Source organism: Octopus sinensis, linkage group LG4 (genome assembly GCF_006345805.1).
Source record: "Octopus sinensis linkage group LG4, ASM634580v1, whole genome shotgun sequence".
NCBI classification, from domain to species: domain Eukaryota; kingdom Metazoa; phylum Mollusca; class Cephalopoda; order Octopoda; family Octopodidae; genus Octopus; species Octopus sinensis.
Genome location: NC_043000.1, coordinates 76,407,679 through 76,475,095, shown reverse-complemented (window position 1 = coordinate 76,475,095; position 67,417 = coordinate 76,407,679). Strand labels below are relative to the sequence as shown.

Sequence of the window (67,417 nt, the reverse complement as noted above, 5' to 3'; positions counted from 1 at the left end):
TGTTGGAATGATATGAAATAAAAAGGAAGAATACACAGTATACATTAAAAGAAGTGAAGTATACATAGTATACAGCAATAAGGAAAAAATATTGTGCTGGGGGAGACACCCTAATACAGGAGGACCACTAGGGGTGGTCAAGGAATACCACCATCAAAGATCACCCTGAATACCAAGGACAAATACTTTTTCCAACTCCTTTCCTCTGTCTCGCAACTTTCACCCACCTTTTCATAAATTCACTTGAGGACAGCACTTCCCTCTCCACCCTCACTTTTCTTTTCAAGTGAAACTTGAAAAAGTCAATGAGGGCTTTAACAAAGAGGAATGTCTCTACCCTCATTCCTTTCAGCCTCGTCCACCAGACAACATCTTTCGCCACAGCAACAGGCAAAGGAAAACTGCCTTGCCTGCCCGAATAAAGGAGGGCGGCGGGGCAATCATATTTATGGACTCGGACGACAAACGGATCCGTCCCACACACGACAGCAGCTGTTCGACATAACTCCACAAGTCAGCTTTTCCCGGACACTGAACTTGTACATGCAGAACGGTTTCGTCGCTATGCGAGCATTTCGGACAAGCCCATTTGACAACACATCCGTGCCTGTAGAGTTTATTTCGAATTGGCAGCGGCCCCCGGTTACACTGCCTAGCCAAAGACATCTGGAAATTATCCATAATAGTCACTGACCGGAAAGTCCTCCGGCACAGACTAGTGAGTTCATCTTCGTCAACGCCCACCGTCTTCCCTAGGATGTCGTCGCACCTTCCCGCTACAAATCTTCTTTAAATGGCTAAAGTGAAACATCCACCGATCCTATTACCCGACTAGTAGAGGACAATGACTGTCTGACAACATTCTAAGTGCCAGGTGCCCAGTCTCGTCCTATCTTCACCCAGGACAGCAACTCGGTCATAGAGTTGCGGAAATACGTGCCTCACAGAAGGTGCTCACACACGTTCACCTACTAGAAATCGTTGCAGGTGGCGAAAACCGAGTGCGTGTCTGCGCATTAAAAACCACAGCATACCTAAGCTGCCACGCAGAGGGAGTTGGCAGCAGACCGAAGCAATAACTAGGACAAAGTACGACGTTCAGACGATAAATGATAACGCAGGCGATATAGACATTTGCCAACTCTGCCCGACCTTTCAAGGACAGCTTCCTCTCGGCCAATTTTTGGGTTAGACTGGTCACCCTGTTCGTCACCTCGTCCCAGTCCTTATCCACCTGGAGGACAGGACCAAAGCAGACCCCGAGCAGTTTAACTGGTCCGTCAGTCCAGCGTCCGACGACGTCTTCAGACGGTATCGACCTGCCTCTCCAGGTACCCAGTCGCAATCCTACCGACTTCTCGGCATTGATTTTAGCCACTGCAACCAACTCATATTGAATGGATCCGACAGTCTCCACTTCAGAGGCATCATGACAGTGACGTCGTCCGCGTACGCCGACACTGATCTTCCAAGTTCCAGTTCAAAAGGAATGCCTCTCAATTGTTCCAACTTTTGCAGCAGTGGCTAAAGAACTAGCACGTACAGAAGAGGTGACAGCTGGAAGCCCTGACGGACCGGGCGGGCGATGCTAAATGCTTCCGATAGATGGCCACCGAGCAGGTGTCTCTGTGCATTGCAGCGATCCAGCCTCTGAAAACGAGTCCGAAACCGGCCGCTTTAAGGACGGCTTCCAGGTAGCGTTGGTCGCCCCTATCGAATGCTTTTGATTGATCTAAATTAATCAGGACCCCACCGAAGCCAGTTTTAGTCCCGGCCCTCTCTATGATGTATAGCATAAGATGGAGTTTGTCGTAGACAGACCTATTCGGGATTGCGCACGTTTGTGCTTCACCTTCTAGACTACCAGTGACAAACGCTATCCTTTTCGCTAACACCTTGGCCAAAATCTTAAACTCGGAGTTTAGCAGAGTTATGGATAGAAAATTCCCTAGTATGTCCCCACTATCGGCGTCCATCTTCAGCAGTGTTACAACATCCCGACTAACAGCCATGGGAAGTCTCCCGTTCTTTTGCCAGTTGCGGTAAGCGTCTGCCAAGAGGTCGCCAAACAAATTTGGCATGAATACATAGAATTCATAGGGCAGACCATCTAAACTCAGCGATTGCGAATTATGCAATCGCTCATCGCCTCTCGTATTTTAGTGGCCGTTATCGGCTTTACGCAGAATCTCGAATCCGCTGCCTATAGCAGCGGCAGGCCATCTAGGTACAAAGTAAAGTTCGCTACCGTTGTTGACCCACCTTCCCTTCCAAGCAGTTGCTCGAACTGCTGCTGAAAAGCCGCATACATCTGCTCAGAACCGACCGTCTCGATCCATCAAAGACACGATCGTGGTTTTATTGCCACGTGGCGTCTCCATTTCGAGCCCATCGGACGCCTTTAGTTCCCTCATGTTTTAGCGTACGGGTCTTAGCTCTGACTACACAACCTTCGTGTTTCGCCTCAAAGAAATGGTCAAGAGCCATTCTCGCCGCTAACACGTTAGTCGCGATGCCTTTACTAATAGCCTCTTCTAGTTTATTAACTAGTTCTCCCTCTAATTTGTTTCTTTCTATTGCTAAATCTTTGCTAAACTCTATTCATTCTGCTCTAATCGCCCTCTTCAGGGCTATCCACCACCGGTTGTTAACGATTGCCCCCGTCAACTGCCGCTTAAGAAGTTCACTAACCTGGTCCTAGTAGTCTTTGTGCACTGGAAAGGACGCATTCAACTTCCAGTAACCGGGTCCCTGTCTATTTCGAATGTGCAGATCACAAATTTGTGGTCTGTGTAGCCGACCAATTGCGGTCTATGTAGCCTAACAAATACTCTTTGAAGATACGATGTGGCTAACTCATTCTGATTGTTCCATGTCCACGCTGACACATCAAGGAAATCCAATCGATACCTGTCAGAAAGCTGGAAAGTACTGAGCAGGTTTTCAAAGCTTTTACACCCCCTTCTACTATGTAATAAACCCACACAGTCCTTCCATGCGTCCAAAATACTATTCCAGTCTCCCACTGGTACTAAAGTGCGAGACGTTCCCAGGAATGTTTCTAGATGCCTGAAGAAATCTAGCCTCCCAACCCCTGTCGGAGCATACACGGCCACCAATCTTCACCGCCATTCACATCTAGGACCATCATCGAAGAAGTTTGCCCTTACTTTGAGACCTAAGGATTTTCGAAATAATACTGCCACGCCATCGCCCGCTCCCGATAGACCACAAGATGAGAATACTTCGTAGTCTTCGAAAATGGTTGCAACAGCATGTTTCCCGGCAATACGCGTCTCACTAATTGCTGTCACATCTAAATTTAAAGACCTGAGATCATTGAGCAGGTGACCCGCCTTCCAAGCCGAACCCAGGCCCCGAACATTTACACAGCCATTTAACTTAGAGGAAAGAAAATGGAATTACGTACCTTGGTCTCCAGGGATGACTGTTGACACTGTCTTCTTACTGGTCGATGGGGTAGTGGGGAAAGGTTTTTCTCGGAAGATTTTTGGGGGGTACTTACTGAACCCTCCAGTGTCCTGTGGGAATTTCTCTCTCAAATCAAGATACATGTCCGTATCTGTTTGAATTAACATCCTGCCCGTTGGAGTTTTCAGGAGGAGTTCCCCAAAACCTTCTCCACTTGTAATGTTTTTTCTTAACTACTTCCTCAATCAATTCAATGTTACTTTTCTGAACAACTGTGAAGTTGATGAAGGAATCATGTACCCGAATATGACTGCAGGTCATTTTTTTTTGTTGTTTTTCTTTTTGTTTTCGTGTTTTTTTGTGGTTATGAATGTGTTTGTAAAAATGGATTGTCTTGTGATGAAGATGTTGACGTTGGTGTTGATTTGTTTTTAAATTGGTGTTGTGACGGATTTTGTTTTTTACCGTCATGCCTCAGGGCTTTCAATTTGGGCCGGTCTCTGTTTGGTTCATATTCAGTCTTTCTCTTATCTCCGACAACGCCCTTTTGGTGCGAGGTCAATGAGAATTTTGCTTTTGCGAGGCCTGAGTCGGAAGAAGGAGGCAAATGCGAGGTAACAGTTTTTTTCACCACCTTGAAGAGTTGGTAGTAACGGTGGAGAGCTTCGTGCTTTCTCCACCGCGAGGCAAAAGGCTTTGAGGTGGTTCGAATTGCCACACACAAAACACTTCTGGGTTTTTTTTCCTTCTATAGAAACTGGTGTCTGTTTACATTCCCCAAAACAGTAAAAGTCGAGAATGCGATTTATTTCTTCTGGAGAAACTAGTATCTGAAATTCCATAAGAATTGCAGTCTTGTTGAGTGGACTTCACCTCCACAATCTCCCCATACTCCTCCAGAATGGCTAAAACCCTCGCCGGATCATGGTGACCCATACGCTCTAGACTCGAATTCGAGTCAACCTTTCACCCATGTAATGGGAAATCATTACAAAAGACTGAGACGTGCAAGTTATATTAGCCAGTCTTCTGGCTCCTTGCTCACCTTTCTGTATGTGTAGCACTGAGGACCACACATTTTTCAGTCCCTGCTGGAGTAGGAAATTTAAGTTTCCTCTCCTTGCAAAAAACACATTTATAAACAATTGTTCGTCTTTCGGAGGTTTTTTCTCCTCCTCACTAAGACACGTAACACCTGGTTTCATAATGTCGCTCTTGTATTTCAGTGCCATATTTTTTAAATCATCCACTCATTAGCATGGCTAGAGGGATGCGGAAGAGGCGGTCCACCCTGGGCGGCACCACTATTGGGTCTGCTGTAGGCAACATGTAGTTTTTGTGGAGGGCTCGCGGGCAGTAAACGGAAGGGCCACCCCGGGTGGCATACACTCTAGATACGCTAGTGTATCCACTGCAAAAATAGTCCAATTAGCTTTGTTGAGGTTCACTGTGTTATTATTGCTGCTGCTACTGCTGTTGTTATTATTGATGATGTCGTTGTGGTTGTTTTCCACAGTTATCACTGTTGTTGTTTTCAATCTTGTTGTTCATGCTGCTTTTCTTGTTTTCGATCTTCAGCTTGTTGCTGATGTTGTTGATACAGTAGCTGTTCACATTGTTTCTGCTGTTTGGGTGGGGGCGGCGGTGCTGCTGCTGCTGTTCACATTATTGCTGCAACTGTAGTTGTCGTCGTCATTATCGTTGCCGCCAGTACCTTTGCATTTGTTACTGTCGTCGTAGCAACAAGAGGAAATTATATATCTCTTTGGCGAGAAATTTATTTCACCTTCAGCTGCGTTTGTTTTCGGAGTTTCAGCAGAACGCTGCTCTTGGTCGGGGTCAACAGAACGCTGCTCTTGGTCGATTATTATTATTTCTTCCAAATCTGACATTTTTCAAATTGGAAAATGAATAAAATCATGTTTTCACAAAAAATGCAAAACAATTTTTTCATTCCCAAAAAGGGGATGCAATTACACAAAATGTTACCGGCACGAGTCAGATAAGGTAAGCAAAATACTTATTAAATAAAATTTTGAATAAACGAGCTGCAACCAGCGGAAATGCTTGATTAGACACAAATTACGGAGGTCCAATACGTATGACTTCACAGGCTGACGGCCATAATAATAATAATAATAATAATAATAATAATAATAATAATATATGACACACTAGGCATAACAACATCACGATCTTCTAACCTGTTGTCTCTTGAAGTCTCTGGGTGAGACTTGGAGCCAACTTGTACAAATATAAAGCAGAAGTCAAACAGAATAATAATAATAACAACAACAACAACAACAACAACAACAACAATAATAATAATAATAATAATAATAACAACAACAACAACAACAACAACAGCAACAGCAACAACAAGTTTTAAAACAAACATAATTTTCGTTTTTTTTAGACATTCACTAGTACAACACTAAATACAAAACCAAATATATGGTACACTAGGCATAACAACATCACGAACTTCCAGCCTGTTGTCTCTTGAGGTCTCTGGGTGAGACTTAGAGCGAACTTGTACGAATATAAAGCAAAAGTCAAAAATAGAATAATAATAATAATAATAATAATAATAATAATAATAATAATAATAATAATAATAATAATAATAATAATAAGACACCGGGGACGTTTAAGAGAAGACACCGGGGACGTTTAAGAGAAGACACCGGGGACGTTTAAGAGAAGACACCGGGGACGTTTAAGAGAAGACACCGGGGACGTTTAAGAGAAGACACCGGGGACGTTTAAGAGAAGACACCGGGGACGTTTAAAAGAAGACACCGGGGACGTTTAAGAGAAGACACCGGGGACGTTTAAGAGAAGACACCGGGGACGTTTAAGATGTAAGAAGGAAAATACAGAGCTCCGAAATCTATCCACAAACATCGAAAACAAGGACACCCTATGGAGCCAAAGATTTACTAACAAAGAATTGGACTATATCCGAGTAAGTAATACGAATTGAAATTTATTGCTATTTTCGAAACGAAATGATGTATTTTGACTCGATATTATCTCCACCTCTAACACAACACATGTAAACATGCGTGGAACAACACGATCATCCCCGACCTCAAACACCATGTACAAAGGAACTACGAAGAAATTAAATGCCACCGATACTATTCAACCCAAGAATAACAATCGAACGGTACGTACATTAAACCTACAACAAAAAATGTACGAAAAACTACACGTGCGAAATAATGTGACAACAGAAATAAACGGACCGGTACCCTACGAAAATGACGACCGTCAAAATAATGGGCCGGACGTTGTACCTCATGTCCCGCAATTAAAACCCAAAAGACGTAAATGGACACGTGAGGAATACATTTCTATCTTACACGCATACTTCACAGCAATGCTCTACCCACAAAATGAAAATACAACAACACATACATATAAAATATGGAAGGAAAATAATAGAGATATAGACTTGGATACAGCAATGAACCCTAATAAATTAGCTAACGTACGAAGATACATTCTCAAAGCCAAAAAAATATCAGAAATAGAAATAGAACATTTAAAAGAAAAAATACACCAGGAAAATGTAGATAGAAGCCACACAACAATGCCCAATAATATAAACACTGAAACTGTAAAACACGAAGACAAACGCAACATTCCCAACAAACACGATGTAAACAACGAAGGGGAGCCTAATGATTATGATAATATAAAAAATAAAATAATCAAAGAACTAAAAACCACAGAGCTCAAAATGGACCACCGACCATACCTCCCAAGAATAAAAATAAACGCAATAACAACACCAATTATAAACAACATAAACCTAGCCGTCACTGAACTAGCCACTGAAACAAAAAAAAGTGATATCACTGAACTAAATGACTTGATATACGCAGCAGCCACAAAAGAAGCTGGATACTCACCCAAACCCGCCCAAACAGGAGTACCACCACCCAAACAAACCCTGTGGATAAATAACATCCAAAATAAAATTTAAAAAATTAGAAAAGACCTGTCGATTCTTAATGAAATCAGCAAACTAGCAACGCTACTGAGCAACAAAAAGAGAACAAAAATGCTCCGCAAATATAACATCACAGAAAAGATTTGCCGGAGATAAAAGAAAAGCTGAAGCAAGATATCCTTGCCAAAGCTCAAAGGATCCGCCGGTACGAGAAACGCCAACGCTTCTTTGAACAGAACAAAAAGTTCAACTCCGACCCCAAAAAGTTCTACCAAGAACTGGGCAAAATTAAAATAGAAGTCACTGCAGCACCAACGGCAGAAGAATTGGAAGAATTCTGGAAAGAAATATGGTCGGCGAACGAACAGCCAAAAAAAAGGAGTATGAAAATAACAAACTCGGCATCTGAACAACTTTGGACCCCCATAACAACTGAAGAGGTCACCCAGGCACTGCAAAAACTAAGCAACTGGAAGGCACCTGGGCATGACAAGATCCCCAACTTCTGGTTGAAATATCTAACAGGAATGCACAAAAAGCTGGCTGAAAACTTTAACAGCATACTAGCAGAGCCAGAGACAATGCCTGAATGGCTCACGAAGGGGAAAACCATCTTAATTCCCAAATCAAATGAAACAACAAAACCAGAAAACTACAGACCAATAACCTGCCTCCCTACTATGTTCAAGGCATTTACTGCAGTGATATCGCAAAGGCTGAACAAGCACCTGGACGAAAACAAACTGTTCCCAGAAGAGCAGAAAGGATGCCGCAAGGGCTCATATGGCTGTAAAGATCAACTAATGATTAATAAAGCCGTAACTGAAGACAGCCACAGAAAGAAGAAAGGCCTCAGTATGGCCTGGATTGACTACAAAAAGGCGTTTGATAGCATCCCCCACACATGGATCCTCGAGACACTAGCCATTAACAAAGTAGCACCAACAATCATAAAATTCATAGAGCACTCTATGAATAAATGGCAAACAGTCCTACACATCCAAACAAAAGAGGGACTCATGAAAACCAAAGACATCCCCATTAGAAGAGGAATATTCCAGGGAGACACGCTCTCTCCACTCCTTTTCTGCTTGGCACTGTCACCTCTATCTGATATGCTAAATAGAACTGGATGCGGATATAAATGTTACGGCAAAACGACCAGCCACCTTTTATATATGGATGACCTAAAACTATACGCTGCAAATGACAAACAGCTGGAAACACTATTAAAGACAGTTCATGGATTTACCAAAGAAATAGATATGAAATTTGGATTAGAAAAATGCGCCAAAGTAACCATGAAAAGAGGAAAACTAGTTAAGAGTAACAACATCACACTAGATAAAACCAATGAAATAAAAGAATTAGACCAAAGCCAAACTTACAAATACTTAGGAATCCATGAACTAGATAAGACACAACACACACAAATGAAAGAGAAAATAAAAAAAGAATATTATAGACGAGTTAGATCAATACTAAAAACAGAGCTCAATGCTAAAAACAAGATAATAGGTATCAACACTTTAGCTGTCCCAGTTATAAGTTACAGCTACAATATCCTTAACTGGACACGAAATGAACTGTCCAAAATAGATAGGAAAACAAGAAAAATACTGACAGGATCTAGGATGCATCACCCAAAATCTGACATAGAAAGACTATATATACAACGTATAGAAGGTGGTAGAGGCCTTATACAGCTGGAAAACTACTATAAAATAACCACCATAGGACTGCAAAAATACCTACTCCAGAAGGAAGGAAAACTGATCCAGATAGCAGTAAAACACGAGCAAAACAAAAAACTGTTCTCAGTATTTAAGGAAGCTGACAAATACAAACAAGAAATCATACCACCTAATAAACACAAAGAAGAAGAAGAAGATGATGAAGAAACAACAAAAGCTATAAAACAAATGAAATCCAAACTAAAAATAGAACAGCAACGAGCCATGATAAAACGATGGCAAGAAAAACCCCTTCATGGTAAATACTGCACTAAACTAAACGCAAAAGAAATAGACAAAGAAAAATCCCAGCAATGGTTGAGAAGCTCAGGACTCAAAGCAGAAACAGAGGGATTTTTAATTGCAGCACAAGACCAAAGCCTCCCCACCAGAAATTACCAAAAACATGTAATGAAAAGAAATATTACAAGTAACTGCAGAATATGTGGAGATGGACAAGAAACAATAAATCATATTATCTCTAGCTGCCCAGTCCTGGCTAAGAAGGAATATATTCACAGACATGACAGAGTTGGAACCTACATACATTGGAAGCTATGCCAACATTATGGAATAACAACAGAAAAAAGATGGTATAGGCACACACCAGAAAAGGTCACAGAAAACGAGAAAGCAACCATACTCTGGGATATGCCGATACATACAGATAGAGAAATTAAGGCCAACAGACCAGATATAGTTGTCAGAGATCATGAAGAAAAAAAATGCTTTCTAATTGATGTATCAATACCGGCAGATGACAACGTGTCTCTAAAAGAAATGGAGAAACTCTCAAAATACAAAGACCTGGAAATAGAGGTAACTAGAATGTGGAACCTGAAAACAGAAACAATTCCTATCATAGGTGCATTAGGCATGATAAAAAAAATATTCAGACAAATACATAACAAAAACACCAGGACTTACAAACACATATAACATACAGAAAATTGCACTACTAGGCACTGCACACATCCTACGCAGAACACTTTCCATACAATAACCATCAGAGCATCACAACAAATCACAGCACATACCCAAGGCACACAGAGCTGCGCTCGGTAGTGAAGTGAAAGCACGCTATAAAAATAAAACTACTGAATAATAATAATAATAATAATAATAATTATAATAATAATAATAATAATAATTGTAGCCATTATTATTATTACTGTTATTATTTTCGTTGGCTCAGGTTTGGTTTCATTCCTTGTAGGATTTATGTGGGCTGCGGGTTACTACCTGTAACTTTATGTATCCACAAGTTTTCAGCAAACTTTCAAGTGCCTAGAACCCTCCTGATAATCTTTGCTCTCCCTGAAAGACAAACTTTCTGCGGAGCTCTACCGAGTATTCTATTTCAATCTCCTTCAGCCTTTTGTAGTATAGTTATTGTTATTGTTGTTATTGTTATTATTATTGTTGTTACTATTATTATTGTTTTTGTTATTATTATTATTTTTGTTATTGTTGTTATTATTATTATTGTTGTTGTTGTTATTATTATTATTATTATTATCATTGTTGTTGTTGTTGTTTTTGCACCACCATCACCACCATCGCCATAACCATCATCATTATTATCATCATCACCACCACCATCACCACCACCACCACCATCACCCCCACCATCATCATCGTCGTCGTCATCCTCGTCATCATCTTCGTCATCGTCGTCGTTGTTGTTGTTGTTATTATTATTATTATTATATGTTTGACTTTTGCTTTACATTTGCACTAGCTGGCTCCAAGTCTCACCCAGAGGCCTCTAGAGACAACAAGTTGGAAGTTCATGCTGGTCTTATGCCTAGGGTGCTATATATTTGGTTTTATATTTAGTGTTGTACTAGTGAATGCCTAAAAAAAACATATGAAAATTATGTTTGTTTTAAAACTTGAAATTACATAGAAAGTATTTTGCGTAGGATATGAGCAGTTCCCATGAGCACTATATTTTGAATTTCTGCCATTTTGGGGTTTCCTGGTATCTGAGTTAGGTAGCAATCAGCCCCTTTTGCTATCATTCCCAGGGCATCTATGACAACAGGTATTGTTTTAGTCTTCAGATTCTACATTTTGCTGATTTCTATTTCAAGATCTTTATATTTGCTCAGTTTCTAGTAGGTCTTGGGAGATATGTTTATATAAATTGAGACAGTCATATCAATGAGGAGGCATGTTCTTTGTCTGAAGTCTTTTACTATGATGCCTGGCCTATTCGCATCTATCTTTCTGTCAGTTTGAATGGTGAAGTTCCAGAGGAGTGAGATGTGGTCATCTTCAAGCCCTGTAGGTGGTTTGTGTTCCCACCAGTTTTTATCATGGGGCAAGTCCAGGCTTTTGCAAATTACCCAGTGAATCTATTGTGCAGCTCTATCATGCCTGTTGAGATACTCTGTAGGTGCAAGAAGGCTGCACTTGGAGACAACATGATCAATGGTTTCATTTTGTTGTTGACATACACAACATGTTGGGCTACTGCCGTTCTTTAATATGTTGGCCTGGTAGTTTCTTGTAGGTAGGCATTGACCTTGGGCTGCTATGATAAACCCTTCTGTTTCAGATTTTAAGCCATTGATGGGTCAGGCTTTGTCAACATCTGCATTATTCGCTCTCTTTGGGTATTTGCCATTTATCATTCAGAATATCTAAGGCCGCAGTTTTAGCACGGGTTTTCATGCGCTTAGCTTTTTCTGTGCTTGTTTCTTGAATGTCTAATTCCGAAATTTGCTGTATTCGGAATTCACTTAGATATTCCTTTGCCTGTTTTGTTACTGAGTATGATCCTTTCTTGCTTTCATGTTTTTAGACAAGTTTTAACATCCAATCTTCATTGCTAATGCTAGTTGTAAAAGTCCACGTCCTCCCTCTTTTCTTGGCAGATAAAGTCGTTCTATATTTGCCTTAGGGTGGTGCATTCTATGCATTGTCAACAGTTTTCGTATTTTTCTGTCAAGATTACATATTTCAGTAATTGGCCAGTTAACGATATTGAAACTGTAAGTCACGACTGGTATGGCTAAAGCATTGATCGCTTCGATCCTATTTCTCGCATTCAGCTCTGTCTTGAGTATTGCTCTTACTCTGCGATAACATTCTCTCCTGATCCTTTCTTTCATCACTGAATGCCTTATTCCGTCCCCTTCAATTACCCCTAGGAACTTGTTGCTCTCCGCTGGGTCTAACTCTTTTATAACAATCTGCTGGTCGAGGTAAACTTTAGATGTTTCTGTCATTTTTCCTTTGATACAGGTAGCTTTTGCACATTTATCGAGGCCAAATTGCATTCTGATGTCATCACTGAATTGTTTAACAATCGCTAGTAAGCCCTTGAGTTGTTGGTCATTTTTTGCAAAGAGCTTTAAATCATCCATGTAAATGAAATGATTTATATTTTTATCCAACATTTTATATCCGTACTGTGCGTTATTGAGCAATTTTGAGAGAGGTATCACTATCACCACTCCTCTTTTGTTTAGCCTAAGGCTAAACAGAATAGGAGTGGTGATAGTGAGTCGCCCTGGAAAATGCCACATGAAATATTTACATCACCAGCATTTAGAGATTCATCATCACTGTTCAAAGTTAGTGTGGTTCTCCATGACCTCATATTTACAGACAAAAAGTTTCGCAGAGTAGGCGCTATTTTATACATTTCCAGACATTTCTTATATTATTATTATTATTATTATTATTATTATTATTATTATTATTATTGAGTGAGAGAGCAGTGCATGCCATCAAAGATACAAAGCCCAGTATACCAATCATGACTACCCGTCTGTTAAGGATACACTAGGCACATGCATCACAACCATATGGGCGCGACATATTGATCTCATATCAAGATAAACAGCACATAATCTTGCAGGTGGGGTCCAGTTAGAAGTTTCTTCTGGTCGAGTAACCCATCCCGCTCAAAAGGTCCCTGAATAAGGGTTGTTTAAGGATGTTGAAAGAAACACCCATGTTTCCAGAGGTGAATTATTAAAACCCCAAAGAATCCCTCTCAACACACGGCTATGATGCTCCCCATTACTTCTTCTCGTGATCAGAGATGCACATATCGTCAGCTACTAAGGGACATGCTCAACTGGTTCAGGTCAAACAAGTGACAAGCAAATCTGTGGTATTGAGCAGAATATTTGCTGTAGCCCATCTTTTATACCAAGACTTATTATTATTATTATTATTAATAATAATAATAATAATAATAATAATAATAGTAGTAATAATAATAATAATAATAATAATAACAATAATAATAATAATAACGATCCTATGTGGTGAAAAGATTAGAAAACGGCAACATTTCCACAAAAAGCCTTCTTGGCAAGAGCGTTTGCAACAACAAATTAAACTATTTAGATCTGACATTGAATATTTGAAAAACCTTAAGGTTCATAAGACTACCAAACCTACAAAAACCCAAAAACTAATGAAAAAATATAATATGAAAACTATACTTGATATTGATGCCACCTTAGAAACCATCAAGCAAAAGGTATCTGCTAAAGCTGCCCGCATAGCGAGGTATGAAAAGCGTGTTAGATTCTTCAGGGACAACAACATGTTCAAAAATAATCCCAAAAATGTTTACAGGAAGATAGGAAAAACAACAGTTACTGTAAGGTCTGTACCATCAAAAGAAGAAGTGCAGGGATTTTGGAATAAAATTTGGGCAGAAGAAAAAACACACTCCTTAGAAGAGCAAAAGTGGGAGGGTGTCAAGGTAGAAGATATAAGATCTGCTCTCAGGAGGTCAAGCAAATGGAAGTCTCCAGGAAAGGATAAAATCCCTAACTTTTGGTTGAATGCCTTCCCAGAGAGCCATGAACTGCTAACAGTACTTTACAATGATGTTTTGCAACACCCTAGTAGGATGCCTCCTTGGCTAGTTAATGGGTTAACATTCCTGCTTCCAAAAAGTGAAGAAACAAATGAACCAAAAAACTATAGACCCATAACCTGCTTAACAACTATGTATAAAACACTAACATCTGTCCTGACGGAATATACCTATAGTTTTTTGACAGACAGCAGCATATTCCCTAATGAACAGAAAGGATGTAAACGTGGATACTACGGTTGTAAAGATCAACTACTCATCAATAAGATGATCTTAGAAGATTGTCACAAACGACACAAAAACTTATCAATAGCCTGGATAGACTATAAAAAGGCTTTTGATAGCCTACCACATAGCTGGATTAAGAAATGCCTAGAAATGTATAAGATAGCACCTGCTCTGCGAAACTTTTTGTCTGTAAGTATGAGATCATGGAGAACCACACTAACTTTGAACAGTGACAATGAATCTCTAAATGCTGGTGATGTAAAAATTTCATGTGGCATTTTCCAGGGTGACTCACTATCACCACTCCTCTTCTTTTTAGCCTTAATACCTCTCTCAAAACTGCTCAATGACGCGCAGTACGGGTATAAAATCTATATATATAAAAGAGAAGTTGTGTGAGTGTCTGTCTCCTACGATTTAGATTCCTAACTACTCCCACATTTTGCGGTGCAGTTTAAACAAATTCGAGTATCTTATAGTCGTGATTCATATCGAGCCCGTCTGGGTATTAGCGCGCGTCTACGATGAGTCTACGATTTTTAAAATGATTTAACATAATTTTTTTTCCATTTCTTCCAATTTTTTCGTGTGTCGATGGCGGCGAAGTTGGCGTCCATGCTCACACCTGCACCTGTGTAGCTCCTCTCCTTCTTCTCTCCCTCGTGAAGCTGTGGGCAAGGCAGGTAGGGAAATCAACGTCGTAAAGCGTTGTCAAGGAGACCAGCGTTCTTTTAGAACAACGACTTCATGGCTTGAAGTCGCCAAAACAGAAATCGCTAAAAAAAGCTGAAACAGATCCACAAAAACGGCAAAAACCGTCACACAGGGCAGGTTTCCTGTGCAAAACAATTTGCACAACCGAATGTTTTAGTTGTTGCACAAATCTATATATATAAAACTGTAGTTGTGTGAGTGTCTGTCCCCTTCGATTTAGATTCCTAACTACTCCCACATTTTGCGGTGCAGTTTAAACAAATTCGGGTATCTTATAGTCGTGATTCATATCGAGCCCTTCTGGGTATTAGCGCGCGTCTACGATTTTAAAAATAATTTAACATCATTTTTTATTCCATTTTAATGCATATTTTTTCGTGTGTCGATGGCGGCGGAGTTGGCGTCCACGCTCAAACACCTGCACCTGTGTTGCTTCTCCCCCTTCTTCCCTCCCTCGTGAAGCTGTGGGGAAGGGAGTGTAAGGAAATCAACGTCGTAATGCGTTGTCAAGGAGACCAGCGTTCTTTTAGAACAACGACTTCATGGCTTGAAGTCGCCAAAACAGAAATCGCTAAAAAAGCTGAAACAGATCCACAAAAACGGCAATTACCGCCACACAGGGCAGGTTTCCTGTGCAAACAATTTGCACAACCGAATGTTTTAGTTGTTGCACAAATCTTTATATATAAAAGTAAGGTTGTGTGTCTGTCTCCTACGATTTAGATTCCTAACTACTCCCACATTTTGCGGTGCAATGTAACCAAAACCGGGTATCTTATAGTCGTGATTCATATCGAGCCCTTCTGGGTATTAGCATGAGTCTACGATTTTTAAAAAAATTTACCATAATTTTTTATTCCATTTTAATGCATTTTTCGCTATTATATAAGGGAAGTAACTCTCTAAAAATGTCTACGATGAGTCAACGATTTTTAAAAAAATTACCATCATTTTTTATTCCATTTTTAATGCATTTTTTGCTATTTTTTTGCTATAACTCACTAAAAATGCTTATATAGTTATTTCCCTTACAAACCCGAGCAACGCCGGGCGATACTGCTAGTGTTTGATAAAAATATAAATCATCTCATTTACATGGATGATTTAAAGCTCTTTGCAAAATGACCAACTACTCAAGGGCTTACTAGCGATTGTCAAACAATTCAGTGATGACATCAGAATGCAATTTGGCCTCGATAAGTGTGCAAAAGCTACCTTTATCAAAGGAAAAATGACAGAAACATCTAACGTTAACCTTGACCAGCAGAATGTCATAAAAGAATTAGACCCAGCAGAGAACTACAAGTATCTAGGGGTAATTGAAGGAGAAAGAATAAGGCATTCAGAGATGAAAGAAAGAATCAGGAGAGAATGTTATCGCAGAGTAAGAGCAATACTCAAGACAGAGCTGAATGCGAGAAACAGGATCGAAGCGATCAATGCATTAGCCATACTAGTTGTGACTTACAGTTTCAATACGTTAACTGGTCAATTACTGAAATATGTAATCTTGACAGAAAAATTCGAAAACTGTTGACAATGCATAGAATGCACCACCCTAAGGCAGATACAGAACGACTTTATCTGACAAGAAAAGAGGGAAGCCGTGGACTTTTACAACTGGCAATAAAAATGAAGATTGCTACAATTGGCCTAGACACCTACCTGAAAAACTCTGAGGACTGGATGTTAAAACTTGTCTAAAAACATGAAAGCAAGAAAGGATCATACTCAGTAACAAAACAGGCAAAGGAATATCTAAGTGAATTCCGAATACAACAAATTTCGGAATTGGAGATAGACATACAAGAAACAGGCACAGAAAAAGCTAAGCGCATGAAAACCCGTGCTAAATCTGCGGCCTTAGATATTCTGAATGATAAATGGCAAGAAAAACCTCTCTATGGCAAATACCCAAAGAGAGCAAATAATGCAGATGTTGACAAAGCCCTGACCCATCAATAGCTAATGGCCTCTGGCTTAAAATCTGAAACAGAGGGGTTTATCATAGCAGCTCAAGATCAATGCCTACCAACAAGAAAATACCAGGCCAACATATTAAAGATCAGAAGCAGTCCAACGTGTCGTGTATGCCAGCAACAAAATGAAACCATTGACCATGTGGTTTCCAAGTGCAGTCTTCTAGCGCCTACAGAGTATCTCAACAGACACGATAGAGCTGCACAATATATTCACTGGGTAATCTGCAAAAACCTGGATTTGCCCCATGAAAAAAACTGGTGGGAACACAAACCACCCCCAGTGCTTGAAAATGACCACATCTCACTCCTCTGGAACTTCGCCATTCAAACTGACAGAAAGATAGATGCAAATAGGCCAGACATCATATTGAAAGACTTCAAACAAAGAACATGCCTCCTCATTGATATGACTGTCCCAATCGATATAAATGTATTTGTCAAGACCTACCAAAAACTGAGCAAATATAAAGATCTTGAAATAGAAATCAGCAAAATGTGGAACCTGAAGACTAAAACAATACCTGTTGTCATAGCAAAAGGGGCTGATAGCTACCTAACTCAGATACCAGGAAACCCAAAAATGGTAGAAATTCAAAAGATAGTGCTCATGGGAACTGCTCATATCCTACGCAAATTACTTTCTATGTAATCTCAAGGTTTAAAACAAACATAATTTTCGGTTTTTTAAGAAGAGGGGAAAAAAAGAAAAAAAAATTTTTTTTTTTAGACATTCATTAGTACAACACCAAAAACTGCCCCCCCCCCCAATATATGGCACACTAGGCATAACAACAACATGAACTTCCAACCTGTTGTCTCTTGAGGTCTCTGGGTGAGACTTGGAGCCAACTTGTACAAATATAAAGCAAAACTCAAACATAGAATAATAATAATAATAATATCATCATCATCATCATTATCATCATTATTATGACTGCCATACGGTAAAGATACGGAAATTTGGTGCTCCATTAGTTGAAAAAGTGTTTGTAATCTTTTTGGACTTCTAGGACCCTGTCTTTTCATTTTTATTGTTACTATTGCATTTCTGAGATTGTCTGGACTGCGCAGATAGTAGTTTGTGTAGAAACACCCCCTGTCTTGCAGGGAATGCGAATTAATAATTTTTTTAATTTTAAAAACTTTCAGCAAAAACAAATCTTTCGCAATTTTCTTTAATTATTCGAAGATGGTTGATAAAGAAACCATCATTATGCTCGACAAAGGAACGCGCTTTTCGTCGTATAAAATTGTGAACGAGGTAGAAATTGAGAACAAGAATATCGAATGACCTAATGACGTCACCGAGCGAATAATGTTTCATCTATAAGCAACGTCAAAATTTTCGGTGTCGGCAACAAGAGCGACAGCAACAGCAGCAGCAGTGACTACAACAACAGCAATAACAACAAAAGCAACCACAACAACAATACGAAAGAAATGAAACATAAAAACGTTTCTTTTGCATTTAAGGTGGGAAATATAGAAAGTTTCCACATAGATGAAGAAGTAAATTTGTCAAGAAAAAATATAAAAAGAATTAGAAGGTAGCTCTAAACCCTCTATCCGACGAGATAAAAAGTATCGCAAGCTGCTCGGTAACATATCGCTGCATTGGAGTCAAGTCTCGGCGGGTGGAAAATGCTCTTGAGATCGAAATACAAAAACACCTTGGGTGTGTGTGGGAACAAAAGGCTCACATCACCCGAGGAAAGAAGTTTGGAACTGTTGAGGTGAGATTTGGGATGGAAGAAACAGCTAGATGTAATTCCGCAACCACTTTGAAGAACGATAACTTTTTCTTAATCCCCAGCTATCGCTGTCAATGCCTTGCCAAGATTAGGGTGCTGAATGTGCCGCTAGAAATATGCATTACCTGATTAGTGGCGGCCTTCTTTGCAGGTTCAGAAGAAAACGAAGTCGCAATACTGGAGGTCAAGAAACTACCTAAGCAAAACTGGTTACGTATAGATATGGAACTGACCTTGCAATGAAAGCATGACCATATCGACCAGCTGCCCAATCTAATCGATCTACCGGATGGTACTCACCTGTCAGTGTTTGTGGAGGGTTTTCTCAAAGGTTTTCTATCCTGAAACAAGGAAAAATAAAGTCTCGCTGCGGCCAACATTACCGATACAACAAGCACAAAATCATAAACAAGTGCTCAAGACTCCTACACCTACACCCACACCCACGCACACACCCACTCCCAAACCAAGACAAAGGAAGAGTCTACCTCCAGTTGCCACGGAAAAGCAAGCTTTTCCTGAATGCTCTTCCTCCCAAACCAACATCAACTGCAATAACATGGAGAAAGAAGAGCTAAACGATCAATGGATCACAGTGAGTAAAGGGGTAGGCGAATGAAGAGGAGAGTACATAGCCCTACTCCAAGAAATCAACAAAAACATATTCTAAATCCACCACTGCAACACAATTCACAACCACTCCAACAAAAAGAACAACAACAACAACTTGAAAAACAGCAACATCATCAACAACAGCATGAAATCACAGAAGCACAGAAACAACCAACTACAGGACTTCAAAAACAGATATATTCATCAGACTGTAGACAAAATGTATCCATCAATTTCACTGTTGTGGATAAGTGTAACAATGAATTGATGGATTTTGTAAGTCAAAACAAAAACAAATAGAGACAGAGGAAAAAGAACTTGAGGATTGTATCCTCAAAACCCTCAAGAACAGAATTTTAACTAAAACGTCGTCACATGGTTATAAAACAATAAGAGAAAAATTCCCATGTAGTGTGGCGATTTTTTAAAAATGAGTTTATAATAGGCTGTTGGAAGGGCCTTTTAAAAATTTATCGCCAGTAGAAAGGCCCGGAACTTCTGGGCTTCTCGAAAATCAAGATGAGTAACCTCCTCATTTTCTTTATTTGTCTAGTATGGCTATGCTGAGAATGGGGTGTGTGAATGTGCGTAGCCTGGGATCAGCTCGGAAGCAAGGTCATTTGTTCAATGATCTCATGTCACTTGATTTGAATGTGGCTGTCAATGGTGAAACAAGGATCTCCATAAAACACGCTCTAGTATCCATTTTCGAGGACTACGAGGTATTCTCATCTTGTGGTCTGTCGGGAATGGGTGGCGCTGTAGCTATGCTACTCCGGAAATCATTTTAGATATCCAAGTGCGGGCTATCTTCCTGGACCTAAATGGTGGGGCGCTGGTCCTGGACGTGAATAACAGCGAAGGTGGCGCCTTTAGGCTGGTGGAAGTTTATGCTCCAGCAGGGACTGGAAGACCAAATTTCTTCAGGCGCCTAGAAACATTCTTGGGAACGTCTCGCACTTTAATACTTTTGGGAGACTGGAAGAGTATTTTGGACGCGCGGAAGGACTGTGTGGGTTTAGTACATAATAGAAGGGATGTAAAGGCCTCGAAAACATGCACAAGACTTTCCAGCTTTCTGACAGGTACCAACTGGATTTCCTTGATGTGCCAGTGTGGACATGGAGCAACCACAGACGGTTATCCAGATCGTATTTAGATGGAGTATTTGTTTAGGTCAGAGGATAAGGATAGCATAGGTTGTCCACAATTTAAATTGGTCGGCTACACAGATCACAAATTTGTGATATGCTCAGTCGATTGAAATAGGACTCGTAGACAGGGAACCAGTTACTGGAAGTTGAATGCGTCCTTTTCAGCGCACAAAGACTACTGGGACCGGGTTAGTGAACTAGTTAAGCGGTAGTTGACGGGGACAATCGTCAACAACCGGTGGCGGATCGCTCTGAAGAGAACGATTAGAGTAGAATCGATAGCGTTTAGCAAAGATTTAGCAATAGGAAGAAACAGATTAGAGGGAGAAGTAGTTAGTAAACTAGAAGAGGCTATTGGTAAAGATATCGCGACCGACGTGATAACGGCGAGAATGGCCCTTGACCATTTCTTTGAGGCAAAACATGAAGGGTGTGTTATCAGAGCTAAGGTTCGTGCGCTAAAACAAGAGGGAAATAAAGACGTCCGATGGGCCCGAACTGCCGAGACGCGACATGGAAACAAAACCACGATCAAGTCTTTGACGGATCAGGACGAACGCGTGCTACTCGGTTCTGAGCAGATGTGTGTAACTTTCCAGAAGCACTTTGCGCGGGTGTTTGGGGAGGGTGATGAGTCTACAACGTTGCGAACTTTATTTCGTACCTAGACGACCTACCACGGCTCTCGGTAACGGATGCGAAATTCTGCGAAAAGCTGATTACCGCCTCTGAAGTACAGGTGGCGATGAGCGATTGCACAAGTCGCAAATCGCCCGGTTTGGATGGTCTTCCCTATGAATTCTATGTTTTCATGACAAATTTGTTTGGCTGTCTCTTGGCAGACGTATACAGTAACTGGCAACAGAATGGAGAAATTCCCAGGGTTGTTAGCTAGGGTGTGGTAACACTGCTGAGAAAGGACGCCGACAATAGGGACGTGCTAGGGAATTTTTGGCCCATAACTTAGCTAAACACAGAGTTTAAGATTTTGGCCAAGGTTGGCGCTTATCGTTGGTAGTTTGGTCGGGGAGGCATAAACGTGCGCAATTCCGAGCAGGCCTATCCACGACAACCTCCACCTTATGCGATACATCGTAGAGAGGGCTGGGACTAAAGTTGGCTTCGATGGAGCCCTAATCAATTTAGATTAATCGAAGGTTTTCGATAGGGTAGACCATCGCTACTTGGAAGTCGTCCTTAAAGAAGTTGCTTTCGGACCCGTTTTCAGAGGCTGGATTGCTGCAATTCAGAGCGGCACCTGCTCGGTGATCAAAGTAAATGACCACCTTTCGGAAACGTTTAGTATCGCACGTTCAGTCCGTCAGGGCTTCCAGCTGTCACCTCTACTGTATGTGCTGGCTCTCGAGCCACTGCTGTGGAAGTTGGAACAGTTAAGAGGTCTCCCTTTCGTAATTGGACTCGGGAGGACAGTGTCGGCGTACGCTGACGACGTCACCGTCATGGTCTCGGATGCTGCCGAAGTGGAGACAGTCGGCTCCATTGTAAAGGAATATGAGTTCGTTGCAGAGTCCAAAATCAACGCCGACAAGTCGGTAAGATTATGACTGGGTACCTGGAGAGACAGATCGATTCCGATCGACTTACGGCCCAGTTAAACTGCTCGGGATCTGGTTTGGTCCCGATCTCCAGGTGGATAAGAATTGGGAAGAGGTGACGAACAGGGTGGCCTGTCTTACTCAGAAATGGACAGAGAGGAAGTTGTCCCTGAAAGGTCGGGCAGAGGTGCCGAATGCCTACATCGCCTCTGTCATTATTTATCGTCTGACTGTCGTGCCTTGTCCCGGTTACTGCTTGATTAGATTGGCGTGTATCCTGTCTATTTTCTTATGGAAAGGACGCGTTCCAATATTCAAGCGGTCGGTCTGCTGCGAAATCACTTTTTGGCGGCTTAGGCATGCCGTGGATTTTAATTCGCAGACACGCAACGATTTCTATTAGGTGAACGTTTATGGGCTTTGTTTGTAAGATACGCCTTTCCGCAGCTCGTCTCCTTGGCAGAGCTGCAGTCCTGGGTAAAGGATAAGCCGTGGCTGGGCGCCTGGCACTCAGAATGTCCTCTACAAGTCGGGCAATAGGATCGGTGGATGTGCCACTTTAGATGTTTATAGAGGATTAGTAGCGGGAAAGTTCGACGACGTCCTCGGGGAGACCTTAGGCGTCGACGAAGACGAACTGGCAAGTCTAATCCAGAGGACTTTCCGGTCGGGGACTATTATAGATAATCTCCAGATATCTTTGGCCTGGCAGTGCTACCGGGGGCCGCTACCGTTTCGAAATAAACTCTACAGGCATGGATGTGCTGTCAGACGGTCTTGTCCGAGGTGCTCGCATAGCGACGAAACAGTTCTACATGCACAAGTTCAGTGTCCGGGAAAAGCTGACTTGTGGAGTTATGTCGAACAGCTGCTGTCGTGTGTGGGACGGATCCGTTTGTCGTCCGAGTCCATAAATATGATTGCCTCGCCGCCCTCCTTTATTTGGGCAGGCAAGGCAGTTTTCCTTTGTCTGGTGGATGAGGCTGAAAGGAATGAGGATAGAAACTGTCCTCTTTGTTAAAGCCCTCGCCGACTTTTTCACTTGAAAAGGAAAATGAGGGTGGAGAGGGAAGTACTGTTCTCAAGTGAATTTATGAAAAGGTGGGCGAAAGTTGCGAAAAATGGCAAGAGTGGATGGTACCACTCTCAGTGTAGACTTGTGAGACGGAAGAAAGAAGTTGGAGAGGAAACTTGTCCTTGGTATTCAGGGTGATCTTGGATGGTCGGGTTCCTCAATTATTCCTAGTGGTCCTCCTGTATTAGGCGGACCCGATCACTATGCCTTTTGTTTTCTTTCTGGTGTCGTATTATGATCCTTTGTTTCCCCTCCTTTTTTTTTTAGTGTCATATACTATGTGTACTTCCCTTCTTCTCATGTATACCGAATATACTTTTTATCATTCCATTACATGTAAACACCCACACTTTATACCTTTCTATTATCCCTCTCAACCTTCGCCCTGGTGGCTAATAAACGAAATCATTGTTGTTGTTGTTGCTATCAACCTGTTAAGTCATACAAAGTAGGAGCTCCGTGAATTGTAATCAATCGCTTCGGCTGGTTGCAGCCAGTTCATTCAATATTTTAATAAGTACTTAACAATTCCCGGACACTGCTTGCATTGTCTGGATCGTGACGGTAACATTTTGTGTAAGTGCGCCCCGTTTTGGGGGCTGTAATAATTGTTTTGCATTTTTGCATTTTTTGTGAAAACAAGATTTTATTCATTTTCTTTTTTTCCAACTTTAAAAAATGTCGGATTATGAAAAAATAATAATCGAACAAGAGCAGCGTTCTGTTGACTTAGCTGAAACTCCGAACAGAAACGCAGGTGAGAGTGAAATTAATTTCTCGCCAAATTTCCTCTTGTTTCTACGACGACAGTAACAAGTGCAAAAGTACCAACAACAGCGATAATGACGACGACGACAGCAGCAACATCAATGTGAACAGCAGCACCACCACCACTGCCACCAACAACAACACCATGAACATCGACGGAGGCATGAAGGAGGGAGCCGAGGAAGTCACTAACACCGCTACCACCACTACCATCAGGAGGACCGATCAGAGTAACACAAATAAGCAGGAAAGTGAAGAAAAAGAAAAAAGAATTCTTTCACATGAAACGCCTGCAGATTTCGCCACTGCCGCAACTACTACGTCAAACAAAGAAAAATTAAAACTTTTCAAAGCAACAGTAGGATGGGGAATATAGATCAGTCTAAAGCCATTGATAGGGTCGACCACCGGCCGTCCCCGCGGCAGCCGTGGGGTCGACCACCTGCCGTCCCCACGGCAGCCGGTTTCGGTCCCGTTTTCCGTGGCTGGACCACAGCAATGTACAGCGACATCTGCTCGATAGTTCAGGTGTATGGTTACCTATCGAAACCTTTCAGCATCATGCGTTCGGTCTGTCAGTGGTGTCCCCTCTGGTCTCTCCTCTATGTGATGTCTCTTGGACCACTACTGCAGAAATTGGAGGCATTGAGAAGCATCCCGCGCGAACTAGGACGTGGGAGAACCGTGTCGGCATACGCGGACGACGTCACCGCCATAGTGTTGAACATGAAGCAATTAGACCTGGTCAGCACCGCTCTAAAAGAATACGAAGTGGTGCCAGGAGCAAAAATTTATCGAGAGAAGTCAGTGGGCCTACAACTTGGCACCTAGAGAGGCAAGTCCATGCCTTTCAACAGAGTCGTCAATCGCTGGACGGAAGGATCTGTTAAATTGCTCAGGGTCTGGTTCGGTCCAGATCTCCAAGTGGAAAAAAACTGGGACGAAGTGGCGAGCAGGGTGGCCAATCTCACCCAGAAATAGGATGAGAGAAAGCTATCCCTGAGAAGTCGAGTGGAGATGGCGAATGTTTACATCGCATCTGTCATCTACTACCGCCTTATCGTCGTGCCCAGTCCCGATTCAAGTCTGACCAAACTCGAGCGACTACTATTTCGCTTTCTGTGGAAGGGACGCGTTCCACTGGTCAGGCGCTCCATTTGCTGTCAGCACCCGCTAAATGGAGGGCTGGGTATGCCGTGGCTATTGATGCACAAGCATGAGCTGAGGCTGCGACATCTCCAGCGCTTCCTAGACGGTGAACTGGCGTGGTCGCCATTTGTCAGATGCGATTTCCCACAGCTTGTCTTTTTGACTGGGTAGTCCTACATCAAGGGTAGACCGAGGAAGGGCGCCTGGCACCTACAGTGTCGTCAGGCGCTCACACTCCTCTATCAGTCGAGCAATGCAATCGGTGACAATTCTACTATGGCGTTATATAGAGGGTTAGTGGCGGATAAGTACGATGATGCTCTCAGGGAGACTCTGAGCGTCGACAAGAACGAGTTGGCTGGATAATTTCCAAAAATCCTTGGCCTGGCAATGCTACCGAAACGCATTGCCTGTTCGATATAAACTCTAGAGGTACGGAAGTGCAGTCAGCCGGGCTTCCACGAGATGCGCGCAGAGAGACGAAACCGTTCTGCATGCCCGAGTATTTATGACTTGTGGGTTTATGTCGAACACCTGCTGCCGCGTTGTAGGACGAATCCGGCCATCGGCTGAGCCTATTGTGAGGATAGTCTTGCCGCCTTCCTATGGTTAGGAAGGGTAAGTTGCTTTTCTTTGCTTGGAGGCCTTAGCGAAAGACCACGTTGAAAGGGCTGAAGACAGATTCTTTCCTTTTTGGCCAAGCCCTGATCAACTTTTTCAAATTTCACTTGAAAAGGAAAGTGAGGGTGGAGAGAGAAGCTCTGCTCCTCAACAATTTTGTTAAAAGGTGGGTGAATGTTGCAAGAATGGCCCGAGTGAATGGGCCTACTCTAAGTATGCGCCTATACACAAAGCGGAAACGGTACTTACCCTCCTGGTTAGGACTGTTGTGGACTAGTAAGGTTTTCACGAACAGTTATAGGGGGTTTCTCTCTTTTGGGGAATTTGTTGTTATATTCAATGAATGTTATTGCTTTTCATTGCTTACGTGACTTTCATGTAACTCCACATTGTATTTGTCCTCTTTTGTCTATAATGTTTTTTATGTAAACCTTTTGTGGTTAATAAATTAATTATTATTATTATGTTTTCTCTTTATCACAGGTTTTGTTGGAGCTCCTGGTGTCTTACATGCGTAGCAGGCTTGCTACCTTCAGCCTACGGTACCATGCTATCCATTCTTTTCAGCTATTTAATGGTTTCCTGATTATTCTCACTGTGCCAAGGAAGCAAACCTTTTGTAACAGTTCTACTGAGAACTCTTTTCCAATTTCTTTTATATTCCCCTTGATACCTTCTGATACTGTTCCCAAGGACCCAACAATAATTGGCACTATCTTCACCTTCGGTTTCCATAGCCGGGCTATGGAGGGTTGTATTTATCTATTTTTTCGCCTTCCTTCGTGAGTCAAAGAGGTATGCCACATCGAATATATAGCATATGTGGTGCATCTTGTCCACCACCACAAGATTCGTTCTGTTATTCTCTAGCGCCTGATCTCTTTGGATTGGGAAATCCCAAAGGATTTTGCTAGTCTCAAACTCCGCCACTCTCTGCGGCTTGTGCTCATACCATGTCTTGCTTCTTTCTAGCCCCACTTTTCACACAGTTTCCAATGTAGCACTTTCGCTACCTGATTGAGTCGCCACAACTTGTAGTGGTTTGGGACAACTCTATGACATTCGTTCGTGATATGGCAATGGTTCCATCCACTCTATTGCAGATTCGACACAACGGAGATACTTGCTCATTCCTAATGTTGACCCTCCTGTCCGTGACCAACGCTTGGTCTTGCGCTGCCAGTATAGTGCTCTCGGTCTCTTTTTTTAGTGTTCCTTTCATCAGCTAGTCCCACCTATTTTTTCCAGTAACTTCTGTTGTGGCTGCATGGAATTGATTGGGTAGTCCCTTTTTGCACATCTTCCTTTGTTTTCCCTTTTTTCTCTGCTTTCAATACTCCTTCTTTCCTAACTGTCACTAGCAATATTTCCTTATTCTGTGCTAAGTATCTCATTAAGCTCTCGAGTTCGATACGCACGCAGTCTTCCACACTTATCAGTCCTCTTCCTTCATTTGCTCTCTTCGTGTATAGGTGATCAGTGTCCGCACCTGGATGATGGGCTCTATGCATCGTTAGAAGCTTTCTTGACTTCCTGTCATCATGCCTTGATTTCCTATTTAGTTCTTCCTCTGTCCACTCCAGGATTCCAGTACCATACCGAACTACTGCGACTGCGCGCGAGTTTAATGCTGAAATTATGTTTCTGGCATTCAGCTTTGAAGCCAATATTTTTCTTATTCGCCGCAAGCACTCTCTTTTTGTCTTTTCCTTCATGTCATTGTTTGATTCCATCTGTCTCAAGTATTCCCAGGTATTTATGGTTGGAGTGAGGTTGAATTGCCTTCATTATTTCACCACTTGGCAACCTTATGCTTTCTGTTTTGAAAAACTTTCCTTGTCTCATTACCATCGTAGCACATTTTGAGAGTCCAAACTACATCTTAATATCATTCGAGAAAATCCACACAGACTGGACTAGGCTGTCCGGTTCTGCCTCAGTTTTTGTGAATAGCTTCAGATCGTCCATGAATAGCAAGTGGTTCAGTTTTCCCTTACCTCTTCCCAGACAATACACCAACTTTGTTTTCTGTAGTATTTCACTCAAGGGTATCATTCCCAGCTCGAAGATCAGTGGGGACACACTGTCCCCTGGAAGATACCTCTCTTGATTTTCACCTCACCTAATACTTGCTTCCTTGCTGTCAATTCCGTTTTCCACCATTTTATGCTATTCCATATAAGGCTTCGCACGGCCGCCATACAGTAAAGTCACGGAAATTTGGTGCTCCGTAAGTTGAAAACGTGTTTTTAATCTTTTCGGCCTTCTAAGGCCTCGTCTTTTCGTTTTTATCGTTACCATGGCATTTCTGAGATTGTCTGGACTGCGCAGATAGTATTTTTGTGTAGAAACACCCTCTGTTTTGCAGGCGGTACGCATCAATAATTTTAGGCAAAAGCAAATCTATTGCAATTTTCTTTAATTATTTAAAGATGGCAAAAAAAGGAGCTATCATAATGTTCGACAAAGGGACGCGCTCCTTGTCAGATAAAATTGAGAACGAGGAAGAAATTGGGAATAAGAATATTGAATGGCCTAAACTTAATTACGTCACGGAGGCGAATAAATATTTCGTCTCTAAGCAACGTCAAAACTATCAGTGTCAACAACGAGAACAACAACAGCAGCAGCAGTGACAACAACAACAACAGCAACACCACCACCAACAACAACAACAACAACAACAGCAGCAGCAACAACAATACCAAAGAAATGGAACATAAAAACACAAATATCGCCTCCGCTGCTTTTGCGTTTGTGGCAGGAAATATGAAGAAGAATTGAATTTGACAAGAAAAATTGTAAAATGAGATGGGGAAAGTGTGACTCTAAACCCGCCATCCGACGAGATAAAAAGTATCGCAAGCTGCTCGGTAACATATCGTTGCATCGGAGTCAAATCTTGGCGGATGGAAAATGCTCCTGAGACCGAGGAAAGAAGTTTGGAACTGTTAAGATGAGATTTGGGACAGAAACAGCAGCTAGATGTAATTCCGCGACCACTTTGAAGAACGGTAACTTTTTCTTAATCCCCAGCTATCGCTGCCAACGCCTTTCCAAGATTAGGGTGTTGAATGTGCCGCCAGAAATATACATTATCTGGTTAATGGCGGCTGTCTTTGCAGGTTCAGAAGAAAACGAAGTCGCAATATTGGAAGTCAAGAAACTACCGAAGCAAAACTGGTTACGTATAGATATGGAACTGACCTTGCAATGGAAGCATGACCATATCGACCAGCTGCCCAATCTAATCGATCTTCTGGGTGGTACTCACCTGTCAGTATTTGTGGAGAGTAGAAAACCAAGATGTCATATATGTGGATCTGTAACTCACTAAAAGGTTTTCTGTCCTGAAACTAGGAAAAATAAAGTCCCACTGGCGCCAATATTACAAACACCACAAGCGCAAAATCATAAACAAGTACTCAAGAATCCTACACCCACACCCACGCACACACCCACTCCCACGCACACACCCACTCCCACGCACACACCCACTCCCAAACCAAGACAAGGGAAGAGTCTACCTCCAGTTGCCACGGAAAAGCAAGTTTTTCCTGAATGCTCTACCTCCCAAACCAACATCAACTGCAATAAAAGGTAAATGGCCACCTATCGGAACCATTTAGTATCGCACCATCAGTCCGTTAGGGCTGCCCGCTGTCACCTCTTCTGTATGTGCTGGATCTCGAGTCAGTGCTGTGGAAGTTGGAACAATTAAGAGGTCTCCCTTTCGCAATTGGACTCAGAAGGACAATATCTGCATACGCGGACGACGTCACCGTCATTGTGACGGACGCCTCCAACAGGAGACAGTCGGCTCCATTGTAAAGGAATATGAGTTTGTTGCAGAGGCTAAAATCAATTCCGACAAATTGGTGGGATTGCGACTGGGCACCTGAAGAGGCAGATTGATGCCGTCGGATGCTGGACTGATGGACCAGTTAAACTGCTCGGGATCTGGTTTGGTCACGATCTCCAGGTGGATAAGAATTGGGAAGAGGTGACAAACAGAGTGACTTCTCTTACCCAGAAATGGGCAGAGAGGAAGCTGTCCTTGAAAGATCGGGCAGAGGTGGCGAATGCCTACATCGCCTCTGTCATCATTTATCCTCTGACCGTCATGCCTTGCGCCAGTTACTGCTTGATTAGATTTGAGCGTATCCTGTTTATTTTCTTGTAGAAAGGACGCGTTACAATGGTCAGGCTGTCGTCCTGCTGCCAACTTCCTTTGTGTGGCGGCTTAGGCCTGCCATGGATTTTAATGCGCAGACACGCACTCAGGTTGCACCACCTGCAGCGATTTGTTAGAAGGTGAGCCTGTATGAGCTCCGTTTGTGAGACACGCCTTAAAGCAGATCGTCTCCATGATAGAGCTGCAGTCTTGGGTAAAGGATAAGCCGAGACTGAGCGCCTGGTACTTAGAATGTCGTCAGGCGCTCACTGTCCTCTAGAAGGATCAGTGGATGTTCCACTTTAGATATATACAAAGGATTAGTAGCGAGGAAGTGCGACGACGCCCTCGGGGAGACCCTAAGCGTCAACGAAGACGAACTGACTAGTCTATTCCGGAGGACTTTCCGGTCGGGGACTATTATGGATAATTTCCAGATGTCTTTGGCCTAGCAGTGCTACTGGGGGCGCTACCGGTTCGAGATAAACGCTACGGATGTGCTGTCAGACGGATGCGCTATCAGACGGAGGTGCTCGCAGAGTGACGAAACCATTCTGCATGCACTCATTCCTGTCGCGTATAGAACAGATTCGTCTGTTGTCTGAGTCCAAAATGATGACTGCCCCGCCGCCCTCCTCTAATCGGGCTGGCAAGGCTATGGTGAAAAAGGTTGTCTGATGGACGAAGCTGAAAAGAATGAGGACAGAAACTTTCCTCTTTGGTAAAGCCCTCGTCGACTTTTTCAAATTTCACTTGAAAAAGAAAGTGAGGGTGGAGAGGGAGGTGCTGCCCTCTAGTGAATTTATGAAAAGATGGGTGAAAATTACAAAAAGGACTAGAGTGGATGGTACCACTCTCAGTGTAGACCTATGAGTCGGAAGAAAGAAGTTGGAGTAGGCTCTTGTCCTTGTTACTCAGGCTTATTTTGGATGGTCGGGTTCCTTGGTTATCCCTAGAGGTCCTTCTGAATCAGGGGATCCCCCATTACGATCCTTTGTTTCCCGTCTTTTTTAGTGTCATATACTATGTATACTTCCCTTCTAATGTATACCGTGTATACTTTTTATTTTATCATCTTAGGTAAACAATAAATTTTTCTGAACACAAATTTGGTAGTTAGTAATAAATGGAAGTCCATGAAACGATCGCAATTTCAGTAAATATTAGGGATCCTATATCTTACTTGAAGCGTTTTGTATCATGTACTTATTTTTCTCGTAATGCCTGACACAACTGCATTGAACCTGTTTTTTCAATGAAAGAAAAGCAAACATTTATAGCAAACAAAGAAACAGAATAATGGCATGTACAAAAATAAATGTTAGAGCATGCTTATGAACAAACAGCGTGTTGAAGTAAGAAGAGTCATTCAAGGCAATATACAGTTAACAGCAATCAGAGGAGTGAAGCTAAAGATCAATGACATACTTGCATGATATCTGATTGCTAACGGCTACAGTTTAACGTAGATGTGAAGATTGCAGTAGAGGAATAAATACTGTAGGGCTGCTTTGTAGACATTTTTGGTTTTTCCTTCAGGAGCAAAGATATGTTGTCTGGATGGTTAACTCTGGAACAACCGACGTAGAATTGTCCATGTGAAAAGCACGACGTTCGAAGATCCAGTCCGACAACTTTCAGCGACTGACCTTGTGCTTTGTTAATTGTCATGGCGAAGCTGAGTTTGAGAAGGAACTGAAGTCTCTGCATTGGGTAGGAACAGTCAATTGGGTTTAGCGGAATTTTTTGAATGAAAGCAGTATCGTTTTTGTCGTGTCCCGTGATAATTTGGGCTTCAATGACGTGGTCCATCATTTGTTTGACCACAAGGCGTGTTCCATTGCATAGCGTAGGTGCGTTTAGATTGCGTAGGAGGATGACAGGGCAACCGACTTTTAAGTGAAGTTCATGGGGAGGGAGTCCTGTTGGAAAGTGTGTAACCTGATTAAGATAATTAACGGTGTCAACTGATCTGTAACAACGTTCTTGAGAAGGTAGCTGACTAAGTAAGTCGTAGTTAAGAGTGTTGACAGCTGCATTTGTAGGTGCAAGAACAGCCCTGTCGCGAAGCCAACCTGGTTTTATATATTCCATTGTAAGATTTAGGTAAACGGCAGAACATAAGTCAACAGGGCTGGAGATAGTGTGGCCAATGGTGGTAGTGTCAATGTATCCGTTGTCGTCGGACGTAATTTGTCCATTGCCGATTTTAAGGAACATTTCCGAAAACTGGGTTGTAGGTTGACCAGTCTGTATAAGTGATCTCATGTTAATGGTGAGTTGTTTCGATTGGACATGCAACCAAAGGAGAGATTTTTTTAAAGGCAGGCATTAAGTTCATCAGCGGGTGTTCTTCTGGGCAAAATAGGTAGAGTTTGTCGAAAATCTTCTTCATGAAGTAGAGTCGTACCTCCAAGGATGCTGTTGTTTAATCTAAGATCTCTCATTGTGGTATCAAGTGCTTGTAGGGAACATTTATGGGACATAGTTGCTTATCCCAAACAATGAGCTTGCACTTTTTCAAATTTGTGACTTCGTCCGAGGAATGCATTGTGTGGCACGTTGGGTTTTCTTTATGTGCTGCATTAAAAGGTAATTTGAAGGTAAAGTGTGCTGTTCGTCCACCGTCGAGAAGAGTCGAGGCTATTCCTGAGGAGGTAACAACAATAGCAAGGTCACCAGTATGCCGCAACTTCGCACAAAGAAGATTCAGGATGAATGTTTACCCAGTTCCTCCAGGGGCGTCTAAGAAGATGATTCTGCCAATGTGTGTGTAGATGTTTCCGAGGACAAAATTGTATACGTCATCTTGATCGGAATTCAAAAGAGGCAATGTACTGTTTGCGTTTGTGGATATTGTAGGATATTTCTCTGAGAATGAGGTGATTGGGACAGGCGTCTTCATTTCTGTCTAGAGTGTTGAGAGAATAAGCGCCCAATTTTTGACCTCCAGTTGCCATAACCAAGTCTTCCAAGCGAAGAAGCCCTCTGTTGTAAATGGCAGGGGTAGTGGAAGAGTCAACGTTACCGGTGATTTGGTGAGTCTGCAGCAAAATGTCATGGAACATTGAGTCTTTGTATTTATTCCGAAGTGAATGTACGTCTGTCAGGTTGCAGAAAACCAGCATTATTGCAAAAAGGTGTCGGAGCTTGTGCAGAGAATGACACAGAGAGGCCTCTTCGAGTGCATTGTCATATTGATCATCTGTATCCAAAAGTCCCCGTTTGGAGCAGGCGTCTTTGAAAGTGCTGCATAAGCGGCCTTTCATTGTGCGAAGGTCGTCGAAGGAGGTTGGTCCCTTCAGGATATGAAGTAAGAGCAGCAGATGGAAGTATTCAGAGTTCAAGGGGTGAACTGTGTAGACGCGTCCGATTGTGTCGCCTTTGCATACGGTTGGATCCAACTGCATAGGCCGGCCTTGGTTTCATCGTTGCCATTGGGAAGATGATTGATTCCATGTATAACAAGAGCACTCAGAGAGTGCAAACCGCCGCCAAGGCAACACCAACGTCCTCTCGACGATTAGCCAGAGATGCTTTTCTAAATGAGAATATCTGAAATAAACTCGACTGCTCTCACAAACAAGAATACTAAAAATGAACCCGACCGCTCTCAAAAATTAAGTAAAAAAGAAAAACAGGAAAAATAATCCAGAATTCTTGTCCGGTACCGGATCGATTCCAAAATTTAATCAGTTCGTGCAAGTCGCGAGGCCAAACATCAACCGAATCCATTATGTAGTTCTTGAGATATCTTGTCAACGCACAAACAAACAAACAAACAAACACAACTGAAAACAATACCTCCGCCTTCGCTAAGGCGGAGGCAATAATATGGCACTTCAGCGCACAAAATAGACTTTGCGAAGGGGTCGACTTTACACAGATGAAAGAAGGCCGTGAGAGTGGTCTTTGGCGGGACAGCTGCTTTTTGAATGAGGTTGTCTTATGTGAAGTAAATTCGCTACCTATTTTCCAAATGAACGCTGAGATGAATCATAGAAGGGTATCCTTCGTGAATTGGGAATCCTAAGGTTTTCCATATGGCTTCATTGGTGGATATGTAGTGTCCAATTTCGAAAAGAGCACTTCATCATTTGTAAAATTAGTTGATCGCGTAGATTTTATTTGAAAAACGTCTCTCTCCGATCTGGTGGTAATGTATTTGCATACATAACGTATGGATTTGACAGATTTACAGAATTTTACGTTGATGTGTGCATGAAATGTTTTGCAGAGCATCTCGTTCTGGGGTTCGACCCACCGATTGTCAGCCAAAAAAGTGTAGAAAAGGGGAATACAAATGTAAGGGAGACAATCAATTTCTGAATGTTACTTCGCAAAGAGTTACTTCCCTTTTCCGGGCTACGGCCTACTCGTTGTCAACCAAGAGTGTAGCACAGGTGATACAAATGTAAGGGAACAAACAATTTTGGAATGTTATTTCGCAAAGAGTTACCTCCCTTGTCCCCAATATTTCAGAGATTTTTTTAACCTTTCTATAGAAGCCCTATTATTCCATGTTACTCCATAAGTGAAAGAATTAAAGAGTATGGACCCATCTGTGGAAAGTAAGTATTGTATTTGCCAACCGTGAACGAAATCGGATGAAAAGTATTGATTTTACATGCGATCATCCTAATGGTCGGTCACATATAAAAAAACACACACACACACACACACACACACACAAACATCTCACGTTTTATATATATTATTGATATATGTGTGTGTATATATATATATATATATATATATATATAGCAATAATAAATCTCTGAACGAGATGTAAACAGTAACTACACGACAATGTGAGGTATACTAGCCATCTCAATATGGCTAACCACTAAGGGTGGGTGTTACTGTAGCTTGTAGTCCCAGGAGAACATCGTCTCCAGCTGGCTTTAGGCACACTTTCTGTGCCCTTATGGTATTTGCAAAGGGAGGTCATCCCTCCCTCGTCAACCTAAGTGATACGCACGGACTGCAGTTTCTAGTTATTGACCTGTCGTCGGCGTACGACAATCACCGGTTTTCGATGAATTTATCTTCATTATGATCAAGTGATCCAACATAGAATTGGGACATTACAGGACAAAACAATTACAAAAATGCTTTGCGAGTTCGAATGAAATTATAAAAATTACAAAAATAAAATTTTACGTAACTTGAACGAAAACTTGGCTTACTTTGCCTTGAAACGAAACCTTGGCTTACTTTTGCCTTTATCACGAGAACTTTTAGTGCGTATGTTTTCTTTTTTTATTATTTCTTTATTTTAAACAGTTATGTACAGTGAAAGGTAATGGGAGGTACCAGTTTCAATTTTGAACCCGGCAGCCTATAAATCCCAGCAGCTGATTTTTCCTTTCCTCGATGATTAAGCTGGGTTACTCTCACCCACCTTTCTCATCACATCCTTCCAACGTTCCATATACTCTTTCTGTGGCAGGCTCCTCTTCGCCAACCCCATCTTGCTCTTCAGATGATATCCGAAGTATTTTAACAAACCGGGGCCAGTGATAAAGGACCCTTTCACTAGACCTTCCATTCTAGTTCTCCATACATACTCTTTCAATACTGCCACCGTACAGTAAAAACAAGCCTTACCTTCCTTTGAGAGTCCAGTTGGCGGTATCATCTTAATCATGGATCCAGCCGACAGCTGTACTCGTCCCAGATGCGACAACACGTGTTCAACGTAACTTATCAAGTCTGGCAGCTCCCGACATTGTACAAAAGCGTGTTGAACGGTTTCATCGTCCAACCCACATCTTGGACACGTCGGTGGCACTGACATTCCGTGCCTGGATAACTTCTCGCGAACAGGTAATGCATTCCTATAGCACTGCCAGGTCAGGGATTTTTGGTAATTATCCAAATACCCCGACCTAAAAGTCTTCTTAAACAGGTTGGAGAGTTGATCCTCATCGAACCCCAGAGCCCTTCCTAGGACGTCATCATTTTTCCCTCTACCAGCCCTTTATAGAACACCGAGGTGGTATTCCCGCTGCCGGCCTTGCCCATCTTGTGGATCAGCCAGAGTGCCTGTCGGCACTCCTTCTGCCATGAAGTCAAGTTACGTCCTTTAATGAGACCGGGTGTAAATCCCTCCATAGAGGCCGGTCGCGGGAAGAATTCCTCTGCCAGCGAACTCCACACCTTATCATCCTCCAGGTAACACCAGAGGTGTCTCAGCCTCAACGCATGCTTGCGCATCATTAGCCAAGGCATCCCCAGTCCACCCTTTAGCGGTTCCTGGCAACACACGGAGCATCCTCCTTTCCACAAAAAGCGAAGAAGGAGTCGTTCCAACTTGTTTAACCACGAATCGGGGCAAGGCACGACGGTCAGGCGGTAGGTGACGACAGAGGCTATAAACATCTGTGCCACCTCCGCCCTCCCTTTCAAGGAAAGATGCCTTCCGGACCACTTCCGTACTATGGCATCCACCTTGCTCGTTACCTCGCTCCAATTCTTCTCCATCTGGGAGTCTGGACCAAACCAGACTCCGAGCAATTTAACAGGACCATCCGTCCAGTGTCCAACAACACTGGACGGTATCGGCGTGTTCCTCCAGGTGCCGAGGCGCAAACCGATGGACTTGTCCCTGTTAACTTTTGCCCCTGCCACCGCCTCGTATCTATGGAGAGCACCTGCTACGTGAGGTAGCTGTGTTCCGTTGGACACGATGAGGGTGACGTCATCCGCATAGGCAGAAACAGACTTACCGCATCCGATTTCATTAGGGTTGCCTCCCAAATTCTCCAGCTTCCGCAGCAATGACTCAGGAGCCAAAACATACAGGAGCGGGGACAAGGGGCACCCTTGACGAACTGAACGCTTGATCGAAAACGGCTCCGTTAGGTAACCGTTTATCTGGACTGTGGACTTGATGCCGCTGTACATAGCTGAGATCCACCCGCAGAAGCCAGGGCCCAGCCCAGCCGCTTCGAGGACCGCCGCCAAGTACCGATGGTCTACCCTATCAAACGCTTTACTTTGGTCTAAATGGACCAATGCCCCTCCTTTGCCGTCTAATTTCCCGACTCTATCTATAGTGTAGCGGAGAAGGTGAAGATTATCCTGGATCGACCTGCCTGGGATTGCACATGTCTGTGCCTTCCCGACAAGTTTCTCCACGACAGCCGTCAACCTTTTTGCCAACACCTTGGCCAAAATCTTTAACTCTACATTAAGTAGAGTTATGGGCCTGTAATTACTAATGTTATCCCTCTTGCTCGGGTCTTTCTGGATTAGCGTCACCACTCCCCGGCTTACAGAACTGGGAATTCTCCCGTTCTGCTGCCAGTTCGCGTAGACGCCTGCCAGTATTCCCCCGAACAAGTCCGGCATACTTTGATAAAACTCGTAGGGCAGACCATCCAACCCCGGCGACTTCTCCCCGGCGCATCCGGCCAGTACCCCCTCTATCTCCGCGGGATTGATCGCTCCTTCACAGCACTCCACCTCACGCCCCGAGAGCCGCGGTCCGCCGGCTAGGAAGTCCTTTAAGGCCCTCCTCCGCTCCAGGGAACCACCACCCCCGAACGCGCGGGCGAAATGCTGGTGAAGAAACTTTTGCATCTCCTCCTGTCCATAGATCTTGTTTCCCTGTTCGTCAGTTAAAGACTTGATTGAAGCTTTGTTGCCTCTCTGACTCTCCACTCGACGGGCCCATCCGGCAACGTTAATACCTTCTCGTTTCCCTGCGCGTAGCTTAGCTCTAACTCTGCAACCTTCGTGTTTGGAGTTAAGGTGACGGTACAATACCGTCCTTGCCGCCATCACTCCGGATGCACAGCCAGATTCCATTGCTTCGTTTAGATTCTTAACTAAATCGTCCTCTATCCTAGACCTATCTAACCTTAGCTGATTGCTAAATCTAATGGACTCTGAACGAATGGCTCTTTTGAGGGAGTGCCACCATCTATTGTTAATGATGGTGCCACATAATGCCCTCTGTACTAACACCTTAATCCGGGTACGGAAGTCTTCATAATTCAAAATAGACTTGTTCAGCTTCCAGTACCCGGGTCCCTGTCTATGACACTTATCTAATTGCACCCTACAAGTCACAAATTTGTGATCCGTGTAAGGCACAATGTGAAACTGTGGACAACTAAACGTATCCTTATCTCTTTTCCTAACGAATATCCTATCTATATACGATCTGCGTGAGCCGTCGTTGTTACTCCACGTCCACTGTGGAACACTCGGCTCATCCAGTTGATAACAGTCTACTAGATTAAAGCTCTCTAATAGACCCTTGAGGCTAGGGTTCCCCTTCCTATTGGTTGAGCCAACACTGTCGACCCGCGCTTCGAGGACAGTGTTAAAGTCCCCTACTAAGACTACCGTTTTCGACGTCACTAAAAAGTGCTCCAGATTCCGAAAAAAAACCGACTGCCTACACTCATTCGGAGCGTAGACAGCAACCAACCTGAAGGACTGTTTACTTACGTGGGTCACATCCAGAACGACCAGCCTGTCTTCTGGGTCCAGAAAGACAGTACATACCTGCAAGTCCAAGCTCTTCCTGATAAGGACTGCCACGCCCCTTCCTCCTCCTCGGCTAGGAGAAATGAATTTCTCGAAACCATTTAGAAGAGGCGAGAACGCTTGGGCCCCGTTCATCTTGGACTCGGTTACAATAGCTACGTCCACTCCGTGTGTCGTGAGGTCGTTCAGGAGACAAATTTGTTTCCATTTCGACCCCATTCCACGCACATTCACACAACCCAGCTTTGCCATTGTCGGAGAGAGAGAGAAAAAAATAATAAACTTACGGTTGGGACAAGGAGCATGACAGTTTAAATCTGCATGCTTCCCCTTCTTCCTCCCTTGTGGTCGTAGCTGCAGGGCTCTTAACCGGCGTTGCCATCGGGCTCTGGGTAGGTGTGGTTGCCGGGGTTATAGTAAGTTTGCCCTCCAGTATTTCCTTAGTTACGTCTCTGATAAGGTTATTTTTAAAATGTTCTTGGAGTGTTTTTTCTTTCCACTCGTCTTCCTTTATTTTTGCAAAACGAGTGGTCGACTTAGTGTCTGCAGACTTACTGAATAATTTCAGTTTTGAAAATTTTAAATACTTGAACACTCTATCGTTCCTCTCGTCGAATGCTACAATATTTTCATTTTTTTTAATCAATTTTTTCCAATCTTGTTTTATGGGGAGGGGTTTGGCGAACTGTGTTCCAATGAATACAGTGCCGTGGGGGTAGGGCTGGGGAATTTATTTTGTATGTATCTCTGCGGTGTTTGCTGATTTTTTCTTTGTTTGGGGAGGGGAGTCCAGGGTATTTTCTTTTTTTCTTTTGTGTGTCACCTGTGTAAATTCTATTTGTTCATTTTTATCTTCCGTTTCGATTCCCTTCCTTGTTGCAGTCTTGGGGTCTTTTTCCGCCTTTTCTTTTTCTGTGTTTGAAGCACTTTGAGGAGGGGCTTCGCTGTTTTTCTTTTTTTTTATGCAGTTCGAGCGGACGTGACCCTTTTCACCACATTTGAAGCACCAAGGTCTGCGCCCCTCCACTGACACTCTCATTGTAATTCCCTCCTCAATAAATACCCTATCGGGTAAGTTTTCTAGCACATTATTTTCTGCTTGAACGAGGAGTTCGAGCGCTTGTCCCTTCCAGTTTACCTCCTCTTTCCTTTTCATCTGCAGAATTGAGACTTTCTGCTCTACGTCGTGCAGAACCGCCGCTGCTACCCACATTATATCATATCCTCTTGGAATGTCTTCCACATATAGTTTCGCAGTTCTTTTGCCCATATAGGTAGGTAGTAACATGATGTCCTCACTTTTTAAGGTCATCGATGAAATCTCTCTTGCCACATCAGCCGAGTCGAAATGTGCTTCAACGGTAGCGCTGCGGGCACCTCGACCGACGTAGCGAATTTTGCTCCACACCGGGGTCAAGCACTTCTCTACTATTTCGTTCTTCACGTCCATTATTTCTTTCTCTTTGTTACTGTAAACCTTGTACACGACTGTCTTGGCCTTTATTTCCTGTAATATCGCTTCCTGCGGTACCAGTTTTATTTCGTTGCCTTCCTTTTTGACCAAGTTCCGGTATTCGAACAACTGTTCTATTTTGAATTCCACTTCCGTTACGGTTCCGCCCACTGCGGCCGAAAAAGACTGTTTTCTAACCTCGATATCCTTCTGTTCGCCTTTTCTCATCACGGGAAAGTCGTTCCTCGACGCCAAGTCGAACTCCATTTCTCAAATTATGAGAACCAATTTTTCAATAAAAAAAAATTTTTTAATTATCCCGAAGGTAATAACAATGTTTATACACAGAATTTTCAGCCCCGTAGGGCGAAAATTACTGTCACACAACGGACAACTGTTCAATTCACGAGCAAACACAAACAACGACGAACAAAAAACGAACTCACTCAACAAAATAGGCAGCTAACTTCTCAATACGCAGATGAAAGAGGGGTCCCTAGACGAGTCAAAACACCGGTTTTCGATGAAGGGAGTCCCAATGCAAATCCTTATAACGTTTTTCCAGTAACTTTTCGTCACTGATCTCGAAAAACTGTATTCAAGCAATAATAAATCTCTGAACGAGATGTAAACAGTAACTGCACGACAATGTGAGGTATACTAGCCATCTCAGTATGGCTAACCACTAAGGGTGGGTGTTGATGACCTCCCTTTGCAAATACCATAAGAGCACAGAAAGTGTGCCTAAAGCCAGCTGGAGACGATGTTCTCCTGGGGCTACAAGCTACAGTAACACCCACCCTTAGTGGTTAGCCATATTGAGATGGCTAGTATACCTCACCTTATATATATATATATATATATATATATGTGTGTGTGTGTGTGTGTGAGTGTGTGTGTGTGTGTGTGTGTGTGTGTGTGTGTGTGTGTGTGTGTGTGTGTGTGTGTGTGTATATAACATATACAACTTAAGAACGTGTAATAAATAAAAAGAAAACACGAACAGAAAACACTGAAGGTGACCAATTTTTCATCAGTTATTGGCCAGAGGGTCAAACACAATTTCAGCCATTATCGATAATATTGCTTCCACTCTGGAGGCACCGACAAGAAACTTGGTACCAAAACATAACCAAACGAGACGGGCTCAAGACGAGACCGTTAGTGGACGGACGATGGACAAAACAATAAACAGAATAAAGGCTGAGGGACACACGAAGACAACAATTAATAATGATAATACATATACAACAAAAAAGCTTTGGGGCTGCGAGACAAGACGAAAGAGGGTAACGCGAAAGAGAAATAAGAACTGTCCGAAAGGACTATAGATACAGGGAGGTAGAGCGTGGAACTCAGAAAATCGTGTCCAGTGCGGTCGAAGGCAACGCAAAATAGAATGATACCGCCTTAAGTCGTCACGGGTCACGTGATAGTGGGACGAGCGTACCCACTAGTGTTGTTCAATTAATTCTCTATAAGGTAGTTGTATCCCTGCCAGGGACTGTACCCTGTCTCTTTTCGGGTACATTATACCACACTTCTTGAGTCCGAATTCCATTGTTATGTACTGATATTGCATTTTTTTTTATCTCAACCGATGATTATACTTAAATGCTACATTTTCCATAAATTAAATATATTAACATTAACTTAATGTTTATCATGTAGATAAGTATCTTTGAATTACTTCATCTCTAAACAATTCTACCTGCCTGCACCAATGTTTGGTTTTCTCCGTTTATTTAGTGATTCTTTCATGATTGAAACATGTACACAAGTTGACATATACGTAAGTTGAGAGGAAAGCTGTTGTAGTTTTCAAGAGAGAAGACTCTTCTGGCATGTACATGTGATGAGCATGGAGGATAACACCTATCTAGAGAAATGTCACCACCTCAAATGATTTGAATCTGTGAAAGAGGGAACTTGAATAAAATCGTGAAAACTGATGTTCAAAATATTGCATCTCAGGAATGAGATGGCAAAGGCCGATATCAATGGGTAATATGTAGTGTTGAAGAAGACGTGACTTCTCATGCAATCATGGAGAACCGAACATTAAGAAATAGTGGTAATGATGTAGACTGAGAAGTATGTGTGTTTGTGTGTATGTGTGTTTGTGTGTGTGTGTTTGTGTTTATGTGTGTGTGTTTGTGTGTTATGTTTGTGTGTGTGTGTGTGTGTGTGTGGCGGGAATATTCAGCAATTATCCGATGACGCCATTCGTTAGAATATTATCTGTGATAAAAATAAATCTAACCAATCATGACTTCGCTTAGAACTGATTCCAGCAAAAGTGCCTAAATATCAGTATAAATTCAGCACACCTTAGCTATTTAACCAGAAGGCTTAGAGAGAGAGCATTAACTGACACCATAAGAGAACCGAAATGATAGGCAGCAGTTGACCTGAGCTGACAAGCGCAATGAATGATTGGCATCAGTAGCACACCAAGAACAATTACACCAAGAACAATAACATTCAAACAGTCTCAATTTTTAACCATCTGTAGTAACAATCTTTGCTTTTTTATTACGGAAAGAATAAACTTCTGTTTGTCAAAAATGTTAACAGATATCAATGTTCTTCTTCGTATGTGTATATATAAGAGGGAGTACCCAAAAGAAACCGGAATTTTGCAATGTTTTACATTTTACACCTTTATCGCCTTCAAAGTATTCCCCATTTGAAGCAATGTATCGGTCCAAACACGTTTTCCACTGGCGGAAGAAGTCCTAGAACTCTTGTGAAGTGTTGCATTTTAACGCCTTCGTCGTTTTTTTCTTCATTTCTTCCACCTCTCCAAATTCCGTAGCACCAGCTTCCATCAACAGTGATGACCTTCGAACAAAGGTCCGGATCAACTTCCAACTGTACTTTCTGTTCACGACTCACATTCAGCCGTGATTGCTTTTGATCTTCCGTGAGCACGCGAGGCACAAATTTTGCTGCAACTCTTTTCATTCGCAATTCTTCGCTTTAAACTCGTTGGCAGGTGCTCCAGGACATACCAGTCATATCAACAAGTTTGTCAATTGTTCAGTGACAGTCCTCCAAGATCAGTTCATGAATTTTCATGTTTTCATTCGTTCGGGAGGTCGGTTGTCGCCCTGAACGAAGTTGGTCTTTTACCGACAAGTAACCGTTCCGGAAGCGTGAAAACTACTCGCAAATTTCTGTTTTACTCATGGCAGCGTCCTTGTAAGCTGTTTGAAGCATGACTTCTGTTTCGGCCACCGCAAAAAGAAAACATAATTTCACGAAAGCACGCTGTTCTTTCGTTTCAGCCATCGCAAAAAGAAAAGAGAGAGAGAGAAAAATAATATATAAAGGCAGCCCTGTCAACCAGACGTGTTTTTCGCTCTGCTTAGTAAGTATTTGAAGAAACAGAAACCAACTCAACTCAAACATTTCAAATTTTTTAAATTCCTAATTCTTGCAAAAGCTGCGATATGAAACCAACAGGAGTTTAAATCTGACCCCATAGTGCCTGCAATAACATATGGAAAAACAAATAATTTCTCGTGAGTACAGTGTAAATTTCTCCTGTGATTTTATTAAATATATACGTATGTGTACGTACACTTGCATCCTATGATTTTATTAAATTCATTGAGCAGTCAGAATTTATACACACACTTTTGACTTTTCATTCATAATCTGTTTAATTCTCTCTGTTTAAATCCAACGGCTACAAATACAAGATTATACATATCAAACTATCACAAAATTTCGCAAAACTCAAACATCCTTCATTTCGAAATCATCTTTTCTCTATCATATAGAGAAAAGCCTATACCACCTAAATTATTGACTAGCAAAAATGAGTGAAGGAAAAGACACATAACAAACAGAAGGAAAATCACTTTACAGCAACTACTGTCACCATGACTTTTCCCTCGTATATTTCTGTTTAAAACTAACGGTCACATACACAAGATTATACATTTTAAACTATCACATAATTTTGCAAAACTCAAACACCCTTCACTTTCAAAACTATTTTTCTCCATCACATAACGGGGGGGGGAGAGAATCCACCTAAATTATTGACTAGCAAAACGAACGGAAGAAAAGATAGTAACTACTATTACCATGAGCAAAATAGCCCAAAAGAAACTTCAGTGGACAGAGAATGAAATTGCTATGCTTCTCAACTGCTGGCTTGACCTTTCACAAAAAGCCAATACACAAGCGTCATTCCTCAGTGACGTTGCTTCTAAAATTGTACCACTTTTTGACAATCGAACAGCAAAACAAGTGGAATCTAAATTAAAGCCTATTTCAAAATCCTACCACCTCGTTAAGGAGCATCTTACAATACTCCTCTTAATATTCGCCGATTCTACTAAACCAAAGATTCTCAACCCATTTTGGCCGAAGGCCCCCTTTTAACCCTTGGAGTCACAAATGGCCACCACACCCCTTATACTACTTATTTTGATATCAGCAGATAAGGACGTCGTTATTTACAAATTAAAATGCAAAAAAAAAAAAAAGAACGAAATAATGAATTGTAAGTTTGGTAATTGCGTTTATTTCCACCACGCGACACTTATGAGATCAACGTGTTGTCTATCGAAAGAATGCCCTTTCGTACAAGTAAATGCCGATGAAATCATTTCAAACCTTTCCAATTTCCCTTATCAAAACAGCTAGAACTTGTGCAACAATCTGACATATAAGTTATTGTCATTCGGGAAGAGGATTTTTTTATGCTCAAGAGAGAAATTGTTGAAATACATATGTACTTCATTTAAGTAGCAAATTGTGGAGGATGGTATTCACTGTACTTGGATCTAGTTAGTTTGAGTCACAAAATCAGCCCCCTTTTAAAATGACGTAAGAAAATCTGAAAATTTGTCATATTAAACATTCATTTCTTATTCAGGATCTAGTTTGTTTTATTCACAAAATCTGCATTTTTTAAGAGGAAGTAAAAAATCTGAAAATTGGTTATCTTGATGCAGTTTTCCATGCTTATTCCTATGAAGCCATGAACTTCTGGAGAAAAAATCTGACACACATAATTTTTTTTTTTTAATTCGTTGTTTTAAAATACGGACAGTCCGAATCTACCATTCATTTCTCTTTATAATTTCCAAATAATTTTTTAAATACTTCAAAATCAAAATTGCGTAAATATGTGTGCCAGAAACAGTAGTTAAAACTTAAGGAAATAGATCTTTGGGAGATCTCTTATGACTGACTTTTATTCCATTATTCTAATAGCTTCTGAAACATACATATACATGTATAAATGCATACAGAAACAACCCTTACCAGTCCTTCACCGTTACAACCCAGCAATAGGATGACTAACATCTCAGCCCAACCAAGTTCACCAAGAACAACCCTTACCACATCATTCCCTGAATCATTCACCTCTAAATCTTCCGTAAACAAACAATTGCCACATATCCCACCCCACAAACAAAACGGAACCCAAAAATCTGCCGTTATTCCCTCCGTGAGAGGATGTGTTTGCGACAAGACTGTCTTTTCTCTCACCTCCCAGGAACTAGACGCATCAACTATGGCACATCCATGAACAAACAACCACATCAAACTCCTCTTACACAAACAAAATGGAATCCCAATATCTGCCGCTATTCTCTTCATGAGAGACTATGTTTGCAACAAAGCTGCCCTTTTACCTACCTACCGGGAACTAGAGGATCCATTAGTAAATATAGTGGCACTAAGAAAAGTGGTGATATTGTGAGTGCTCCCCACAACTGAACTAACCACGCCAAACCTGCTCCTTATCCCAACTCCACAATCTCCAATCACCACAATAACTGTATCGCCTACTACGGCAAAAATGTTTCCTTTCCCCCACATAAATCGAGGAACAGAAAGCCAAGCCAAAAAAAAACAAATGTAATAAAATTATTTGTGATCGTATCCAGTAGTACAACAACTACTGCATTGACTCGAGAAACCAAACTTCTTTTTAACCATGTTGAATCTGGCGAAAGAAATCCAGAGAAGTATTCAACCTCTAATATCAACCCAAGGTGAAAAACATCCTTGCTATTGCCACTGAGTAGCAACAACAACAACAACAAACATGATGTGAGGATCCTGAAGAAACGCAACGAACCTGCTGCCTTAACAACGACATTCCTCCTTAATACCCTAGGTATCAACCCATACATCAAGGCTCAAAAATGGAAAATACCCTACATTGAGGATGGATTGCAGCACACTCACATCCAATCCCTTTCTTTGTTCTAACTGAGACCCACCTAAACGACCGTCATTTAGAAGCTGAACTGAAAATCAGAGACTTCACTGCCATTCGTGCTGATCGGGCAGGCCGAAGAAAAGGTGGAGTTACAGTTTTCCTCCATGATTCGTTCAGCGCAGATGCCAAGGACATTTTCTCCAACGGCTACTACGAATCACTCTCTGTACACAACAAGGGTAAAGACCTGTCTGTGATTGAGCGCTACAGACCCCCACCCCCACAAACACCCTTACAATATATCCAAGAGTGCCTCGAGAAGATCAAATCTTTCATCCTGCAATATAACCCGGGAGATATTCTGATGATAGACGACTTTAACCTACTCTAGGTAGATTGGTCCACTAATATTGTTAGACCAAGAACCTTCACTTCAAGCTTAGACAAAGCAGCAGTGGAGTTACTTTTTAAACTTGTGGATAATTATTTTCCTGTCACAACTCATCCATGAACCAACCAGAAAGAACCAAAATTTTTGGACCTAGTGCTAAGCAACCATGCTAACACTATTCATAACATCACATTGGAAAGAACCCTTCTGTCCGATCATGACATAGTACTCTGTACTCTCAATCTTCAGCATCCAAACATTTGGCATAAATCACTAACTCCAGTGCACCCATTTGATAATATGAATTTACACAAGTCAAACTGGAGTGCGATTACTCAAGACTTATCGCAAGTGGATTGGTCCTTCACCCTTGCTTCCTCCAATACCACAACAAACACAGACGCATGGCAATTATTTGAGGATACAGTCACCCACATATGCTCAGAACTCACACTATCGCGACTTATAAATAATAGTAGATACAGGATTCCAAAACAGAGAAAAGTGCTCACCGGGAGAATAAAAAGAATAAACCGAAAAATCAGTACTCTAAAATACCACCATCAGCATCATCCCCAATCGAGAACATTAACAACCTTGGAATCAAAGAAGCAACAACTTCAGGACTGTATGAGAACCCTCATAAACGACCAAAGAGCTATAGAAGAATCCTGGGCTATTAAAAACATCAATAATAATCGTAAGGTCTTTTACTCCTTTGCAAAAACACATAGGAACACAGTTTCCTCTATCGGCCCACTGATTGACGGAAACGACATCCTTCACAGTGATGCCAAAGACCTGTCTGAGATCCTGCAAAGTCAATACTGCTCTGTTTTCAGAGACCCTGATTCAGCTGACTCAAGCAGCTTTGCTTCTTTGAATCCTCAACATGTCCTTTCCGACATAACCTTCGATGCCTCTGATATCGTAGCAGCAATAAAAGAAATCAAACCTAATTCAGCAGTGGCTCCGGACAGGTTCCCTACTAGAGTGTTGAAGGAATGCAGGCAGCAACTTACAGCTCCACTTGCAAATCTCTCCCAGTCAGTCGTTCCTAACTTTAAAAGGGGGTATAAATCGCTCCCTGTTAACTACTGTCCAATCTCACTCACCTCACATATCATCAAAGTATTTAACAGAGTGTTGAGATCAAGAAAAACAGCCTTCCTAGAATATAATCATCTCCTAAATTGCAACCAGCATGGCTTTCGTGGTGGGAGGGACTGTTTAACACAGCTCCTCCACCACTTTAATGACATCTTAAATGCACTAAGTGAGGGCTTCAAGGCGGATGTCATATACCTTGACTTCAGCAAGGCCTTTGACAGAGTCGACCGCAATATACTGTTAAGAAAACTATCCAACGCTGGAATCGGTGGAAAGTTACTTCAATGGATTTGGTATTTCCTAACAAACAGGACAGCATGTTGTGGTTGATGGCATTCACTCAAGACCAGCAAAAGTCAGCAGCAGAGTCCCGCAGGGTACTGTACTGGGCCCACTTCTTTTTATTGTCTATATCAGAGGTTTTCCAACTTTTGGGGCTACCGCCCCTCCCGTGGCAACATAATACCCTCAGCGCCCCCACCCCTATTTTTATGTATAAATAAATATTTTATATTTTACTAATTTATATATACTATGAATCTTTTGATATTTAATATAATATTATATAATAATATAATAAATTCATAGCGTCTCCCAATTCACTGCCTTCCTCCCAACGCCTCCTTTTTCTCTACCGCCCCCACCACCTTCTATCAATGTTCACAGAACACCTCAGTACAACAAAGAATGAATAACGAGGCAATTTTCATCAATAAATATCTTCCACAACTCAATATGAACACAAAACATAATACAGAACACTACTAACTTTTCAATTAATACCACTAACCCACATACATCCCATACATCATTCACATTACAGATCTATATCTACTCTAATTGCACCAAATTCAAGAATACTTACCTCCCTTACACATAATCGTTTTACTCAGGCACTAGTAGACCTGACACCGTTCATTGATCAATGTGCATTCAAAGCAATGATTAGTAAATTCACGAAACCGGTATGCTTTTGAATCTCTTTAACAACTCACAATAATGACTTTGATTACTTTTATTCCTACCTCAGATCATCTAATTATATATATATATATATATATATATATATCGTCACTTTTCAAAAAAGCCTTTACTTTTTTTTATTTCCAATGTGCATTTTCGATTATTTTTCTTCTTACTTTCCCCTTACATTCTTACTTTCTCGTTACATTTCCACGTGTAGTTTCTATTTTCCTTTTGTAACATATTTCTATTATATATATATATGTGTGTGTGTGTGTGTGTGTGTGTGTGTGTGTGTGCGTGCGTATAGATAGATAGATACAGAGAAAGAGAGATGTGCTTATGCGCGCGTGTGTGTAGTTTGAGCTGAAATATACTCTGCCAAGCTGAAATAAATCTACATATTTAGTTCCATCGTGCTTAATGTAATGAGAAAAAAACATCTAATTATCTAATAATATTTATATGTTGAAAAAAGTCATTAGCTCATATCCTGACAAGTATAGACTACAACTACAGACGTGTTTCGGTTTTATTTGACTTCCTTAGCGAAGCATAACTTTCTTGGTACTTGCCAAATTAATGATAAGAGAATCATTATATTGGCATACAATGATGTACAACAGATGTCAAAAATTATTACGACTTGCGAAGATTGGTGGCAACCAGCATAAATTGATGTTATTCATAAAAGTAATGATTTCAAGTATCATGTATTAATTAATTAGCTTTTTCCTTATTACAGTAAATACGATAGTCCTAACTTGAGTGATATGTCTGTGTGCATATGGCGTCGCCGGGTAATATCTGTCTGCCATTTTGTCAATAGATACACTAGTTAATCTATGCGAACACGAGAGAATATACGACTAATTATAATCTAAAGCCTTCTACTTGTTTCTAGCTTACCTTCTTACATGTGACCGAGTGTTACACCGCAAACCACCTTAACTAAGGAACGGAATCGAAGACATAAGCGTAATGAAACAATGTTATGAGAACTATAAATATGTACATCAAAATTACAGACGCTTTAGCCCAGTTTATGATAGTACAGAATAAACGTACGGGTTTCGGTCATACATACATACATACATGTATGTATGTATGTATGTATGTATGTATGTATGTATGTATGTATAGGTATATGTATATATATATATATATATATACACAAATTCATATTTATACACACATATAAATATATACATATATACATATATATATATATATATCTATCTCTATATATGTACATATATATATATATATATATATGCATATATATGTATAGAGAGAGAGAGAGACACACACTCACACACATACATACATACATACATACATACATACATACATACATACATACATACGAAGGGAAGTCAAAAAATATCCGCACTTTCGCTATAACATATCTATATTATTGTCACACTGCCTTCTGCGCATGCGTGCTTATAGTTGGTACTATTGTGGTCACGTGATCGAAGGTTGAGCCTGGTCGCGCCATTTTTCTTTCTGACTTTACAGTGTAAGCATGGCTGATCTACTAGCAATGTACACCAAAGAAGAACAAAGAACAGTGATCCGAGAGATGGTAATGATGAACCAATTCACCATTAGCATCTCTCGAATTTGCTGAATCTTCACGTCAATGGTGAAGGTGATGGGCGTTCTACTCCCTCTTCGTACGTCACGCTTGTCCAGCCACTTTTAAACTTCTCGATCCACTCATACACACTTCTACGCGATAGTGCACTGTCTCCGTATTGTGCTAAAAGCATCTGACACACCTTCCGACCCGAGAAATCGGATCACTGCTCTTTGTTCTTCTTTGATGGACATTGCTAGTGAGCAGCCATGATTACACTGTAAATCCAGAAAGAAAAATGAGGCAATCAGGCTCAAACTTCGATCATGTGGCCACAATAGTACCAACTATAAGCACCCATGTGCCGAAGGCAGAGTAATAATGATAAAGATATGTTATGGCGAAAGCGCGAATAATTTTTGGCTTCCCCTCGTACATATATATATATATATATATATATATATATATATATACATATATATATATATACATATATATATATATATATATATATATATATATATATATATATATTATATATATATATATATATATATATATATATATATACAGGTGTTGGCCAAAATAATGGAAGCACTTAGCATCATAGCGTCATAATTTTGAAATATCTATAAAACCGTCAAAAGCTTGTTTATTTTTATGTTTTTTTCATTTATTATTATTGTTGCTTAATATGTTTTGCTAAAATTGCTCTTTCTTTTCAGTTATCATCAGAAAAAGGTAATTAAAATTCTGGTGCTCGTATGGCAGACGCTGGCGTAACGAAAACAGCCGAAATGTTTGGCGTATCAAGGTATACTGTCTCGAAAGTAATGACAGCCTTTGAGAAAGAGGGAAGAACCTCCACGTCGAAACAAAACTCCGGAAGAAAACCAAAACTTTCAGATAGGGACCGTCGGATTCTTACGCGAATTGTTAGAAATGATCACAAAAGTACAGCTCCCAAAATTACTGCAGAACTTAATGACCACCTCGAGAACCCAGTTTCCACAAAAACTGTTCGCCAGGAGCTGCACAAAGCCGGAGGGCTGCAATCAGAAAACCACTGCTTTCAAAAACAAACGTTGCAAAGCGCTTAGAGCGGGCTTCTTTCAGTTTTCGTCTGCCAAATCAACTCACAAGGTCGGCCCTAGGCAATAGTAAAAGACACTTGCCCAGAGTGCCACGCAGTAGGATTGAACCCAGAAACATGTAGTTGGGAAGCATGCTTCTTACCACACAGCCACGCCTATATTTATACATATATATGCACGCACATATATACATACATGCACATACATTTATTATTATTAAAGGTCTTATTAAAACGGCGAGCTGGCAGAATCATTAGCATGCCGAACAAAAAAATCCTCTACGGCATTTCGTCCGTCTTTAAGTTCTCAGTTCAAATACCATCGAGGTCGACTTTGCTTTTCATCCCTTCGGGATCGATGAAATAAGTACCAGTCAAGCCCTGGAGTCGATGTAGTCGACAAGCTCCTACTCCCAAAATTCCAACTATTAAAGGTTTTATTAAATCAAAACCTTTAGCCCGATTTGCATAAACAATAGATACTAGGCACTTGGTTTGGCAAATAAATTACTGACGCGTTAGTAGCATTTTTTTTTCTGATGGCATGAGGGACTGCAGATGTAAATTACAGATTTCAGCACAATGGAATCTTCAATGACGATAAAATCAACACACATCGTAAACATGCGAGCGAAACAAAGAGAGTGGGTGCGAGTTAAATAAAGTAGAAGGGTAGATATGGGTAAAATGGCCCCAAGTTTCCAAAAGGTTAACTCTCTGCTACTTTAATGTTGTGAACCGTAACGATCCTTGTTAGTGTTCATTCTTCAACAAAACGTTACATAGCAACCACACAATCTTATATCGAAATTGTTTTATAATCTTTACAGCTGATAACAAATAATGGATTGTTTCTTTGAAGTTTCTACACACGGCACTATAATACGAATACATAAAACAATTTACACCACATATGTGTGTGAATGAGTATATCTGCATGCATGTATGTATGTATGTATGTATGTATGTATGTATGTATGTATAGTTAATCCAAACAAGAAAGCACAAAAAAACACACCAACGCGAGGACGTGGAACAAATATAGTATTATTGGACGCTCAGGAAAGAAGGAAAGAAGGAGGGTTTAACGTTTCGAGCGGAGCTCTTCGTCGGAAACATAGGAGAAGGAAAGATCCAGAGAAAGGAAGACAGAGGAAAAAAATCGCCAACGGTACACACGCGGTTACATTTTGAATGTATATTCAATGTGTGTATATATATATATATATATATACTAGCAGCATAGCCCGGCGTTGCCCGGGTATGTAAGAAACTTAGTCGATAAGCAATGCTCTTTACCTTTTTACCCTTTTTTGTACTCATTGAACCGTTATTTTGTAAAATGAAGCCTAAAAGGCATTAAGGCATTCAAAGCACCGTTCCCTTGCATGCATGAAGAAAATCTATGACAGTCAAAGTGAATTTTCTGGTTTTGTTTAGCACACTCAACCCAGTTCTGCGGGATCAGTGTCGCGACGGGAACGCATGGGTTGGGAGTTTGACAGGCAAAGGTGATAAGGTTGCACATGCCGGCCCTTTTGACACTGCCCCCCCCCCCGAACCCAAGTTGGGTTCGGACCACAGCTAAGCCCTACCTAATCCTAACTTAAGTCTAGCGAAAGAGGGCTCGGGAGCCTTTAGTAGGCAACGACTAATCCCGATCTAGCCCTTTCCCTCTAGGGAGCGAAGGCGCATGTGTAGGTTGCAACGTCTTCTCTTCACTCCAATACTTCTGTGTATACGACGTTCCTAGCTGTCTCTTTGGGCGAAAACATGAAAACATCATGGCGCCTCCCAACGCGTGAACAGCTCACGTAGAGTTGACCGTGGGCGAAGCACTGTTCGCCCAAATGTAACCCAGCGACTTGTAGCATTTGGTCTTGGGATTTATTGATGGACATTGCGAAGCAGAGTTTAACAGGAAACTGAGAACGCCTGAAGTGGATAAAAGCGGCTTATAATAAACCAAGAGTTTGCAAGTAGCGTCCGAGGACCCTTAGGGTTCGTCAAAAATTTAAGGTAAAACGTTTGGAGTGGTAGTTATAAAGAAGGTTTAAACCAATAAAGTATCCGTATAACTTGCGGCTGCAGCAGCGATTAGCAGAAGTATGCCAAGGCTATGTTGTCTGGTCATGTTTTGTCTCGTTGACTGCTTAAAGTGGCTGTGCTGGGGGTAAAGTCTCGGAGGTAAGTTCTTCCTGGTAGGAATTGGTTCACCAAAATTTAGGTTAGTCTGGAGGTTTCGATGTAATCTTTGGTTTGTATGTGGGATACCTTGAAGATTAAGTCTAGATTTCCTCCTGTGGGTTGAATTATCGATAGCTGTTTGATAGTTATTTGGGGGAGTAAGAGAGTTAAAGAAGGTCGAGTTGCGTCCCCTAGGCAGTCTGTGGTTTGTGTTTAATACACAAATCGGTTTGCTATGTGTGCCACATATGATTTAATTAACCGATTTTTTTCCAGTAATAAAGTATCCTATTGGAATAAAAAGGGCCATATAGCTCCTTGGAGCAGACATGATGCTCGCTGTGAATTTGAAAAAAAATTCCTGCCAATTTGTTAAAGATATTGTCGAAAATATGTCATCTTGAATTTGAACACGATTTCCCAAAATGGCATGATTTTATCGATTTTTTCTGATGGTAAGGTATTGCATGGAAAACTAACGTCAGAATTAAGTTTCTTGGTGTAACATTAAGCTTCACCATGAGTTTGGTGAAAATCGATTACAAGTTGCGAAAACTACAACAGAATGTGTTGCATATGAAAAGTTTAGATTCTCGACCCCATGTCGAATTTATCGATTTTTTTCAAAACTGAGGGAACTTTTCAAAATTTTCGCTGCGTTAGTTTTGAATTATGACATTGGGCTATGTGTGTGTCAAGTTTCATCAGAATCGGTTGAAAGCCGTGGTCAGGTTGAGGGTACAACCTGACAGACACACAGACAAACTGCCTTATATATATATATATATATATATATATATATATATATTATATATATATATATATATATATATATATATATATATAAAACTGAAATGCGTTTTTACCGCTTGGTTCGCTTTCAATGCCACTACATCCCGTCCGATTCGATCCAAAATTTACAGGGACATGTAGAATGAGGTGACGATGCGCGTGGGCTACCTTACAAATCCCTATCTTAAAAGCTGTGGTTTCTAGGGGCCATCTTCTTACCTCACCCTATTTCCTCCAGTACTCTGTCACTCCTCTTCATTTATAACTTTCAGAATGCCACTACGGTTATTTAAAGTATCTGTCACTATCGCTATTTCCTTTCTTTTTCACTGACTCTGTTTCCTACCTTCCTATCACTTCGGCGGCGTTCTTTGAAGTATATGTCTGTCACCAACAATCAACACACGAGCATGAGAACAAATATTATGAATCAGATATTCTTGTGTTCATTTATATGTGTGTGTGTGTGTGTGTGTGTGTGTGTTCTATATATATATGTATATATAATGTATGTGTGTGTGTGTGTTCTATATATAAATATGTATATATAATGTATGTGTGTGTGTTCTATATATAAATATGTATATATAATGTATGTGTGTGTGTGTGTGTTCTATATATAAATATGTATATATAATGTATGTGTGTGTCTGTGTGTTCTATATATAAATATGTATATATACAAAGTGTATATATCTGTATTTATGTATATTAAACTTTTTCATACTTTTTCATAGTTATATATATTTTTAAACAAATTATAAATATAATTTAATAATTTTTATTTTCAATTTAAATAATTTAAAGTTTTCAATTTTATATTTTACTATCAGTATCGCCCGGCGTTGCTCGGGTTTGTAAGGGAAATAACTATATAAGCATTTTTAGTGAGTTATAGCAAAAAAAATAGCAAAAAATGCATTAAAGATGGAATAAAAAATGATAGTAATTTCTTTTTTAAATCGTTGACTCATCGTAGACATTTTTAGAGAGTTACTTCCCTTATATAATAGCGAAAAATGCATTAAAATGGAATAAAAAAATGATGGTAATTTTTTTTTAAATCGTTGACTCATCGTAGACATTTTTAGAGAGTTACTTCCCTTATATAATAGCGAAAAATGCATTAAAATGGAATAAAAAATGATGGTAAATTTTTTTTTAAATCGTAGACTCATCGTAGACGCGCGCTAATACCCAGAAGGGCTCGATATGAATCACGACTATAAAATACCCGGTTTTGGTTACACTGCACCGCAAAATGTGGGAGTAGTTAGGAATCTAAATCGTAGGAGACAGACACACAACCTTACTTTTATATATAAAGATTTGTGCAACAACTAAAACATTCGGTTGTGCAAATTGTTTGCACAGGAAACCTGCTCTGTGTGGCGGTTTTTGTCGTTTTTGTGGATCTGTTTCAGCTTTTTTAGCGATTTCTGTTTTGGCGACTTCAAGCCATGAAGTCGTTGTTCTAAAAGAACGCTGGTCTCCTTCACAACGCATTACGACGTTGATTTCCTTACACTCCCTTCCCCACAGCTTCACGAGGGAGGGAAGAAGGGGGAGAAGCAACACAGGTGCAGGCGTGAGCGTGGACGCCAACTCCGCCGCCATCGACACACGAAAAAATATGCATTAAAATGGAATAAAAAATGATGTTAAATTATTTTTAAAATCGTACACTCATCGTAGATGCGCGCTAATACCCAGACGGGCTCGATATGAATCACGACTATAAGATACCCGAATTTGGTTAAACTGCACCGCAAAATTTGGGAGTAGTTAGGAATCTAAATCGAAGGGGACAGACACTCACACAACTACAGTTTTATATATATAGATATATTTTCTATGTTATATTTTCTTTTTTTATGTTTTTGTTTTTGGTTTTTCACTGTTTGATTTGCCTATTAGTGGTTTTATCTCTAATTTAATTTATACAGATATATATCTCATTTGTATACATTTGTATATATAATGCGTGTGCACACACACACACACACACACATATATATATATAAACATATATATATGTGTGCATTACGTAGTCGGTCGATTCACCTGAAAATATGCACACCTATGTTAAAGGTGCTGACAAGTTTGCATCACAACTATTTTGTTCCTCAAATGAAAGGCGTCACCTCTAGGACAAAATTCCTCATCTTATAAAATGTGGCCCCAGTACACCCGAATGAAATCGGGTTATATTAACCAAAATGTGAAAAGGGGTCTAAATGGGGCTGGAAGGGGATTAAAATTTCAAAGAGCGGGTGTTCAGGAATTCTCTGTTGCATCAAGCTAAAAAATTTGCGCCAGCCTTTTAATCGTCAATGTGTTGCCGTCCATGATAAAGAAGTTTTGAATGCTTGCCATGGTGAGTCTACTGTCGTGAGAAAGAATCACTTCAAAAATTGGTGTTTACGAATTTTCTTTTACATCCAGTTCAAAATTTTACGCCAGCCGTTAAACTGCCACTACGTTGCTGTCCGTCGTTAACAAATGCCAGCCATGGTGACTCTACTATCCTCAGATTCTATCCCTTCAAACTTTGGTTTCCAATATTTTATTATTTTTATTCAGCTCGCAAGTTCGTCTGTCCCTTTTGAATGTTAGCGTTTTGCTGTCTGCCTTGAAGCAGACCTTTCCATTGCCACTGCCTCATATTTCTGATTGATCTTTCTAAATATTTTATTTCTCAACTTACTCAAGATCTTCTGTTGTTTATAAATGGGAGAGAGATACATAAAGATAGAGAGTAAGAGAAAGCGAGGGAGAGTCAGAGAGAAAAGAAAAGTAAGAGAGTGGGAAAGTGAGAGAGAAAGGAGAGAGAAACAAATACGGAGAATCATCATCATCATCATCGTTTAACGTCCGTTTTCCGTGCTAGCACGGGTTGGGCAGTGTGACCGGGTCTCGGAAGCCAGGAGGCTGCACCAGGCTCCAGTCTGATCTGGCAGTGTTTCTACAGGTGGATGACCTTCCTAACGCCAACCACACTGTGAGTGTAGTGAGTGCTTTTTTCGTGCCGACGGCACTGGTGCCAGGGGGGCTCGCAGTGGCAACGATCGGTTGGTTCTTTTTACGTGCCACCAGCACAGAAGCAAGTCAAGGCGGTGCTGCAATCGGCCACGTTCGGATGGTGCTTTTTACGTGCTGAAAGGAAGCAACAGAAAGTAACACCCACACTCTTACCCGCGCGTAGAACGGGTCACCTTCAGCTAGTCTATATATAAAACTGAAATGCCTTTTTACCGCTTGGTTCGCTTTCAATGCCACTACATCCCGTCCGATTCGCTCCAAAATTTACACGGACATGTAGAATGAGGTGACGATGCGCGTGGGCTACCTTAGAAATCCCTATCTTAAAAGCTGTGGTTGCTAGGGGCCATCTTCCTCACTCACCCTATTTCCTTCTTTCCCTCTCTTACTCCCCTTCATAACTTTCAGAAGTCCACTACGGTTATTTAAAGTATCTGTCACTATCGCTATTTCCTTTCTTTTTCACTGACTCTGTTTCCTACCTTCCTATCACTTCGGCGGCGTTCTTTGAAGTATATGTCTGTCACCAACAATCAACACACGAGCATGAGAACAAATATTATGAATCAGATATTCTTGCGTTCATTTATATGTGTGTGTGTGTGTGTGTGTGTGTGTGTGTGTTCTATATATATATGTATATATAATGTATGTGTGTGTGTGTTCTATATATAAATATGTATATATAATGTATGTGTGTGTGTTCTATATATAAATATGTATATATAATGTATGTGTGTGTGTGTGTGTTCTATATATAAATATGTATATATAATGTATGTGTGTGTGTGTGTGTTCTATATATAAATATGTATATATACAAAGTGTATATATCTGTATTTATGTATATTAAACTTTTTCATACTTTTTCATAGTTATATATATTTTTAAACAAATTATAAATATAATTTAATAATTTTTATTTTCAATTTAAATAATTTAAAGTTTTCAATTTTATATTTTACTATCAGTATCGCCCGGCGTTGCTCGGGTTTGTAAGGGAAATAACTATATAAGCATTTTTAGTGAGTTATAGCAAAAAAAATAGCAAAAATTGCATTAAAAATGAAATAAAAAATGATAGTAATTTTTTTTTTATCGTTGACTCATCGTAGACATTTTTAGAGAGTTACTTCCCTTATATAATAGCGAAAAATGCATTAAAATGGAATAAAAAATGATGGTAAATCTTTTTTTAAATCGTAGACTCATCGTAGACGCGCGCTAATACCCAGAAGGGCTCGATATGAATCACGACAATAAGATACCCGGTTTTGGTTACACTGCACCGCAAAATGTGGGAGTAGTTAGGAATCTAAATCGTAGGAGACAGACACACAACTTCACTTTTATATATAAAGATTTGTGCAACAACTAAAACATTCGGTTGTGCAAATTGTTTGCACAGGAAACATGCCCTGTGTGGCGGTTTTTGCCGTTTTTGTTGATCTGTTTCAGCTTTTTTAGCGATTTCTGTTTTGGCGACTTCAAGCCATGAAGTTGTTGTTCTAAAAGAACGTTGGTCTCCTTCACAACGCATTACGACGTTGATTTCCTTACACTCCCTTCCCCACAGCTTCACGAGGGAGGGAAGAAGGGGGAGAAGCAACACAGGTGCAGGCGTGAGCGTGGACGCCAACTCCGCCGCCATCGACACACGAAAAAATATGCATTAAAATGGAATAAAAAATGATGTTAAATTATTTTTAAAATCGTAGACTCATCGTAGATGCGCGCTAATACCCAGACGGGCTCGATATTTGGTTAAACTGCACCGCAAAATGTGGGAGTAATTAGGAATCTAAATCGAAGGGGACAGACACTCACACAACTACAGTTTTATATATATAGATATATTTTCTATGTTATATTTTCTTTTTTTATGTTTTTGTTTTTGGTTTTTCACTGTTTGATTTGCCTATTAGTGGTTTTATCTCTAATTTAATTTATACAGATATATATCTCATTTGTATACATTTGTATATATAATGCGTGCACACACACACACATATATATATACACATATATATATAATGTGTGCATTACGTAGTCGGTCGATTCAGCTGAAAATATGCACACCTATGTTAAAGGTGCTGACAAGTTTGCATCACAACTATTTTGTTCCTCAAATGAAAGGCGTCACCTCTAGGACAAAATTCCTCATCTTATAAAATGTGGCCCCAGTAGACCCGAATGAAATCGAGTTATATTAACCAAAATGTGAAAAGGGTCTAAATGGGGCTGGAAGGGGATTAAAATTTCAAGGAGCGGGTGTTCAGGAATTCTCTGTTACATCAAGCTAAAAAATTTGCGCCAGCCTTTTAATCGTCAATGTGTTGCTGTCCATGATAAAGAAGTTTTGAATGCTTGCCATGGTGAGTCTACTGTCGTGAGAAAGAATCACTTCAAAACTTGGTGTTTACGAATTTTCCTTTACATCAAGTTCAAAATTTTACGCCAGCCGTTAAACTGCCACTACGTTGCTGTCCGTCGTTAACAAATGCCAGCCATGGTGACTCTACTATCCTCAGATTCTATCCCTTCAAACTTTGGTTTCCAATATTTTATTATTTTTATTCAGCTCGCAAGTTCGTCTGTCCCTTTTAAATGTTAGCGTTTTGCTGTCTGCCTTGAAGCAGACCTTTCCGTTGCCATTGCCTCATATTTCTGATTGATCTTTCTAAATATTTTATTTCTCAACTTACTCAAGATCTTCTGTTGTTTATAAATGGGAGAGAGATAGATAAAGATAGAGAGTAAGAGAAAGCTAGGGAGAGTCCGAGAGAAAAGAAAAGTAAGAGGGTGGGAATGTGAGAGAGAAAGGAGAGAGAAACAAATACGGAGAATCATCATCATCATCATCGTATAACGTCCGTTTTCCGTGCTAGCACGGGTTGGGCAGTGTGACCGGGGTCTCGGAAGCCAGGAGGCTGCACCAGGCTCCAGTCTGATCTGGCAGTGTTTCTACAGGTGGATGACCTTCCTAACGCCAACCACTCTGTGAGTGTAGTGAGTGCTTTTTTCGTGCCGCCCGCACTGGTGCCAGGGGGGCTCGCAGTGGCAACGATCGGTTGGTTCTTTTTACGTGCCACCGGCACAGAAGCAAGTCAAGGCGGTGCTGCAATCGGCCACGTTCATATGGTGCTTTTTACGTGCTGAAAGGAAGCAACAGAAAGTAACACCCACACTCTTACCCGCGCGTAGAGCCGGTCACCTTCAGCTAGTATATATATACAACTGAAATACGTTTTTACCGCTTGGATCGCTTTCAATGCCACTACATCCCGTCCGATTCGCTCCAAAATTTACAGGGACATGTAGAATGAGGTGACGATGCGCGTGGGCTACCTTAGAAATCCCTATCTTGAAAGGTCTGGTTGCTCGGGGCCATCTTCCTCACTCGCGCTATTTCCTCCTTTCCCTCTCTTACTCCCCTTCATTTATAACTTTGAGAGATCCACTCCCGTTATTTAATGTATTCCCCTCAACTCCCTTTCACTTTCCCTTTATTAGTTCGTCAGACGGCTTTCTTTGATGTATCTGTCTGCATTCATAGGGAGAATTATCATCGCTACCAACAACACACAATCATGAGAACAAATATTATGAATCAGATATTCATTGCGTTCATTTATATGTGTGTGTGTGTGTGTGTGTTCGATATATAAATATGTATATATAATGTATATATACAAAGTGTATATATCTGTATTTATGTATATTAAACTTTTTAATACTTTTTGATAGTTATATATATTTTTAAATAAATTATAAATATAATTTAATAATTTTTATTTTAAATTTAAATAATTTAAATTTTTCAATTTAATATATTTTCTATATTATATTTTTATTTTTATGTTTTTGTTTTTTTTTTGCCTATTAGTGGTTTTATCTCTAATTTAATTTATACATATATATATATAATTTGTATATATAATGCGTGCACACACACACACACACAGACACATACACACACACACACACACACATATATATATATATATATATATATATATATATATATATATATATATATATAATATATATATATATAATGTATACATTATGTGGTCGGTCGGTTCAGCTGAAAATATGCACACCTATGAACCCTTTCGTTACTATATTTCTGACCAAAACCTTATTTCAATTAATTTCTAACATAATCATAAAGTTAGTCTGGTTTCATTAAACAACTATAACTTTTTTATTTATCAATATATTAATCTGATTTTTGGAAGATAATTTAATGAAATGTTCTCAACCAATTCTATACTATAATTTTTGTCACAAAGTGACTCTAATTGCAGGTAGATACAGGTAAATTCAGCAAAATATAAAATTATAAAAATTTTGTTCAAACATCGCTATAGAAAATGGGTTATTAGCTAATATTCAATTGGGTATACAACAAAATTTTACGATAGAATTTGTTATTCTGGGTAACTTTCTGATACCCATAATAATATTTATGGCAAAATAGTCTTAATTTCATTTAAGGTTGTGGGAAACCACTAACTATCCTTTCTTTCGCTTTGTTTACATTTAGCGTAACGGTTCGTTTCCGCCGTAATGATTTCAAATAGGCTCATTCGAAAAAGTAAAAAGAAATAGTCTAAGGCTTTACTCTCCTGGGAAAGTCTGTGGCTTGGTCCAGTTTCTTCAGAAAAATCACCGAAAGAAACAGTTTTTAAATTTTCACTCCATTCAGGTGCCAATTCATTTTCTTTATCGCTGTCGGAGCTCTCGGATTCACTGTTTTTACTTTCGGAAAATAAAACATCAGATTTAATACCACGTGCTTTTTTTTTCAGTCATAGAGTTAGATTTATCAAGGTTTCAGTAGAAAATCCTTCGAATTCTGACTCGCTGCTTGATATGATGAAATTCGTATCCATTTTTTGTCAGAATTACAAAGTTTGAAAACACAATAGGAACAAATTTTGGAAAAAAATCTCCCAAAATTCACGGAATTAAAATTACACTTCGATTGTTGTACAAAACTGTAGATGAACTGTTTACGAAGTATAATCACGTGTTTTCACGAATGTAATAAAGAGATTTGCTCTGATATTCTCATTTAAATATGAATAGGTAAATACGGACGGGTTTGGGCGGTTTGGTCACATTAACCAAAATTTTTTTCGGGCGGCTTTGGGCGGTTTGGTAACGAAAGGGTTAAAAGTGCTGGCAAGTTTGCATGACAACTATTTTTTTCCTCAAATGAAAGGCGTGACCTCTAGGACACCTTATAAAATGTGGCCCCAGTAGACCCGAATGAAATCGGGTTATATTAACCAAAAGGTGAAAAGGGGTATAAATGGGGCTGGAAGGGGATTAAAATTTAAAGGGGCAAGTGTTTAGGAATTCTCTGTTACATCAAGCTAAAAAATTTGCACCAACCTTTTAATCTTCAATGTGTTGCCGTCCATGATGAAGAGGTTTTGAATGCTTGCCATGGTGAGTCTACTGTCGTGAGAAAGAATCACTTCAAAACTTGGTGTTTACGAATTTTCTTTTACATCAAGTTCAAAATTTTACGCCAGCCGTTAAACTGTCAATACGTTGCTGTCCGTCGTTAAGAAATGCCAGTCATGGTGACTCTACTATCCTCATATTCTATCCCTTCAAACTTTGGTTTCCAATATTTTATTATTTTTATTCAGCTCGCAAGTTCGTCTGTCCCTTTTAAATGTTAGCGTTTTGCTGTCTGCCTTGAAGCAGACCTTTCCGTTGCCACTGCCTGATATTTCTGATTGATCTTTCTAAATATTTTATTTCGTATGGTGCTTTTTACGAGCTGAAAGGAAGCAGCACAAAGTAACAACCACACTCTTACCCGCGCGTAGAGCCGGTCACCTTCAGCTAGTATATAATATATATATATATATATAATATATATATAATATATATATATATATATACACATATACATATATATATATGTCTTATTTTATTTTCTTACATTTTGAACTTTAATTGAACTTTGTGTTGAAATGGCAAAGGAATTTCTCGTGTGGGACTTGACACCTCCCAAAAAATATTTAAGAGCTGGAAAGGAAGTCCGTGGTGTTGAGGACTTATTCAAAGTCGCTCGACATCATAGCCGTCTTCCCGAAGGCCACAATTTTAAATGAGCTGGCAGACTACATGCCAGCCATTAAATTTATCTCACGGGGAGTGAAATACGCAACGGTCTGGTTGCTATTTGACTCCTCAAAAGAAGCTTGCGACTTTGCAAGCCAGCTCCTTGAGGGCAAAGAAATATTGTTTCTCCCAAATTATATGGGGAAAAAATTATTGAAAGCTTGGATCTGCGGTACTACCCGGAGTTGAGCCCGAGTGGATAGAGGAATCTATCCGCCGGGGTCTGGATGGTAGCAGTCCCAAGCTGCTGAATGTAAAAGTGTTGCCTGCGGCTGATTGGGAGGGGTCGAAAGCTGTTTTGACCCTATGGACCCAATCAGCCGAAAGTCTGGTTTTTCCAGATTTCTTGAGGATGGCCGGGTCCAGGTATCCGGTGATGCTTGAGGGACGCCCCCTTCCCAAGTGTCACCTGTGCCTGGAGACCGGCCACATTAAGAAGAATTGCCCCAGGGACCAAAGTAGGATCCTGGAGCAGTTAATGGTGGAATCTCTCCCTGCACCCCCAATGGAGGGAGAGAAGCAGAAGAGTGACGAGGAGGTTGTTACATCATCAAAACGTAAAAGAAAGGTGGACAACATTGGTGACCCACCGAAAGACCCGAGAGCTGCGGGAGAAAAAGAGGACCCGTTGTGTGCACCACAGGAACCTCAACCTCCCGCGGCCCAGGGAAAAAAGAAAAAAAGAAAAAAGAGAAACGGGACGCCGCCGGCGGATTGTGACACGCGGACGGCGTCTCCCGAGCCTCCTCAGGCGGATGTGCCGCCGGAGGTCAGATATGTGGTCCTCTTCCACTGAGAATGAAATAAGGAAAATGAAAAGGAGAAGCCAATGGGAGGGACTTCAGTCCTGCACGGAATACCCTGAGTGGCCTTCGCAGGTAGCTGCGGAGGTCCTATATGAAAGTGATCTGTGCAGGATCGTGAATTCCTTCCCGGAGGACACCTATGGATTTGTACCTGTGTGGTCTGGCCTGGACCCGAGTGAGTACTTCGATGAAGCAAGAGCGCTGGTCGGCCAGGTAACCTGAACTTTTTGTGTGTTTTAAAAGAAAAAAATAGAACATTGTATTATATTGAGTAAGAGGTTTATTGCCTCATTTGTGAATTTTTGAAAAAGAACATTGTTTTAGAGAAGCGGAAGTCGGCGGGCGCTTTTCGTCTTCTCCCATTATCATCATTGTTCCACCACCATCATTCATACCTTTAATGTCTATGTCCAGCCCGCAAAGCTACGTCTGTGTAAGGCCCCTGTGGCAAATTATATGAAATAAAGTAACTTGCTAACCTTCGTCGAAGTCGGACGTGTTTTTTTTTTTTTTGGCAGAGAGTTCTTGCTGCTTGATGTCACGTCTTTCGTCGTGAAATATTGAATTTTGAGGCTCGACTACAGGTAGGCGTTTGTTGTATTTTTTTGAGGGCTTAGTGGAGTTTGTTGCTCTGTATGTAATATTTTTGGGTGAGTAATAGACTCCACTCTGCTCCAGACATTTTCCTGTCTGTGGTCGAGCGTAAAGACTCACTTTGCTGTGAGAATTGTGTTTTTAAGGAGGCGTAGTACCTCCGCAAAAATTAATTTGTTTGCTTCTGAAATTGTCTTTGTGTTTTCCACTGGATTTACCACGGAGTACCAAGTTAGAAAGGACTAATTGTGCTGCGGTTGGATTTATTTTACCATTGTGAGAATTTGGGGGAGCATATTCGTCTTCGATAAATTGAGTGAATATTTTTCTCACCTAATTATGAGAACTGTATTGTGCCTTGAAGAACTTTAAGAATTGTGAGAACTGCTATATAGGGGAGTGTTTTGCCTCCGAAGTTTGAACAATTTTTACCAATTTTTGTGGAAGTTGTGTTCCAGTTGCGGCGTTCCGGGTTCAATTTAGGGCGCGAGTACCGAATGGCCAGAAGATTTTTGTTGTGTTATTGACTTTCTTTTGAACTTTATTTGATTTTCTCCTTTTTGTTTATTGTGACTTTCTTTTGATTTCTTTTTCTTCTCGCTTTTTAAGTTTTATTTTGAATATATTTCAAAAAAAAAAATTGGTAATGAAAAGTGGCAAAATTTTGGAATGTTAGTTAGTTAGTTAGTTAGTTAATTTGGCTCAAAAGCAAATAGCAAGGCCATGTAGGGGGACATGGAGTTAAGTACAGGGTGGTGTTCATGTAAAGAGTTCAGGCCACTTGAGGTCCAGGGAGGCTTTGAACAAAGCGGTCGTCGGCATCTTCACCATCTCGTCTGGCAGCTTGTTCCACGGATCCGCAAACCGGACGGAGAAGCTCCTCTCCTTCGATTGAGATGAAATCGTCGCAGGTAGAGCTTTTCGGAATGACCCGCGCCGACGCTCCGGAGCAGGAGTGAAGAACAGCTCTTTCGAGAGGTTACACTTCCCGCTTATGATGTTGTGGGCGAGAATGAGATCACCACGGCGGCGGCGTTTTTCAAGAGAATAAAGGTCGAGCGTCCTCAGCCTTTCTTCGTAGGACAAATTTTTGAGACCATGAACCATGCGGGTAGCCAGCCTCTGGACTCTTTCGAGGTGCTGTATGTCTTTGAGGAGATAAGGAGAAGAGGCTTGAATCCCATACTCCCAATGGGTCTCACCAGCGTGACATAGAGTGGCAGGAATATGGCTGCTGTGAGCATTCCGAATGACCGTCGAATCAAAAACAGAATTCCGCGCGCTTTGTTGGCAGCATGGACGCACTGGGCCGAAGGCGAAAAGGAGGAATCCACCAAGATACCCAGGTCCTTTACCTGATCGGTCCTCTCCAGCAGCAGACGACCCGGCTCGAAATCAAGTTGAGTTGCAGGAGTAGAGCCGACAGGCAGATGACAGCACTTTGACACGTTCAGACACAGGTCCCAATCGTTAGACCACTTCCGAATTTGGTGGAGGCATCGACGAAGATCCTCTATACTACCGCGAGGAGCGACCAGTTTGATATCGTCGGCAAATAGAAGGGTGTGTTGCGTGAGGTCGTCGGGCAAGTCATTTATGAAGACTAAGAACAACAAGGGCCCAAGCACTGAACCTTGAGGCACGCCACTGCTCGCACTGGAGACGTCGGACCGCGAACCATTAACTTGAACTTGGAAGGAGCGATCTGAGAGGAAGGCACCAACCCATCGTACAATATCCGGATGGAAACTATATGCTTGAAGCTTGACAAGTAGTAGGCGGTGGTTTACCGAGTCAAAAGCTTTGGCAAAGTCCAAAAACGATGTCAACAGCATCACTATCATCGAGGATGCGCGTCACCAATTCTTCCATTACTAGTAAGTTGGTCAAGCATGATCTCTTCGGCACGAAGCCGTGTTGGGAATCAGTGATCGAGGCTGTGTTTAGGAGGTGGAGCATCATACTTTTCTTAAGGATGGTTTCGAACATCTTGCTGATTATTGATGTAAGGGAAACCGGTCGGTAGTTAAGCGGGTCTTCGCGGCTCCCTTTCTTGAAAATTGGGCAGATTATCGCTGTTCTCCAGTCTGCAGGTATAACACCCGTCGCCAATGACATATTGAATAGTCGTGTTAAAGGCTCGCAGATGACCGGAGCCAACGCTTTGATAACCCGTGGGTGTATGCCGTCAGGGCCGTGACCCTTGTTGACATCGAGGCCTTGAATAACACGTTTGACTTGGTCCCGCGTGATGATCAATCGAAGCATTGGAGGTACCGATCTATCAAATGGAGGGGGTCCACGACCATCATCTTGTTTGAAAATAGTTGAAAAAGCCTCGGCAAATAATTGACTCTGTTGATAAGGGTCCTCAATCGATACGCCTGTTGAGTCTACCAACGTTGCAATCTGGTTGTTCAAGCGGGAATTCCGCTGGACATGGGCAAAGAAGGTTTTTGGATTGCTACTGGCATTTGCCGCGATTTTGTATTCATAACTGAAGCGTTCTTTCTTTTCAATTTTCACGGCTCGGTCTCGTTGAGTTTTGTACACCTCAAAAGCTGCAGTCGAATCCAGATTTTTGAATTCAGCCCAAGCAATATCTCTGAGTCGACGTTCTCGTTTAACCTTCTTCGTCACCCAGGGCTTGTGTTTCTTCCTCTTGGGAAGTCCAACGGGAACTGCCTGGTCAGTCAAACAGATTACATATGCTTTGAGGGATGACCATAGTTCGTCAACTGAGGACAACGTCATCAGGGAACGCCAGTCCAGAAGCGCGGAAGCCTCGGTTAGAATTTCAAGA

General features: G+C 41.1%; 1 protein-coding gene across 1 annotated transcript; it reads right to left on the bottom strand.

The window, feature by feature from the left end:
• Positions 1–31,205: 31,205 nt before the first annotated feature.
• LOC115210502 lies at positions 31,206–32,027 on the bottom strand. The gene has a single exon (XM_029779105.1). It carries the CDS (start codon positions 32,025–32,027, stop codon positions 31,206–31,208), a length of 822 nt encoding a protein of 273 aa, XP_029634965.1.
• Positions 32,028–67,417: the final 35,390 nt, after the last annotated feature.

What these genes read in the sequence shown, in the direction of transcription:
- LOC115210502 (XM_029779105.1), bottom strand. Translation starts at nt 32,027, where the DNA reads ATGAGATCACTTATACAGACTGGTCAACCTACAACCCAGTTTTCGGAA.